The sequence below is a fragment of the Eptesicus fuscus genome, chromosome 7 (genome assembly GCF_027574615.1).
Source record: "Eptesicus fuscus isolate TK198812 chromosome 7, DD_ASM_mEF_20220401, whole genome shotgun sequence".
Classification (NCBI taxonomy): domain Eukaryota; kingdom Metazoa; phylum Chordata; class Mammalia; order Chiroptera; family Vespertilionidae; genus Eptesicus; species Eptesicus fuscus.
The window spans coordinates 94022804-94094892 of record NC_072479.1 but is presented as its reverse complement, the minus strand read 5'-3'; the positions used below and the strand labels follow the sequence as shown (position 1 = coordinate 94094892).

At 40.4% G+C, this 72089-nt stretch overlaps 1 long non-coding RNA gene across 1 annotated transcript; it reads left to right on the top strand.

Moving 5' to 3' along the window:
• Window positions 1-32996: 32996 nt before the first annotated feature.
• LOC114232700 (uncharacterized) lies at window positions 32997-65007 on the top strand. The gene is made up of 3 exons (XR_003618793.2): window positions 32997-33106; window positions 38248-38394; window positions 64779-65007. It is a non-coding gene; the product is annotated as an uncharacterized LOC114232700 (long non-coding RNA).
• The last annotated feature ends 7082 nt before the right edge of the window (window positions 65008-72089 follow it).

The window sequence follows — 72089 nt, the reverse complement described above, 5'->3', positions numbered from 1 at the left end:
AAACAGAAGTCATAAGCATGGGTTTTAGTGTGAAGTGCCTGAGCTTTAAAACATTGTGCAAGCCAAACCAAACTTATCTATGGGCTACTAGTATATTAGGCCTGCAGGCTGTCAATTTGTGGGTCCTACTTTAAAAATGATGTACAGGGGCAGATTTGCTGCAAGCAAGGTAAATAACCAACTAGCCCATTATTGTAAAACTAGTCACCTTTTGATTAACAAAATAGATTAGTGTTGCCTGGTTTTGAACTGCATGTAAAAGAAACCATATTGTACATACTATTTTGTACCTCTTTGTTGCAATAGTTGACTCATTTCATTGCTATATAATAATACATCATATGGCTATACTGCAATCTTTCCCTTCTACTAATGATGAAAATCTGATTTATTTCCACTTTGGGGCCATTATAAATGTTGCTATGGATTTCTTGTTCAGAATTTAGGTGTCCTTATATGTGCATTTCTGTTTGGTCTATATCTAGAATGAAAGTATTGGGTCCTAGGATAGGGTGGATTTCCACATGGATAGATACCATCAATTGCCCAAAGTGTTTGTACCAATGCATAAAAATTCCTGCCATTTTGCATTTTCTACAGCACTTGGTATTGTCAACCTTTTTTTAGCTTTAGCCATTCTGATGTGTGTTTGCATCCAGCAATTGGGAGCACAGCAATTCAGCAATTTTTTAGGTTTGTCATATTGTACAAACTTCTGGTTGCATGTAGATTTGGTGTCACTGAAGTATACTAGTAAAATCAATATTTTAAAAATTATAACATTTTAGATGACTCAAGTGGGACATATTTATACCATATTTCAAACAAAAATAGGCTCATGAGGTTAAGTAAGTTGCCTGAAGTCACCTGCATATTAAGTGGTGAAGCCAAGATTTGCTCCACTGACTCTAGACATTATACTATTTTTTTAAAAAAAATGTTTTTATTGATTTTTTGAAAGAGAGGAAGGGAGAGGGATAGATAGATAGATAGAAACATTGATGAGAGAGAAACATCATGGATTGGCTGCTTCCTGCAGGCCCCCTAAAGCCCAGGTATGTGCTTTGACTGGGAATCGAACTGGTGACTTCTTAGTTCAAGTGTTGACACTCAACCACTGAGCCAAACCGGCTAGGCCAGACCATATACTCTAATGTTGGTGATGCTGAAAAATTTTCTTCAAGTTACTTAAAATTCTTTAAAGGTGAGAGAACCCACTATGGCTGGAATGAGTTTAAGGGTTTCACAGAGCTGTACATATTGGTTAGAATTCGTCAGAGAAGTATTTGAAAAATGCATTCTCACCACTCAGATACATGATTATGTCTTATTTCACAAAATGTGTTTACAAATACTCATTCAAGGTTACAGGATGTGGAATATTAATTGTCCCTGCCTTGACCATTTTATATAGATTCTAATGTAATCTTGCAACTACCCTGAGAAGTTGGTAGTATCTCTACTTTTCAGATAAGGAAAAGAGACATTTAGTGGCTTGCTTAATATAATGGGAATGATAGGGGGCAATGCTGGAACTTGAACTCAGATCTTCAGAATCTAAGTCTAAGGCAACTTTATCATTTGCTCCTTTAGAAAGATATAGATGCTAGAGTAACCAGCTAATGGTTTGTTCAGAATGGAAGAATTTCCCAGGAAGCAAGACCTATAGGAAGATCCTGGGACTTGAAATTTTCAGTGGGGAAGTGACTATGGGAGAAAGAAAGAGCCTTTAAACCATATTACAAAAGATTCCTGACACCCACAAATAAATCCTGATTCCAATATTAGGGGGTACCCTAGATGGGAGTGTAAACTGGTGTACCCACTGTGGAAAAAGTATGGAGATTCCTCAAAAAAATTAAGAATAGAACTACTGTAAGATCTAGCCATTTCACTTCTGAGTATTTAGCTAAAGAATAATAAAAAAAACACCCACTAGTTTGAAAAACTATACACACCCATTATGTTCATTGCAATATTATTTTCAATGGACAAAATACAGACACAACATAAGTGCCCATCAGGGGACAATGATGAGAGATGCCAGGCAGGGAGGTAGCATTGCCTTTGTTCCTCTGCCTTTCCCAGAAGTTCTGGGCTTAAGGCATGAGTCCCTCATGTCTTTACGGACGAGGACTGAATGATCAAATGCACGCATCACTGGAAGCGGCATAAATGAACATCCAAAGGACTCATTCCAGCAAATGGGGAGCATCCATCGCTGGTTCCATGGCCAACTGAAGCTTGGCACTTCCTGACGAATGTATCCCAACTGGTTTTGTTCCACACGAGACACGTGTGTGTGCGCATGTGTGTGCACATGTGTGTTTATGAATTTCCATGTTAAAGACAACACCCTTGGTAAGCAGGTAAGCTCCATTTCATTTTCCTTTTGAGGAACAGCCATCCACCAGGCAGAAAGGAAGATCTATTCAATGTCAGAAAAGATTACAACTCCAGGAGGTCCAAGGAACTGAGGTAGGTCACTGGCTTTGCATTTGGGTATTTAGAAGATTATCAGAACACCTTGTTAGAAAATATTTTTTTCAAGCTTTTCCTGCCAACTTTCCTATAGGTAATAATCATGCTGTGGGGCCCAGCTCTGAACCTTGGGGGAATAAGGCAGCCATAGCCTCCCCTCAATGTGACATACCCTTCAAGTTAGTGGACCCTAAGTAAACAACCGATTCCACTCATCTTGGAGGCCTCCCTCCTCCCTCTGGTGTCTAATAAGTATGGGCTCCCACTCAGCATTTGCCTCTTCCCCGTGGCTGCCTCATGAAATGTGATGCTAGCTGTAGAGTTGGACGGACAAAGGAACTCAGTAAGTGTAATTTATTATCTAGGATTTCTTTCAACCTTTTTCCAATTATCCACATTTTATCTTGGCTTGGGCAGACCTGGGTTTATGAGGCTGTTCTTCTGGTCACTAATGGGCTGAAAAAATGGGCCCCAAGTATTTCTTAAGGGATGTGTTACTGGCCTTGAGTAATTTGTTGTGGCATTAGCTCTTTCGAATTAAGTAAGGAAAGCAATACCGACTCCTGCTTCTCCTCCCAACTGTCTGCCCTCCGTGTACAGCAAGGCTTACCATGAGCTCATTTCCTTTAGGGACCATGAGCTTTCAGACCAACAGATGGAAGCCCAGACTAGATTGGATGCACTCCTTGGTTTTTATTTATTCTCACCTGGGCTTGGGGAAGATAAAGTTTTGCACTGGAAAGTGGTGGGACACAGAAGAAGCCTGACAATTTTATGACAAAATGGGAATATTAGCATTGACATTCACATTCACATTCATATGAAATTTCTACAAAGAATTAAAATCCACATAAAAATATGTGGAAACCAAAAAGACCATGTCCAAATTGTGGAAAATAGTGCAATATAGAAGGTTCCTTCCTCTTATCAGATTTGGGTAATTTCCTTATGGATTTTAAGGTGCTTCAGCTTTGGCAGTTTTATAGTTAGTCAGGGCACAGTTTATGTTAGCTTTTTAAACAATAAAGCTTCCTTTGACCTTTCAAAGAAAAGCCCTCTTTTTGAGAGACTACATGTGCTAGTATACTCTGGGCCACAGTGTAATAATTAAGGAACTCAAAAGGCAGAGACAAGTGGAATTGGTCTAGAAGGCCTGGGACAGTTGCTCAAGTGCAGTCAGTAAAATTTCTGAGTCTCACCTGTCCATCCTAGAGCCAGTGCTAAGAGCAAATGCCTGTCCAGCATTGTTTGTCTTTGTTTCTTTTGCAGTAGGCTCTGCTATCTATGGCGCATACGGTGCTGTAATAGAGATAAATATTGAGATTAGGGAATGAATGAGGAATAGTGGAATTCTCATCTTTGGCATCTCTCTATGGGAGATGGAGAAGACATAAACTACTCCTAATATAGCTAAGAAAACTATGCAAGACCAGTTATATATATTTTTTATTCACAACAAAATGAATATTATAAGGCCTTCTTAAGTGGTGCCTTGCCACTAGGTCCAACCTGGAAGTCATAATTTTCCTGTAAGAAACACACACATATTTTTAATTTACTTTTTATTTTTCACACACATATATTTTTAAATACGATGGCTTAAAGGAAGAATTGATGGACCAAAACAGACCATCAGCTTGTGGTAGATATCTTGCTTCTTTAAGATGTGAAAACACTTTTAAACAGGAAAGTTCTAACTTAAGATGATCGTCTAAGCTCCCATGGGCATGAGAGCCATGAGGCATACTTTATATAGACTAGAAACATTGCATCCATGGAAGGAGATTGGTATTCACAGAATCTCTTATAGACATTCTCAAGTGATTAGCCTGATTGAATAATTTCTTTATATATATTAACAACAACAAAAAAGGACATTTGTACTAGAAATCTCTTGTTTCTTTGACTTTTACATGGTTACCATTGCCAGTCCTTTCCTATATTCTGGAAGATGTTCAAAGAGTGGCTGGATATTATACAAGTGATTCAAGCAATAGAAAAGTGTTTGGGTTTCATGAACTTGAAGGTAGATGTCCACCTTAACGTAATGTGATTCTATGACTTCCTCTATTTTCTTCATTTCATTTCAGCTGTGATAACAGCAATCATGCCTCCACATTCTAGAATGTCATTCCTTCAGTACAAGGGCAAGTGAGAAACATGTGAATGAGTGTGTGTGTGTGTGTGTGTGTGTGTAAAAACTATTCAGAAGAAAAATAACTAATTTTTACATTAATTAGAAAATAACTAATTTATCTTGGTATGAGACCATTCAACTCCCCAGGAAAATGTGTATAGACTTAACCCTATCAATACCACGCCAAAACCTATGTGTCTACTACAAGATGACCAGAATCATTTTGCAATTAGAAAAATGAAAACTTGAGAGGCGAGAATCAAAGGTGAAGTTTCCATGAGGACCTAGGTCTCTGCTATTTGTGTCCCAGAGTTTTCTCAGTAAACTCCCATTTCTTCATGATGTACTACACCCGATTTGTTGACAAAGATCATTTAGGGCTGAGCATCCAAATCACATAGGATAGTCATCATCATGGCATGTGGGAACCCTAGACAAGATGGGTGTTCATTGTAATTCAAAAGAAGTAGTAGTCTCCAGTCTATTTCAGTGTTATTTATATTCTGTCCACAAGATGGTAGCGTACACTTTTCACTTAATGTAAAGCTGGCCTGGGATCCTAATTTCCCAGAAAGTAGAGAATGGTCTGTGCTAAACTGAGGTCAGCCACTCTGGATACCATTCAGTATTTTTTTTATTGTGATGATTTATTGATTTGAAATATATTTAGCTCTGCTACAGCAAGGTGGGGATTCATTTGAAGTAAAGAAAACCCAGAAATGCATTGCATTCCAGCTTAAAGGGAATTTGAGAAGTGGGAATACTCTGGACATTTAAAAACCACACACCAAGGATCAGATACTGACATTTTTCAAAAACACTATTTTAGTACATCATGCAAAAGACATTCGGGATGTCAAGTTCAATTAATCTTGGGTGAAATTTTGCACAGTAACAAAGTTCCTTCCATGAAACCGGTTCAAGATGGCTATAGGTGGTTTCCCCTCAAATCCAAGGGGAAAGTTAGACCTTAGATGCTATGAAATTTCCATGAACTAAATAAGAGGGCAGGATCAGCAATTTGGCCCGCTCTTCTGCTATGTGCCTCCCTCCCTCATCAAGCCCCCATGCCAGAAGGGACAAGACACAGATGGGAAAAACATCTGGCCCCATCTGCCTTTGTTGATCAGAGGGCCTTCTTTGAGGTTCAGGTCCTGGGCTCACTTCATCTTATTTTTAAAAAATTCTTTTTAAAATGAGGAGCTCAAGTGGGATTTCCTTTCATCTTACTATATTAATATTAAATCAGGTCTAAGACTCTGTATCAGAACCACAAGAGCAAAGCTCCAGGGCATCAAAGTGACTTCTCATTCTGTTGTCTAGGACAGCTGAGCTCCCCACCTAAGAAGAAGAGAGGACGATGACCCAGGAGCAGAAGCTGGGATAACCGAAGAGGAGCAGGAAGGGAATTCCTATTGTCACAACTCTGTAGTTGCCTTTCCAATGGGCTCCAGGACCAAGACAAGAGTCCTCAGCCCTCCACACTCCAGCCCCATCCTAGCTATCCATTTTATATACTCCCTACTCTCCAGCAGGCATCCTCTGATCTAACCTGGAGAGGTTGCCTCACTGTCTCTGGATTCTCACTGCATTTGTTCTTAAACCTTCTCCTTCACATTCTTTTTGGCTCCAGTATCTATGAACTGAGTCAGAAACCCCATGGCTCCAGCTTGCATGTAGGAGGGTTCATGTGTTAAACTTGCTCTAAGAAGCAATACAAATGGTGGGGGACTATTATTTAGGAGATAAATGAGGGGAGAGAGAGAGAGAGAGAGAGAGAGAGAGAGAGAGAGAGAGAGAGAGAGAGAGAGAGAGAGGCGAGCTTTAAGATATTGAAAAAAACAACTTTCAAGAGTAACCATGTTTATATTTGAGTAACTTTTCTGTTCTCCATAAAAACTGACTATCTTCTCTTCTAGGGTAACACCTTTCATCATGAAATCTGCTTAATTATATGGCAAGTTCAAGTTAAACTAATGGGGGTTTCTGTTTTCCTTATTCTTAATAGGGTATTGTTTTTACTATAAATAATACCTTAACTTGTGATGTGATGGTCTAAATATCAGCAGTAGGAATTCACATCAGAAATGACCCACTGTGAAACCTCTGGAAGCCCCCAAGACTGCTCTTATGGAGAATTATAAGGATTTATTAATGCCAGGGTAGAGGTGGGATGCTGCAGAAATGTGTAAGGGGTTGGAAAACCATGGAGATGAAGAGGAAGCAAAGAAGCAGGGAAGCCAGAGGAGGAAGGGCTCTCAGTAACCATCAGTGACTCAATGAATGGACTGAAAGGAAACTACAGTGTTGCTCCATTCCCTGAATTTTCTGCATTTTTGTGGGCGAATGATAGTAAGATGTTTTCCTTCTAGAAATGCTCTCTGTCTACTGATCTTTCTAGATAGTATGAGGCAAAACATAAGGTTATAGAAACATAGCTCCTCAGGGTGAGTTAAGTGTTTTGAATAGCTCTTTTGTGCTTTGATGCACCCATCATCCTTCATGCTTGCTCATCTCTCTCTTTCTCTCTCTCTCTCTCATATCTATCTATCTATCTATCTATCTATCTATCTATCTATCTATCTATCTACCTATCATCTGCCTATCCTCTTTTAACTTAATATCATAAACCTTTTCCTAGGTGATTCAATAATTTTTTCTAAAATATGATATTTAATAGCTGCATTATAGTCTTTCACATGTAAGCACCAATTTTTTTTAGCTACCCCTTATAGTTGGGCATCTAGGATGTTTGGCAGCAAATTCATTTGACAGAAGCTTTCTGAAGATGAAGTGAATGATCTCAAATACATTATCATCTCCTTGCCCAGGGAAAAGGGAGAATGTAGGCTGGACCCCACAAGTTAAGGAGGAGCTGGGGATGGGTGATGAGGCCATACCTTCCACTTCTGAGAATCAGAGACTCCAGTCGCCCAAGCCAGAGTGCTGCAGGAGGAAAAAGCAGATAAGCAACATGACTGTGAGTTGGTGTTCAGGCCTCTAAAATTGTGGACTCTTTCCCATTGGGAAGGGGGTTTTGGTTTTATGCTTAAAAGGACATGTGCTGGGGCTCACAGTCACCTATGAAGGCAAGTATCAGTTGGCCTGAGTCCATACAGATTTATGTGGGAGAAAGTGTTACTGCATGAGGCCCACCCTAAGATTCACAAATGTTCTGAACATATCATTCCTCTGTGTGGTGGAAATGAAGAAAATGCTCTGTTCTTAATTGAGAGTCTAGGTGGAGTCACCCAGCAGGAGACACGCCCTAGAAAGCCCATGGATGTAGAGGGTGGGTCGGTGCCTAGACAGAAGAAGCATTTATGCAAGGTAATGCAAGCACACTTAATAGGGCTCCTCGTGCTACACAGGAGGTGCCACAGGTTCTAAATCTTATCACTATATTATTAGCTGCCTTCTTTTCCTCTTTCACCTCCAATTTTGTCTTTCTTAATAAAACATAATTTGTCTTCCATAGTTCTTGAAGTGAGGCATGCATCCAGGAAATCAATAGGTTTCTACCTGTCTATACTACCCTCCTCTCATGCACATGTTGGAATGGAAAGATAAGCAACATAGAAAAGTTCAGGTGGGCTTAAGAGGCTGTTTGCAGTCGCTCTGGGAAGCCTGGGTTAAAGTACCAAGAATAAATAAGAACATGCCTCTTGCTGCCACTCCCATCTTTTAAATCTGAGTTTCAATTCAAGTAAATATTTACTAAGCTTCAATTCGATGTCAGGGGCTGCTGTGGACTTTATGTTTGCAGTCCCCCCCAACCCAAATTAATATATTGAAAGCTTAAACCTCAATGTGATGGTATTTGGAAATGAGACCTTTGAGAGATAATTATGTGTAGATGAGGTCACACATGTGGGACCCCTATGATGAGATTTGTGTCATAAAAAGTGGAAGGACCAGAGTTGTCTCTCTCACTCCTTGCCATGTGAAGATACAGAAAGAAGGTGGCTGTGTACATACCAGGCAGCGGATCCTCACCAGACACCAGGTCTGCCAGCAGTTCATCTTAGCTTTCCCAGCTTCCAGATTTGTTATTTAAGGTACCCAGTCCATGTATTTTTGTTATAGCAGCCTGACAAGACTAAAACAAGATCTGTACTAAGAACTATCAAAAGAAAAATGCATTTATTTATTCATTCTATAAATACTGACTGACTGCCTACTGTATGTTAGGTATGATGTGGGCATTAGGAAGACAAGGTTGAACTATAAAACTATATGGGATCTATGCTTTTCATGAGCCTTTTAGTTTAGTAGGCAAAAGAGATATTATGGCCTCCTTAAGCCAAGTTGGTTAGGAGAACAAAAAGCTGGGGTGGGATAAAAGACCAGGAATATTACTATAGTGGAGATCTTCCACATAAAGCCAAAAAAGTGAGGGCTAGACATACTCCTTATAATTATGATGAGTCCTTTAGACGGGGAATCTTAGGGTATTTTGGGAGAGCAGAACATGGAAACCCAACTTACTCCAGGAGTGGGGTACATAAACAATGGGTTCTATTCTTAGATAACTTTCAGTTCACTTACAGGAAGACAGAATCACAATGAAACAGCGAGGATAAGTTCTATATCAGTAACATAAGCTAGGTACACAGAGAACAAGGAGGAGTGAACAATGATGTTGGGTCACCATTGTTTGCTGTTAAGTGCACACTGCTACCTATGCTCTCTACAGCATTAAGAGACAATGACATGCAGAGACTGTCTCTCTATTATTTCTATAAGAGAATAAATCAATTACAAAGTAAATATTTTAGTCCTCTTAGGAACACATTATAAGTCTGGGTATTTGGATTTTTCTGTTTATTTTGTGTTTTGTGATTAGATCTTTTGGTCATCTAAGAAACTACCAAATCAATTGAGCTTTATGACATTATGTCAACAAAATACTAAATCCCCCCAAAAGTGCAAACACATCTGAAAATACTTTTAAAAGCTGTTTTTCTATTTTAAATTAGTGTGTATTGGTTAAACATTTTAGAAGTTCTAGAAAAGTCCCACCATTCAAGCTCACCCATGGTTACCCCTTTGATGTAGTACTACTTCTTTTGCTTTTATCTATGTTTTTTTCTTTTCTTCTTCTGTATAGTATTTATTTTGTTTACTCGGTGGTTTGGTTTTGTATGTATAACTAATCCTCAATTATCTACCATGGATTAACTAATTTGTGGGCTATCATTAAATCTAAGACAAATAATCTGTGAAAAATATTTTAAAGCTACCACAAATCAATGAAAAATTTTATTCAGCAGATATCTATTGAATGTCTACTCTGTACCAAGCACATAACTCCAGAGAAGTACACACGCAGTTAACTACCACAAAGAAGGCCTCCTTCCCCACCTTCTGGGGAAGGCATCTCTGCCCTACACAACCCCATCAGGAGTCCTTGGCCCAATAGAGGGTCTGAATTTTATTAACTCAAGGCTAGAGATTAGATAAAAAAGGAAGAAGAGAGAGGGAACACTTAGCCCTAACTGGTTTGGCTCAGTGGATAGAATGTCAGCCTGCGGACTGAAGGGTCCCAGGTTCGATTTTGGTCAAGGGCATGTACCTTGGTTGCGGGCACATCCCCAATAGTGAGTGTGTGGGAGGCAGCTGATCGATGTCATCAATGTTTCTAACTCTCTATACCTCTCCCTTCCTCTCTGTAAAAAATCAATCAAATATATATATTTTTAAAAGAATATTAAAATTATTTCTAAACCCAAAGTAATATAGTCTCATTACAGGTAATTTGGGAAAATACACATATAGTGGTGTGTCCATTAAGGTGGAAGTTAATTTTACTAAATGCTATTTTTCCTCAAGTTAAAATGTTGATGTTTGAAGCCTAAAGGATAATGCAGAGGGTATAAAAAACTTGTATAAAGAGTCCAAGGGCCTTAGGGTAAAGCAAAGATCAAGGCCTCAATCCCTTCTCCCAGGGATTATGGCAATTTATCAAGGTGATCCAGGAGGCCTGGAGCTAGCCCCAGAGGCAGGGAAGTGGTCCAGGAAAATGGGGATTCCAGAGACTGTGGGTGCTGGCATCTTACCAACCAGCAAGATTTTTGTACCATGGATGACCATTAGGATCATTTTGCTAAATTATCCCCCCCGCTACTTCCCCTAAAAATATTATTTGAATTTGATTTATAGTAACTCTACATTGATTTGTAAAACGGCACTTTTAAAAAATATTTACTCATGGCCCTTCCTTCCTCTAACATTAGCTCTCAATTTGTTCAAACTTTCCTTCTTTCATCCCTCCCAGGATGTTTGGTTTTCTTTGTATAAGTACCTCTTAGGTCCTGACTTGGATTTTATATGACTAATATTATATATTATATATAAATATATAACTACATGTATTTTTATATTTATATATAACAAATGATATATTTTTCATTATACTTGCAGACTGTTCTGTTAAAAGGAATTTTGATTATTCATGTTGTATTTACCTTTTAAATCACCCGTTGTTTTCCATTTGATTTTTTGTGATTTTTAGGTAGTGTAGCAAATCATCTGTAAATGACAATATTCTTTTCTCCTTTCCCTTGTCTCTGCCTTTTCCTTTGTTCCATGCCTAATTGCCTTAAATGGAGCTCTCAGTACAGAATAATAGTGGTGACAGCAACATACTTCTTTTTATCTTAGTTTTAGTGAAATACTCTGGTATTTTAAGTGTTGTTTTTAGTTTAAGATAGTTATTTTTTACCATGTTAAGACAATTGCCTTCTGGTATTAGTTTGTTAGATTTTTTTAATAGGAAAACACATTACAATTATTAAATATATATTGAGCATTCATTTAATGATTAAAATTTTCTTTTTTGATTTCATGCCCTAATGAAATTCATAATTGTAAGTAATACATACATTTTAAAAAATAAACACTACTTGGTCAAAGTGGGATTGGACTATATAATTAAATGGACAAATACTGTATATTTATGTATTAATTATATATTAGCTTATCTATAGATATAAAAGGCTAATACACTAAGTGTCCAACCGTCCAACTAGTCACTATGACATGCACTGACCACCAGGGGGCAGACACTCAATGCAGGAGCTGCCGTGATGCACACTGGCCATTTATAGAGAAACAGCACCACGGACATGGCACCAACAAAGCAACACTCGGCTTCCCCCAAGTGGGACACAGGCCCTGCCACCACCCCAGAGCGATGCTGCTGAGACCCCATAGTGCAAAATGCAGCCCACAGCCCAGCCCAGCCCAGCCCAGAAATGGTGGCTGTGGGAGCTGGGTAATGACATCAGGTAGCAATACCCAGCTTCCTCTCCCTAGCAACTTGCCTTCTTAGAGTTTCTTCAGCCCAGGAATATGACTTGCTTTATAGCCAGGTGGAAACATTTTACACTTTAACCAAATGTCTGTGAAGTGTTTTCCCATGCCTCATCTCATTTGATCCTCACAGAAGTCCTGGAGTAGGTAGATAGGAGACTTGGTGGAATCCTATTTTCTTTTCATTAGCCAGAAAACATAGATTTAGAAAGCTTAGAAACTTGACCCAACTGAAAAGAAGTAAGAACCAAACCAGAGACAATCGAACCTGCATCACCACCATTTGTCCACCAACCAGATCTGAAATATCATGGCTGACATGTACACATAAGGAACTGTTTGACATTGAAATTGGGACTCAAAAGAACTGTTGGCCCTGAAAGGAACTCACTACAGACTGATTCATTTGCCTCTCAGCATAACCATTATGGCTTGTCTCATTTTCGGTTCTTATAAGGGTATTTCTTGTATCACATGATCTCACGCATCTAGGGGAAATAATGAACAACATAAACTGATGAACAAAAACAGACCCGGAGACAGAGAAGCAGCTATCAGACTGTCAAACCTCAGAGGAAGGTAGGGGAGGGTGGAGGTAAGGGGGAGAGATCAACCAAAGGACTTGTGTGCATCCATATAAGTCTAACCAGTGGTCATAGACAACAGGGGGGTGGGAGCATATGTGGGGAGGGGTTTGGGATGGGAATGGGGGCATGAGGACAATTATATGATACCATAATCAATAAAGAAATTAAAAAAAAAAGAAGTAAGAAATGGTGAACCTTGAAAATGACTTCAGGTTTTGTCACTGCACAGAATACAGTCAAACACTGCTGCAGTTAAATATTTTGCCTTTGTTCTCCCTGCATGACCTATAATAATAATCTGCTATGTGTTGATATTTACTGCTGTGTTGCTGACAATTACCTAAAAGAGAAGTTGGGGTACTTCATTGGGCTGGAAAAGTTTAGCTAAATCAGAAAGGAGGTCTAATTAAGCAAGTTTATTCTATATCCATAAAAGGCTAAGTTGACTCGCTTATGCACAATACATATAAAGCTCTTGCTGGTGCCAATCACACGTGTGTGTTTCGATGTGTCATTGTCTATCATGAATTTGGTTGACACTTATATTATAGAGAAAGGGCAAATAGCGATATTAAAATATTTCTTCTAATTAATTTCCTTTTAATGTGCACAAATTCATGCACTGGGCCACTAGTTATTTATAAATTATAATTTAATTTATAAATTATAATTTATAACTTACTAACTTATGAACATAATAACTGATATTTATAACTGAACAAATAACATAAATTATAATTTATGACAATGTAAGTTTTAACTTAATTATAAGTTATTATTAAATTTTAAATAAATCATATTAATTATTAGATATTGATACTTTATATATGTGTATATATATATCTTTGCTCCTTATAAATGGGAAGTTAATTTATAGTTTCCTTTACTGCATTATTTTTATTAATTTGGGGAATCAGTTTTATGAAAATTTACATTCTAATTGGAAACTTTTCACTTTTTATATGTGTAAAACTTGTTTTTTTTAATCTTTTTTTGTTTTGTTTTGGTTTTAAGTTTTAAAGAACTCACTAATATTTTTTTTTTTGCTTTTTTGCCTTTTGTGGCAATTCTTTGATAACTTTTCAAAACCCTCATATATATTAATCTTTTTTAATACTTTCTATATCATCTTGAATTAATTGTATTAATTGTTTTTTATAGAGTAATTACTTATAACTCACCAAAGTATCTAATTAGACATATATTTACTCTAACTGTCCCATGGACTGTTGTTATTTCATACTTAAAAGAAAAAGCCAAAATGTCAGTCTGACCTTTGTAGATTTATAGATGAGGCAGATACTGCCAGTTGCTGACCCAATATTCATTCTTTCTTAATACTGGACCCTGATTTTGTTGGGTGTAGAAATATTCAAAATATTTAGAAATAGCTAAAACTATGTTTCCCAACCTACCTTGCAGAAAGGGTGGCTGTGTAACATGGTTCTGGCCAATGAATTAATTTATCAAATGGGGCTTCTCTGAAGGTCTCTAATAGGGAAGAAACTGCCAACAAGTGTCCCTTTGTCCTTTTCCTGTCTTCCTGTCTCCACTCAACAACAGCTGGAGTCTCTCAGTTATCTTGAGAGGGTCACCTTCAGGGTTGCAGAGGAGAAAGCTAGAAGGAGCCTGGGTCCTTACATGACATAATGGGCTGCCTTTTCAGCTCTGAACTGTCTATCACCAGAGTCATTTTACATGTGAGAAAAATAAACCTTATCTTATTCAAGCCATCACTATTTGGATTTTTGTGTTAGTTAGCCAAACAAGTCCCTAGCTAACTAACTAGTGAGCAATTATTTCTGTTGTCACAATCCTTGTCAGATTTTTATTTATATTTGTACTTTTAAAAAAAGTTTACAATCTTGGAGTATGTTTTTATATTTGTTTACTTGGAATTTAGTGGACCTTTTTGAACAAAGTGTTGAAGACATTTTCTAGGCCAAGAAAAATGTCATTATCTTTAGTTTGGCCTCTGCTCTCTGCCTTCTATATCCATCATATTATTTTAAAGCATAACTGGAGTGCAGTTAATAGGCACAACTTCTATCCAGTGCCTAGCAGAAATTCATTTGGATGGTTCTCCTGGCCCATCATGGGATGTGTCCTACTTCTGCTGTGTGGCTCTCTGAAATTCTGAAATGCACAGTTTGTGCTATTTCATAAGCAGCTGGTTACCTGTTGGTGTCTTCCCTACAATGCTTTGCTTAAGAGAACTCTACCCTCAGAATGCAAAATACAGTGGTGACCAACTCACCACCACCACCATCACCACAACTTCCTACCCTGCTTTCTGAAGAGACACTCTGAAAAATGATATTGAAATATGAAGAGGCAGGATGATGTTTGAGCTCAGGCTACTAGAAGAAATACCATAGAATGGGTGGCTTAAATAACAGACATTTATTTCTCACAGTTCTGGAGGCTGGGGAGTCCAAGATCAAAGTGCCAGCAGTGTCTGGTGAGGGCCGGACTCCTGGCTCTTCTCAGTGTATCATCAGATGATAGATAGTAAAGAGAGGTAGCAAACTCTCTCATGTCTCTTCTCATAGGTGCACTAATCCCATCATGAAAACTCTATGTTCATGACCTAATTACCGCCCAAAGACCCACCTTCAAATCCCATCATATTATACCTTCAACATATGATTTTGGGAAAAACACATTCAGTCCATAGCAAATGAAGATAAGAACAGTATGGCTTTCTCAAAACATAGCACTTACCTAATTAAAGCATGGCTACCTGGTTTTCTGATGAGTAAAGGTCTTGAGTCACTGGTCACTGAGCCAGAGGTCAGACAGTGGGAAATAAATGAAATATCCCACCTTGTCTTACGATTCCTTAGTGTTATTGGATGATGCATTGATGGGCCATTGATTGATTTTTCTCATTCCAACTCCACTAACCAGAAAATATGTGGAAAATTAGCCAAGATTCTGGTACTAGATTGCTTGTCAGTAGTCATGTTCAATGCTGTGATTTTTTTTCCTTTGGGGACAACAATATAAATGTTTATACTTTATTCCTTGAAAAAAAAAACACCACATTAGTGTTGTGATTTTTAAATATGTTGTATATGTTGTCACTGTATTTCTAAAGATAAGTTGAAAGAAACTCCACCAGAGTCTATAGAATCCTGAACCCATATAACTAACCCCGTAATAATTCACAAAGTGTCAGCCTATTTATTAAATCATTTAGTTAAACACTCTGATTATTTATAATTTTTGCTATATCAAAATAATCCTAAAATTTTCTTAAGAAAGATTTTCAGGAGTGAGATTATTTGGTAAGAGTTAGGACATCTGACTGTCCTTAAAGTCCTCTTGATCTTTTGGCAACCTTAGGGAAAAAAATGAAGTATTTCTTGGCTTCATTTTCATTTCTCATTTACTTAATTTAATCATTTTAGTAAGTTCATATGATTTCTATGTATTATCGTTTTACTGATAAGGAAACTGTGGTTCAGAGGGGCCATTTGTCCAAGATCACGGAGTAAATAAGTAGCAAGTTAGAGGCAACTGAGTTAGAACTACCTTGGGAAGTCCAGTCTCCTAAGGTCAAATCCAGTGCTCTTCTATGCCTCCATCCTAACTTTCTAACATTCTTATTTTACAGTTGAAAGAAACAAATACTCTAGAAAGATAAAAGCTATTACCCAAGGGCCACATAGCTAGGTAATGAAATAGATCCAGTTCTGCAATTCTCTATAAAGAAAATGAGGCTGTATTCAGGGTCAATTTATAACAGCAAACAATTAGAAATAATCTGAAGAGATAATAAAATACAGTTCAAATACAATATGTTGAAACTTGGTGAATTATTATGGAATAGCTCTGCTTATGATTCTGTAGCTATAAGTATGTATGTGTATTTATTTATCTATCAATCACATATCTATCTATCTATCTATCTATCTATCATCTATCTATCACCTAATAGCTTTCAACTTCCCCCAGTGCATTTCTCACTTCACCTTTCTTCTCTCAACAGAACATCATAGAGTTTGAATTCACTTCTCACTTGAATCCAGAGTTCAAGGAAGAGGCAATCAAGAAGACAGATTTCAATGACAAAATAACACTGAAAAGGGAGCATCTTTCTTATGTACCATGTGAGAGGCCATTTGCACAGTGAAAAATCTGTTCTTGGAACATGCCTTCCTACACAATATTGGCTTCCTCATCTTTTATCCAAAATTCATTTATTTATCATTTTTATATGACTATGAGGCAGGGTGGGGGGTGTCTCAAAATATTTCTCTTCTTATCTTTGTACTTTCTCTCTTGTGTTGTCCACACCAAGCTTTAAAAAATGAGATTTCCGTTGTAATGAATGGCTGGCAATTCCAGAGGAGTTTTCATAGTTTTCGAATTATAAGACATAACTTTGCCATGAAAACATTTTTGCAAAGACATAAATTAGAAGGCTAATGTCACGATGACCGGATCCACCCCCCGCTGCTCCCCATGGTTAAAGATAACAGTATCAGCTATAAAAAAAAGTGAGTCATTTAGAAAGCTGTAGGAGTTCTGATGAAGACTACAAAATAGAAAAGGGATTCCCAGGACCTCCCTCTAGGACCCACCCACCACTAGTCTAACTTACTCTTCTGTCCCCACCACACACCAGATGCTACAGCCAAATTGAGGAACTTAATGAATGATTCCCATTCTTTCTGCTTTCTTTCCTGCCTCCTTGGATCGTACTGAGTCTTCATCTGAAATACCCCTTTCCTATACCCTGAGCAAAATCTTACATGCAGTGATGCTCAACTTAAATTTCATCCCCTCTTTGAAGCCTTGTAAAAGACATTCATGGAAAGAACTAATCATTTCCTTATTCATAATCTCATTTTCATGGTTCACACAATTAGTAGAGAAATTTCTCCAATATACTGGGTTGTTGTTTTCTTTTCCATCCTTCACCCTCGTCTGTAAACATTTTGAGAGCCTGAGTCTTTGCAGCCCAAGCATTTAACACATATTTTCTGTAAAGGGCCAGGTAGTAAATATTTTAGGTTCTGTGGGCCATACAACCTCTGCTGCAACTACTCAACTCTGTGTGAAAGCAGCAGGCACATAAACATGTGGGTGTGGTACATAATATTTTGTGGCAACCTGGAAAAAGAAGCCAACCTATATCCATCATCCTTTGGATTTGTGAATTGAAAACCAGACTGTCTTATCCAAAACAGAGCTGATAAAAAGTTAATTTGAAAATGGCATCCTGTCAGGGTTACAATTCTAAGGTAGGTATTTGAAAGTTTGTAAGGACAAAGCTTTGGTGCCAGGGAGACAAGCACCCACTCCCGCTTGAGCTGAAGTGTGGGGCAAGACCTCCAAATGCAGCAAGACGGAAGCCATGTTATTCACAGCACTGAATAACAATAATAAGAATGAATATAAATATAGCAAACACTATTGAGTGCTTACCATGTGCCAGGCACTGTTCTAAGCACTTTACATTCATTGATTCATTTAATCCTCACAAAAAAACTGTTGAAGTATTGCTTTTATCTCCATTTTACAGAAAAAACTGAGGCTCAAAGAGGTTAAATGATTCATTTGTGGTAACATAGTTAGCAGGTGGGGATGCAGGCGATCTAAAATGGAAGGATCAGTGCATGCAATACACCATGGTTCCTAACTGCAGGTCCATGGCCCAGATGCACACAAATCACCTGAGGAACTGATATGAATACTTAGACCCCACCCTTAGAAATGCTGTCAGTGTACCCGGTGTAAATTCAAAGAATCTCTATTTTGTCTTAAAGAGTTACCCTTATGATTCAGATGTGTAGCTGTAGTGAAATAAATGGTGGTTCCCCCCAAATATTTATGCCCATGTTTTAATCCCTGGAACCCGCGAATGTTACCTTGGGCAAAGAGTTTGTGGAGTTATATTAAGTTAAGAATTTTGAGATAGGAGGGCCCTATATTATCAAGTGGGCCCTAAATCCTATAACAAATATATTTATAAGATGCACACTGAGGATACAGAGAGAAAAGAGGAAGAGTCAGTGTAGTCATGAGGTAGAGGTTAGAGGGATGTGGCCACAAATCAAGAAATGCTGACGGGCAACAGAATCTGGGAGAGGCAAAGAATGAATTTTCCTTTAGAACTTCCAGAGGGAGTGTGGCCCTGCCAACACCTTGATTTTGGACTTACAAATTCCAGCACTACATCTGTGTTATGGCAGCTCTAGGAAACTAATACAGAGCCACTCTCACTCCTCCTTAATTCCAATTCAAATGTCACAACCCCTCAGCTAAAAAGAATCTTTCACTCCTTCCAGCTGCCATTAAAGTCCTTCCTCTCTAGGCTCTGAACTCTAAATCTCCTGAAGGTAGGAAGTACACCTTGTTTATATCTTTGTGTCCCATGCAGCAGGACCACCCTGGATGGCTGTGTAAGTGTTCCATGGAGACCATGCCCCGTAACACTTAGCACAGTGCCTTTTACATGGGAAGCCCTTGATCAGTAATTCTTAATGAATAAAATCAATGATTGTGAATTCACTGATACTGGCATTACACTCTATTACAATGTAATGAACTGAGATTTCAAGATGCTGAAAGTTTGAAGGCAAAACTTATGGAGAAATATAAAAAAGAAACAACACTGAATTCTTTGGAAGAGGAACTTTGGGGTCTGAACTTCCTTTTAAAAGAGAGTCTGGTGAAAACATATCTCCATCATCTCACACACACATGCAAATAACACATGACATATAATCCCACCCTAGCCTTGCACATGGATCTCTGCCAGGACCACTGTGTCTTGTCATGATGGTCATGCATTGTCTGTGCCTGACCCCAGAGTTATGTCATTTCCTACTCCACCCTACCCACTTCCAGGGACCCAGCAGTGAAAGCATATCTTATCACTCAGATCCTGTAGCCAGTACCAGGAAAACTGCTACTAGAAATGACACCCAGTCCCAACACCATGGTTTCTTTTCATGGGAACCTACCTGGCTTTGTGAATAAAGAGTTAGAACATATCGTAATAACAATAATCCTGGGAGCCTCCATTGCCAAGAGATCAAATTCTCAACAGATGAACTGTTTTTGAACTGGAAGCCTGCCTTGAAACATAGCTTGATTATTCAGAACTTTGCTCCTGAATAGGTAGCACAGAGAGGGAAACCTAGGTAGATAACAGGCCAGTGCTCTCCAAATGAAACCAGGCCCCTGACCACTTTCGTTACTAGTTACATAGCCAACTGAGTAAACAAACCAGGGATCCCTGATGGGGTATGGGTATCACTTCATATCCAAGTGCCCTGAGTGGTTAGTGCCCCATCTCACAGTTCTCTGACCTCAGTTCCACAATTTGGAACACATCCACCAGTGCAGACAAGTTACACAAAACCCAAGACAAGAAGTGATATTGCTTAGCTTAGCGTCTCAGGTTCCGATGTTGCAACGTACAGACTTGGGCTTCAGTTCTAATCCACTGCTTACAAGTTACCTTTCACTCATTCACACTCCACCATTTGAGGATGTGCTATCATGTGATGGGAGGGAGGGAGCCAAATTGTCCTTTGCTCCCACAGGAGAGAGTAGTGTTTACAAGGACTCATTCTGGAGCCAGACAGGTTCCAGCTCCAACCCATCTCTGCTATTTCCTACTTAACTTTTCTCGCTTCATATTTCTCATCTGAAAAATGGGATTGCTCACCATAGCACTGAGTTCAGAGTTTTTTTGTGAGTGTCAAATATGTTAATGTTGATAAAGAATTTGACACAAAGTTCTGCCAGCATGGCTCAGGGACCAATGAATCAGGAGGTCACGGTTTGATTTCCAGTCAGGGCACATGCTAGGGTTGTGGGCTCGGTCCCCAGTGTGGGGCGTGCAGGAGGCAGCTAATCAATGATTGTCTCTCATCATTGATGATTCTATTTTCCTCTCTCTTCCTCTCTGAAATCAATAAAGAATTTGACACACAGAAGTCCTCAATAGGTAACAGCTACTATTTAGGAAGGAGAAATGACATGCATTTTTATAAACTTCCTTTCCTAAACACTACCAAATTAGAACATACATTGATTTTCTTTTACCCTTTCAACTAGCTATTTCTATTTTAAAAAGTAAATAGACCTTGTCTTTAAAAAAAAATCCTTTTCATCTCACATGGTTTGAGTACTTACTATGGGCCTGGCAAGGTAACACATTTAACATGTGACATTTCATTTAGTCCTTGCTGTGGATATATGTCAATGAGGCAGCTATTATTATCCCTACTTCACATTTGGGAAACTGAGGCTCAGGAAGGCTAAGTGACTTTCCAAATGCATTAACTTGATATATTTGAATATGGGGATTCTGGCTGTGAAGTTTCCTCAGAGCCTAAGACTAACATATGCTCCAATAGCTAAATAGGAACCAAAATGTTGACTTTTCCAATGACCAAATAAAGTAGAAATCGAGGATGTCTGATAAGTCACATTGGGGGACACAAAATGAGACCCTACAGTCTTTCTAAATTCAGATCTTATGACCTCTGAAGCAAGAAGCAGTTCTTCAGTCCAGAAAGAAAGGGCTATGCGGTAGAAGAAAATTAACCCTTAGTCCTTGAAGACAAGGCTAAAATTAGACAATTTTATCCAACAATCTTCTCCAAATTGAAGTCACGTCTAGAAAGCATTGGTCCCTCTATTCCTCCCTAGACACCAAAGGGATGTTAAAATCCTGTTTTAATTCTAAAATTTGAAGTTAAATGATTTGGGATGGTTACAGAAAGAGAGAGAGAACAGGATTTAGGAAAATATGAAGGCGAGCAGGGGTCTTCCAGATTGAAGAAAATAAAGGGCACAGATGTGTGAAAGTGCAGATACTTCTCATCAAACCAAATGGATCACAAAAGTACCAAGTTACAGGATAAACAAATACTCCAAAACACCAATTTGATCTCTTGAACATGTGATTTTATTTTGCCTAAGACCCTATATTACAGAGATGTTCATTTCCCACAGGATGAAGCCCATTCTTCCTTGAGAAGAATCCTGAGCAAACACCCAAATAATTAAACTGAAATAGACCATTTTAACCCCACTGCAGTTCAAACACCCCCGCCATCAAAGCTGGCCAGCCAAAACCAGCTGCTTAAGATCATCCTTTGAGGTTCAATGAACTAGAGCTTTGTTAGACCAGGAATGAGAAAGGATTTCAAAGACAAGGGCCCTCCTTGGGAAATGATTTCCTGATGACCTCTTTGAATTACATGATTTTTCTCATAAAACAGTTAGCCCCCTAATGCTATTGCCTTCACAGTGAATCTCTCCTAAGTCCCTCAGCCAGGCTGGGAGAAAATGATGAGAGGAATGACCACATCTCCCCAACCCATGACAAAATGTTCCTAATTCACCTCTCACTCCATAATATAAAATGAAGAAGACACAAGTTTTCCTCTGTTTCTGACTTTGCAAGTTCTGGTTAACTTGAGTGTGTATCTTTATATAATGGTTTAATTTTTTTAAAAAAAAGAAACTAAATTGTAAAGCTTGAAATTATATTGTTTTCAGATCCTAGTATCATCACCAGTGTTGACTTTAGATGCTCCATCTACATCCATTTCTAAAGATTCTTAATGCTTTAGTAATGCTGTTCGGATGTTTTCATTAAAAACAAGCACATGTATTTGAGTTTTAATATCACGTGCTGCCTTTTTCTGTAAAGTTAAGATAATAATTTTTGAAAGTAACATGCCACCCAGCTGGCGTGGCTCAGTGGTTGAGAGTCGACCTATGGACTAGGAGGTCACCGTTCAGTTCCTGGCCAGGTCACATGCCTGGGTTGTGGGCTGGATCCCCAGTGTGGGGCATACAAGAGGCAGCTGACCAATGATTCTCTCTCATCATTGATGTTTCTATCTCTCTCTCCCTCCCCCTTCCTCTCTGAAACCATAAAAAAAAAATTTTTTTTAAAGAGAGTAACATACTGTATACTCAGCTGCCTGGCTTTGACCTAGAACAGTTTTCAACCTTTTTCATCTAATGGCACACATAAACTAATTACTAAAATTCTGTGGCACACTAAAAATATATATATTGCTGACCTGACAAAAACAGAGTTATAATTTTGATTCATTCATACCAGATGGCTATTGTTTTGGCTGTTGTCATTTTTTTAAATTTGACGATCTAAGGGAAAAAGAGTGTCAATGCCCTGATTAAATAGTCAGGTATTGCATATTTTAAAAATTCTTGCAGCACACCAGTTGAAAATTGCTGGCCTAAGACAATATTATTATTCAGAAATTTATCAGAGAGCTTTCTACCTAAGGAGTTAATGTTACGATAACAGAAGAAAAAGGAATAGGTAGAAATGAATGTGAGTCAGTTTCTAAAAGCAAACACATACCTTGGGATTTAAATATCAATTTTATGTTGAGAATGTTCGTAACAATTTGTTTAAAAAATTGCCTGGAAAACAGGATTAGGAGTGACAATTTTGTACTCTGACATTAGCTAGTTAGCAAATCTCAGGAAAGGAACTATGATTCTCTCTCCCAAGCATTGTTTGCAAAGTTTTTCATGAGTTAACTCATTTACTCTTCATGTTAGCTAATATCATTATTATCCCCTTTTATGAGATAAGGAGTCTGGTGCACAAGGAAGTTAAACAACCTACCCAAAGTCACAAGTATCAAAAATGTCTCATTCATATTCTCACCTCAATGTTATAAAAGGTAGTAGTGGTTTCTAGAGAGTTAAGAAGGCATTATGGCATAAAGAAAAGAGTATACATGGATTTTGGTGCCAGATAGACCTGGTTTGAATCCCAACTATTGAGTGAGTGAACTTGCCAAATCACTTAACTTCCATGAGCCTCAATTTTTTTATCTGTAAAATGGGCTCAATAGGACTTCCCTTGCAGGAGGGTTTTAAAGATTAGAGAAGTATAAAAAGCACATAGTGGATTACCTGACACAAATGATTGTCAATTAAGACTGGCCCTCATTAATAGCAGCATTAATGTCTTGGAGGATTAAATGCAGTCACTGGCAGCCTGCAGGGACTCATAACACTAATTAAAGCAAGTTCAGGCAATTCCAAAGGACAGGAATTATTGTGCTGAGAAGATGCTTAATACAAAAAAATAACTTCATCAACTAATATTTGCTTAGCAAATTTCCACATGTGAAGCACTTTCCTATTAATTCATCTGCTCATTTCAGCAGACTTATAAGAGAAATTTACATGATTGCCTCTATTTGAAGGAAAATGACTTCAGAGAAGTCCTTGTTTAAGGTCCCAGGGTGGCAAGGGGGAGGTTTGATGTCACTGAAAAATGTACACTGTGTCTTTGTCTCTTTCTTAAAATACTGAACCCAGAATTTGTTATGGAGGTTTAGGAAGTTGGAACCTTATGTCTCAGTTAAGAATGATAATGCAGGAGATTATACAATCATAAAATTTTGTGTGGGCTCCATCAACATTCATCTCTCTTAGTCTTCTCATTTTACCAAAGAGACAATTAAGACAAGAGCAATGAAATGCTTCTCATGAAGTCACTTTGAAAGTTCATGGCTGTGCTTCTCGTTAAAGATGGCAGATTTAACATATGTTTTACATTCCATCCCATCTCTGAAACCCTCTAAAAAGACAGTAAAGGGATTGGTTGTAAGGACAGAAGGAATGGGAAGAAAACAATAACATTCTGGGAGATAGAAAGCAGGTGGTAGAGGGGTGATGGGCTGTGCAGACCCATGAAGCTGAAATTTAAGTTAACGGGCAGCCCACTGCAAAACCTCACAGAGACTTGGATATTGGCAGCAAGAAGTACCTCTGAAGGCAGCAACGCAACGGAAGCTGATAGTGGACCTGCTAATATCTCTTTGACAGATGGTCCCTTCCACCCTCCTGGCAGAGACTGAAGACTGACTCTTTGGGGGAAGCTGATCAGAAAGATCCCAGACAGATGAGTGCTGGACACTACTGAGGGCAAGGATACTTTACTGGAAATAGGGAGATTTATTAAAAAGTACACATTCTGAATGATGAGAACCCCAACTTCCTGTGCCTCCTTGGCTCCCAGAATACTGACAGCCATGCTTAGAGACCCCGGGCTGCATATTAAACAATTCTGATCTGAGGACTCTGGCCAGCCCAACAGTAAAGACCTAAAGATACTGACGCTCTGCCAACCTCTAAAGAAATAGTCCAGACAAGTCACCTTAATGGCACTCCGTAGTCACGATCTATGCACACAGATCTTTCTTTGGTTGCTCTGTGTTCTCTCTCAAAGTCAGATTTAACAAATACAAATGTGATATTTGGGACATAGTTATACTAAAAAGATATTTGTTGTTTATATAAAACTCAAATTTAACAGAGCTTCCATATCTTATCTGGCAACTCTACCCTTTCTTAAGTAAGAATGGACATCCAAGAATCACCAAGCATTTGAGGACAGCCTCAACACAAAAGACGGTGAATAAAACATACTAATGAGGGAAAAGGAACATGGAGTAAAGACCAAAAAACAAACAAACAAACAAACCCACAAACAAACCCCAAAACAAACAAAAAATCCAAAATAACTAACTTTAAAAATAGTGTGTGGCAGCGCTATTTACAATAGTCAAGATTTAGGAGCAGCCCAAGTGCCCATCAGTAGATGAGTGGATAAAAAAGCTCTGGTACGTTTACACAGTGGAACACTGCTCTGCCATAAAAGAGAATGCAATCTTGCCCTTTGTGACAGCATGGATGACCTGGAGAGAATTATGCTAAGTGAAATAAACCAGTCAGAGAAAAACAAATACCATGTGATTTCACTTACATGTGGAATCTAATGAACAAAATAAACAAAATAGAAACAGACTCATAGATACAGAGAATAGACTGACAGCTGTCAGAGGGGAAAGGGGCTGGGTGAAATAGGTGAAGAGATTAAGCAAAAACAAAAAAACAACAACAACAAAACAAACTTTACAGACAAGGACAATAGTATGATGATTACCAGAGGAAAAGGGGAGAGATAGAAGAGGTTAAATGAAGGTTAAATTGTGAGAGGAGACTAGACTTTGGATGGTGAATATGCAATGCAATGTACAGATAATGTATTATAGAATTGTACACTTGAAATATATATGATTTTATTAACCAATGTTGCCCCAATAAATTCAATAAAATTCAAAAAAAAATGCCATTTGTTTTCTCAGAGAGTTAAGCAGAATGTTGTACCTCTGAAACAATATCAGTTTGTTTTAAAAAGAAATAATCAAAGAATATTAAAAAGCTATTGTTAAAGTTATGATAGCAAAAATAAAGAAAATCAATGAAAGAATATAAAGGGAAAACAGAGTTACAGAAAAATAAAACATAGGGAATGTATGAAAAGAAGTGATAAAAGAAATAATTCAAGATAATTTCCCCAAACTGAAGGATATGAGTTTCCAGATGGAAAAGACCCTCTGAGCATAAAGAATGACAAAATTAAATGTCCCCAGTAAAGAAGAAAAAAAGAAAGAAAAGGAAGGAAGGAAGGAAGGAAGGAAGGAAGGAAGGAAGGAAAGGAAAAAGTGGCTGAGCTGAGATATATATGTCTATTTTAGTTCTAGGAAGTCAGGATGAAAGATGCTCGATAACTATTAAACAATTTGTAGTCACTCTAATCTAGAATTAATACAGAAATTTAATAAACTGATTAAGCCTTAAGAAATGAGCTTTTATAATAATAACTAGGAGCCCAGCATGCAATTGGAAATCACGGCGCCGCCCACACTCAAGTCACTGGTCCGGCCCTGCCTCCCTCTCCAGCCCTTGAAGCAGCTGCGGCCACTGCTGATCAGGCCCTCCCCCAGTGAAGGCACATAGAGGCCCCTGCCACCCTGCCCCCGACACTGCATGTGCGACCTCCTCCTGTCCAGTCGACCCGTTACAGTGTCCCAGTTAATTAGCATATGTCTCTATTATATATATACTAGAGGCCCGGTGCACGAAATTCGTGCATGGAGGGGGGTTGTCCCTCAGTCCAGCCTGTACCCTCTCCAATCTGGGACTCCTCAAGGGATGTCCAACTACCCGTTTAGGACTGGGATCGGGCCTAAACGGGCAGTTGGACATCCCTCTCACAATCCAGGACTGCTGGCTCCCAACTGCTTGCCTGCCTGCCTTCCTGATTGCCCCTAACTGCTTCTGCCTGCCAGCCTGATCACCCCCTAACCACTCTGCTGCCAGCCTGTTTGCCCCAACTTCCCTCCTCTTCTGGCCTGGTTACCCCTAACTGCCCTCTCCTGCAGGGTTGATCACCTCCAACTGCCCTCCCTTGCAGGCCTGGTCCTTCTCAACTGCCCTCCCTTGCAGGCCGGGTGCCTCCCAACTGCCCTCTCCTGCTGGCCATCTTGTGGTGGCCATCTTGTGTCCACATGGGGGCAGGATCTTTGACCACATGGGGCAGCTATATTGTGTGTTGCAGTGATGATCAATCTGCAAAGTACTCTTTTATTAGATAGGATAGAGGCCTGGTACAGGGGTGGAGGCCAGTTGGTTTGCCCTGAAGGGTGTCCCAGATCAGGGTGGGGTTCCCTTGGGGCGTGGGGCGGCCTGAATGAGGGGCCTGTGGTGGTTTGCAGGCGGGCCATGCCCCCTGGCAACCCAAGCGGAGGCCCTAGTATCTGGAATTTATTTTCCTTCTACAATTGAAACTTTGTAGCCTGGAGCGGAGCCAAGCCTGGGGCTCCCTCCGAGGCCCACAGCCATTTGTGTTGGGGTTATAATTGAAACTTTGTTGCCTTAAGCGGGTGGGCCCAGCCAGGTTGTGTGGAAAGCTTTGCTTCCCCTGTTGCCGGCGGCAACCCTGGCCTGCTCTCTCAAGCTCCATTCTGCCGCCATTTGTTTGAATTTGTTTACCTTCTATAATTGAAACTTTGTAGCTTGAGTGGAGGCTTAGGCCTGCAACGGCTGGCAGAAAGCTTGGCTTCCTCTGTTACCTAGGAAACCTTGCTCTCTGTGGCTGTAGCCATCTTGGTTTGGGTTAATTTGCATACTCGCTCTGATTGGATGGTGGGCGCGGCTTGTGGGCGTGGCTTGTGGGTGTGTCGGAGGTATGGTCAATTTGCATATTTGTCTATTATTAGATAGGATAGATAATATATACAATAAGCACAATGTAGTGAAAGAACTTCAGATCAAGAGTCAGGGGCACCCATTCTAGTCCTGTTTCTGCCCCTATATGACCTTAGACACATCCCTTCACATCTCTGGACCCCAGCTTTATCATATGATCCTATCTAATAAAGGGGGAATATGCTAATTGACCATCATTCCATCACAAAGATGGCGGCCCCCACAGCTGAGGCCAAGTTCGAATAAGGAGCCTTAACGAGCAATCAGCAGGGACCTGAGGCTATACACTCCTCCGCCCCCGTGGGGCTTGACAGGGGACCTCAGGCTGCATCCCCCACCCAGCAGGGCTTGACAGGGGACTTCAGGCTGCGCCCCACACCCCAGCACCAGGCTAGGGGACCTCAGGCCACATCCCCCGCCCCAGCACTGGGCCAGGGAACCTGAGGCTGCAACCCTGCTGCCTGGCTGGGCTTGACAGGGGACCTCAGACCATCTCCCCCACCAAGCGGGGCTTGAGAGGGGACCTCAAGGTGCACCCCCAGTGCAGGGTTGGGGGAACTCAGGCCACGCCCCCGCCCAGCGGGGCTTGATGGGGGACCTGAGGTTGCATCCCTCTGCCACTGGGGCTTGATGGGGGACCTGAGGCTGCGCCCCCCCCCACCGGGCGGGGCTTGACAGGGGACCTCAGGCCATGTCCCCCAACTGGTGGGGCTTGACAGACGACCTAAAGGCATGCCCCCAGCCCCGGTCTGGGCTGGGGGACCTCAGGCCATGCCCCTTGTCCTGGCACAGGGCCAGGGGACCTGAGGCTATGCCCCCTGCCTGGCAGGGCTTGACAAGGGTGGGACTGGCCAGGTCTGGATCTAGCCCAATGCGGGGAGTCGGGGAGGGGGGGGGGGGGCTGGCCGGGTCTGGGTCTCACATGATTTTGAGGTGCATGTGGGTGGGCAGGGACTTGACTCTGGGTCCTGTGGTGAGCCCCAGACTCTGACAGGAGGAAGGTTTTCATATACATTTTACTAATTTTCTTTCATCTCTGACACTTATATTATAGAGAAAGGGCAAATAGCAATATTAAATTATTTCCTCTAATTAATCCCCTTTTAATGTGCACAAATTTTGTGCACCAGGTCACTAGTATTAAAATAATTGAGTACATAAATTAAAATAATTTTAAAAATCTATATCCCAATAATACTTAAGAAATAATTCAACACACCACTTTCTCTTTCTAGTTCCTTCTTTTTTCTTAGATAATCCATATTATTTTATTTTTATATAATAGATTCACATTTCTATAACACTCCACAGGTTTTATTCATTCTGACATTACAAAAATTTTAACTGATACTATTTTTTTAAAATATATATTTGTATTGATTTCAGAGGAAGGGAGAGGGAGAGAGAGCTAGAAACATCAATGATGAGAGAGAATCATTGACTGGTTGCCTCCTGCACACCCCCTACTGGGGATCGAGCTCACAACTCAGGCATGTGCCCTTGACCTTTCAGTGGCAGGCCAAAGCTCTATCCACCAGCTAGGGCTTAACTGATACTATTTTTCAGGTACAAGGTCTGTGGTATTGAATTATACAATCATAGTATCTGTCCTGTCTTCATGAAGTTTTCATTCTAATTGGGAAGATAGTTTGAAAAAATTTTAAAAACAAGCAAATACATTTCTATATAGGACAAATGCTATAAAAAAAAGTAAGATTCTATGAAAGAATATAATAAAGGGAACCAATTTTAGAGTTGGTGGTTAGTGAAGGATTTCTGAGAAAGTGGCTTTAAAATTAGAATAAGTAAGAGTTAGGAGGTGAAGAGTAGAAGAAAGAATTTACTAAGAAGAGTAAAAAGTATGAAGGCCTTGAGGGAGAAATTGAGCTTTCAAGGAAAGGAAAGTTAGCCAGAATGTAGGGATGAGATTATCCAGAGGAAGAATGGTGTGAGATGAGGTTGACAAGAACGCAGAGGCTAAATTATTTTGGGTCTTTGAATCCATGAAGAAAGGTTGGATTCTATTTACTTTTCCTCTCTCTCTCTCTCTTTTTTTTTAATCCTCACCCGAGGATATTTTTTCCATTGATTTTTAGGGAGAGTGGAAGAGAGTGGGAAAGACAGAGAGAAATATTGATGTGAAAGAAACACATCGATTGGTTGCTTCCTGCACGAGCCCTGAGGAGGCTTTGGGCCTGAGGGCTTTGGGCCCGAGGAGGAGCCTGCAACCAAGGTATGTGCCCTTGAGTAGAACTGAACCTGGGACCTTTTGATCTGAAGGCTGATGCTCTATCCACTGAGCCAAACTGTCTAGGGCTGGATTTTATTTTAAGGGCAATGGGAAGACATTAAATTATTTTAAGTATTAAAATGACCTCATCTAATTTATAATGTATAACCACTCTTGCTGTTATTTTATTTTGTTTGATCTTCAATACTATGCATTGAGATAAGCAGTGCAGATGTACGCTTCATTGTTGAGAAAACAAAGTACAGAGAGGTTAGGTGGCTGCCTGTGAACAGGTCCAGTGGTTGGTTAGTACATAGAGATCCAGAGCAAGGCCTCGGGTTTTCCAACACCAGTTACTTAGTAGTGCACGGCCTGACACATAATAGGAACTCAATACATATTTGTTAAATGAATATACATACACTAGGACACTGGCTTGAGATCCATGGGTCTTTCGGTAAAAGAAAATGTGTTAAATCAGCCACCAGGGGGAGTGTATATTTACCCCTTGTAATAGAAACATTGACCTTGGCAAAGACAACTGGCAGAAAAAAATCTTTAACTGAACAAAGTGCTTTCTCCAGTTTATACCAAAAAGATTTCATGAAAGAGAATTGGCAACATCACAACAGACCCTTTGTTGTGTGTTTGAGCCAGCCATCTGTCCATGAGACTCAGCTATGGACAGCCTTCTGACTTAGAGTTCTCCTGACTTCATAAAAAAAAAAAAAAAAAAAAAAAAGAAAAAGTGGTTCTTCCAAAGTAAAGGGCAATGAAATGGAAGTAGCAATGCTTCCTCACACAATTCAAACTGTACATGCTGAACAAAAGACTTATTCTTTCCACCCAACTCTGCTATTTTGAATTTCCTTGAACTTGCTTCAAAATATAGTTTGGGATGAAGAAAACTTTGCCTGTGGCATATAAATGGTCCCAAATGGCTAAAGGAGCCTACCTGGTGATGAGAGCTCAGTCACCCCAAGTGAGATAGGGCTTCTTGTTTACACTCTGCAGCCAGGACCAAAGTACGTACAAATGGGGAAAAAAGAAAAGAAAACAAAACATACACATGCACTGTAAAAAAAAAAAAAAAAAAGAGACAGAGTTGGATCTCACCTGCCAACCCCTTTTTTTCTCATTTACCAAGGCATGAATTTTGTTAACAAGTAATTGTTTGACAAAATTGTGTGGTTAGTTCTCAGTCAATAACAGGTTTGGTCTACACATGTTGTCAACTTTCACCTGAGTTGAGGAATCAAGGAAAGTTTCCAAGAGTGCCTTAAAAGTAAATCAACTATCTGTAATCAATTACTGAGGACTGATTGGTCATTCGCTAGGTGTTCAGAACTGGATTTAATCCTGTGGGAGGAACAATCAAGGTATTGTATTGACATATGGTCCCTGTACTTACTAAACAACTATTTTTTGTTAGTTATTGAGAGTATTTTCCAAATATTTCTTTTTTCTTTTCTTTTTCTTTATTTTTCTTTTTAATTTGGAGAGTCAATTCAAGTAGCTGATTGAGTTCAACATTTTCTTTTCTGGATTTATAGGGTCATAAAAAAAAAAACACCACATGCAAAGACCAGTAGGGTCCCCTCTTAAGATTCTGTGGTCAGGTGTATCACCTTATGTTATTTGTCATTCCTTAAATAATCTTACAGACAGAATGTAAGTGAAAAAAGTTGAGTTTGGAAGAGGATATAGGGACCTTGTGCTTAATACCTTGGATGTTTATTTATTACAAAGATTTAGACATATTTTTAAAGAAGTACCAGTTCCATAACTTCATAGTTCTGAAGCTTCTGGGTACATTACATCAGATATTTATTTTCTTTTTCCACTAAGTTATTTAAATAGGAATTAATTATCACTATAAAAATATTGGTGAAAGTTGTAGCCTTTGAGCAGACATGAGTTTGTTGTGAGAATGTTTATGTGAGATGACTAATTTCTAGTATTTTCCAGTCATTAATTAAATTAAAAAATAAATAGAAATTTTTTTCCAAAACATGATACAATAAATATATTTTAAAAGTCCCTAAAATTATAATTTTTTCCCCAAATTCAACATTCAACAAGTGTATATTGAGGCCTACTACATAGAAGATACTGGCCCAGGTGCTATGCAAAATTCCAAGGAGGCCTATGTGATATATTCTGTCCCCTCCCCACCAAAGTCAAACTGGAGAAGAGACAAGTAAAGAAGTCAAGCTCTCAAAATAGGCCAGTAAGCTGACAATGGTCAGGGTGAAGTTCAAACTAAGTTTTGTAGGGATTTAGAGAAGAAATAAGATTATTCTGTACTTGAGCAAAAGTGCTCTTGGGGGTACCAGGCAAAAGAAAGAATATAAACAAAGGGACAGAAATTGGAAATCTTTGGGCTGTAATACTAGGCAATTGTGTCATCTCATTTGACTAGAACATAGGCTAATTATAGAACAGTACTGAGAATTAAGCCTAGAAAGATCTTCGAGGGTGAACCTGTGAAAGCCTGGAATGGTGTTTGAGAGTGCAAGTTTAACTGACAGAGAAGTGAAACCATGGAAGACTTTTATGGGACATGGAAATCGGGGGGACTGATTTGGCTGAGGTGCTTCAAACAAGTAGAAAAGGAGCATGACCACCCACCAGGCTATTGCAGGGGTCCAGATAAGAAGAAATGTGTACCCGTGGGTGTTAACAATTGTAAGGGATAAGAGGGAGGGGAGCCAAGAGACAATTCAGAAAACCATCAAACATAAAAAGTGAGTTAGATAAATGGGATGAGACAAAGCAGAGTAAAATATTTTGACTAAGTTGATATTTGTACCTTTTACAAAATTAAAGAAGCCAGATGATTGAAAGAGAAGAGAACGGCTTTGGTATTGAAAATTCTGTGAGATCCTAGCAGGACATAGAGGAGGAGAAGTCCAGCAGATAGTTAGAATTATGGTCTGGAATGCAGGAGGCCAGAGAGTTCTGGAGGGAAGGATTCGGGAGTCAGTCTGCAGAGGCAGGGGCTGTCACCGAGACCATGGCCCTGGGTAAGACTGTTGACAGAGACAAGAGCAAGTGAGGGGAGAGAAAGGGAGAGAGGAAAAGAATCTTGGGAATGCTTTCCTTTCTTGGCCAAGGAGGAGCCACTTAGGAAACTTGAGAAAAACTATTTCTTGTTGCAGGAGTACATGACTAACATCGTGTACAGGGACCCTTTCAAGAAGAAAGGGGATGGGGATGTCAAGTTCAGCCAAGGGAATATAGTCACTAACACTGAATAGCTATGTATGCTATCAGGTGGGTAATAGACTTACCGGGGGGACCAGTTTGTAAATTATATAAATGTCTAACACTGTGCTGTACACCTGAAACTAATATAAAAATATATGGAATGTTAACTGTAATTGACAAATTTAAAAATATATAAGAAAGGGGATGTCAGCAGGATCATATGCCCTGGAGGGGAAAGATGAAGGTAAGAAAACAAAACAAAACACCTGACTCAGGTGATAGGAGAGTAAGAGGTGAAATAGTTGTTTCACCAATTATTATAAGACTGTTTTCAATAATGTCACTCCAGCAGAAGCAGAGTTCAAGGGTTTAAGGAATGAGAGGGATTGAGAAGGGGAGCCAGCCAGTGTAGACTATCAATTCAACAATTCTAATGAGGAAGGGAAGGAGGGGCTGCTAGAGGGTATTTGTGTCCATTTCACCAGCTGAGAAGGACTGAGGCTCCTTCTTACAAAAAGGAGGAAGAGCTGCAAGAAAGGACCAGGCTGCCCCCGAGAGGAGAAATTACTCGAGGGAGAAGATTCACTGGGTGATATTCGATCATCAGCCCATGTCAGCATTCCCTTTGGCATCCCTTCCTCAGAGCCCGAAGACAAGGAAAGGGAGTGAATAAAGGCCAAGGGAGAAAGGAACAAAGCTCTGGGGTGGAGAGGACTGGTGAGTGGGGAAGATGGACCTTCTCAATTAAGTGGGTAAGCCAGGCATCCTTTTGAGAGCCAGGTGGGGAGGGTGGGTCTGAGGGATTGAGAATCATAGAGAAACATCAATGTAACTAATCACTGGGGTGAAGTCAAGGGACACAGTGGGAGTAACCAATGAGGGATTATAGGACCGGTATACAGCAAAAATTTTTTCTCTCTGGGCTCACACCCCTGTGGGCCTTGACTTTCAGACCCATGACCGCTCACAACCAGCCATCGAGGCCACAGGGTTGGGACTCTTAGTTTGCTGATTCTTGGCATTGAGACCCTGCTACTTGAGACTGCTGTGAGTGGCTTTTCCAGGCCCCTCCTGCAAGAAAGACGATGCCAAGGAACAAGGCAAAGAAGTATCACTGAAAAACAAGATTGGACCCCAGCCACCTTTTACCACTCTTGGCGCTGCCATGTCAAAATCAGGGACATGCCTGACCTCGTTTCTTGGGAAGAGTGAGAAGTCTATCCAAATCCTAAAAAGCTCATTGTGAAGGGCAGAGTCCTAATAATTTGTATTTTGATCGCTTTGAAATAATTTTAAAGTGAGTGCCAGCGGGGGTGGGGGGAAATAGTCCCATTTTATGGGGGCATTTGATTACATTCCAAACATATCAATGTTGCAGGGTGTGCCTGGGAACTCTGATATCTTGCAGCAGATTTTGCCAAGAAAGTGCAAATGTGAGAGGAGCCCCAGTGAAACAAGGAAACTATTCTCCAAGTAGCAGGTTGCAGGGCTGGGCAAGGAGAGAAATGCTCAGACTTTTGTCTCCCCAGTGAAGAGGAGATTAGAACGAAATAAATCAGTGATGTGTGCAAGAGCCGTGACTACCTAACAATGGCACTTTGTGCTGCATTCAAGGAACTCTGAGCCCTTCGGCAGGATTCTTGCTTTCTCTTTGGACTCCAGGAAGGTCCTTGCTAAGTACATACAAGTCCAGAGAGGTGTTTCTCCCTGCACATTTACAATATTCTCCCTCTCTGCTCCTTCTCAACCAGCGTCTTGCCCTTCTTTCCTTTGTGCCCACCTCTGCCCACCCTACATCACTAAGAAACCTGCCATTGCCAAAGGGGAAACAAAACTGTATTGAGCATCCACTTAATGGTAGCGATTGAGACATTTGCTTACTGAGATCATTATGTGATTGTCACAAACATTGTATAGACAAGTGATATTTAAATGCTGGTCAAAAATATTTAGCAGTTGGGCCCAACCAGTGTGGCTCAGTGGATGGAGCATTGTTCTATGCACCAAGAAGTTGCCAATTCAGCCGAAACCGGTTTGGCTCAGTGGATAGAGCATCGGCCTGCAGACTGAAAGGTCCCAGGTTTGATTCCGGTCAAGGGTATGTACCTTGGCTGAGGGCACATCCCCAGTAGGGGGTGTGCAGGAGGCAGCTGATCGATGTTTCTCTCTCATCGATGTTTCTAACTCTCTATCCCTCTCCCTTCCTCTCTGTAAAAAAGCAATATATATATATATATATATATATATATATATATATATATACACACACATATATTAAAAAAGGAAGTTGCCAATTCAATCCCCTGTCAGGGCACATGCCTGGGTTGTGGGCTTGATTCTGGGTAGGGGGCATGCAGGAGGCATCTAATTGATGTTTCCATTGGTGTTTCCATCTCTCTTACCCCTGCCTCTCTCTCTAAAAACATCAATAAAAACATATTTCAAAAAATAAGTTTAAAAAATATTTAGCAGTTGGTTTGACATATCAATCAGAAAGGACTTGGAAGTTGCACTGGAGGTGGGTATTGGAGGCACCCACTGAACCAGGCATTATCTCCTAGTTGCTGGAGTGTGGAAAGGTCCAGAGGTCCCAGAACTAGATGTCGCAAGGAGTGGGGTCACTTGAAGAACAGAAACTTTACCAGCTGGGGCAGATGTCTTTAATGTTCAGACAAGCAACACTTGAAATTTAGCCCCAATGTATCTCCATATGACTGATGGAAATGGGGCCACAGAGGTTTAAACATCTCACCGAAGGCCATCCATTGAATACAAAGATAAGAGCCCAGTGACTCCACTGCAGGACCTTTCCCTCCCCCCTGCACTTGTCCCTTGCTGGCTGTGCCTATTTTCCTTCATCTGTCATCTGGAGTTTAGAGATTAGAATATGTAGTATTCCAGAGAGGGCATGCAAGCGTACCTGAAGACTCTCTCCCAGCAAACCTCCAAAGCTGCATCTATTAACTCTTTGCTGTCCCATTAGGAATCTTCTCAGTAGTGGCAAGGTCAGGATAGGGGGCGAGCGAGGAAAAACTAACTAAAATGAAAGATTTCTTCTTTTCCCTACAACGAGTCTTTGTTTATTTTGTTCCTTACCATATCCCCAGAGTCCAGCACATGGTTGATGTTCAATGCAATCTTGTTGAATGAATGAATAATAATTTATTCCATTTCTATTAACACTTATATTCTTGTCAAGTGCCTTTACATCTGATCCTTTACATTGGACCCTCAAGGGGTTCAGCAGGATTATAGGGCAAACATGGTCATTTCCATCCACAGAAGAAGAAGCTAAGATGCAAAGCGCTAAGGTGTTCTGCCCAGCATCACAAAACTAACCACAGTGGAACCAGGATGGGCCCTGCCAACTCCTGGTCCAGAGCTCTTTCTCTCACATTACAGCATATCTTAAATAAGAAAAAACGTTCACATAATTGGAAAATGAAAAAAAAAGTATAATTTCCAGCCCATCATATACTTGGTGACACAATGGCAAACAGGAGAACTGGCTCTCCTCTCTGCTGCTTAATACACTCCCACTCCAATTCACTGGATCACCAGACTCAAGGGAACCCCTCACTCTTTCTAGGGCTCAGCCATTTAAGAGAATCCCTGCCCTCTGCCCCCACCAGATAATTAGTTTTGTGGCCTATACCAGTTGGCACAGGCCCTACCCAGCCTAGAGCCCTAAGTTCAAATATGACATTTAATGGATAGAAAAGACTAACATCCATCTATCTAACTATGGAGAATGCCTACTCTCCAACTCCCTCTCTGATGCTTCCAGAGGCAAGGGAACTGGATGACTTTGGGCAGTTGTCATAGTGTGTGTGTTTTTCTCTTTATACCTATTATAAAAGTTCTCCAAGTGTGGTTTCTGGATCAGCAACATTGACATCAACTGGAGACTCATCAGAAATGGTTACTGGACTTAGTGTGGTGATCATATCATAACATGTATAAATGTCAAATCATTATATTGTACACCTAAAACGAATATAATTGTAAGCCAACTATATATTTTTTAAAAAAGGAGAAATGGACTATCAGGGAGAATACTTTGTAAAGTGGATGATGTCCAACCACTAGGCTGTGCCCCTGAGTACAAAATAATATTGAACTGAAAAAAAAAATTTACAAAGAAGTAAATTTAGAAAAAAAGGCATAGCAAATTCTTGAGTCTCAAACCTACTAGAGTTGCAGGATCTGGGGGTGAGGTCCAATGATTTGTTTTAAAAGCCCTCCACGTCATTCTGGTGCACACAAAACTTTGAGGACTGCTGTCCTATTATGTCCTATTTTTTTTTTTTCTTACATGAGCCAAGGAGTCACCTCCTATTCCCATGGAGATCTCTGGGAACTCCTCTGCTCACTGAGTCCTCTAATCCCACTTCTCTTCACATGAAAGCCTATGGTATAGTCTTGTACCATTAATCCACCTCCCTGGAGTAAGGGCCAGACTAGGTGATCTGAGACTTTTTCAAATCGAGCAGCTCTGATTCTTCAGGGGAGCCACGATTCAGCAGATGGCCTTACAGAAAGCAGGGGAAGAGTTCTGTGTGAATTTTCTTTCGCTGCAGGCCCCAAGGCTGGAGTGAAGTGAGGACATGGGCCAGTTGCCAACTCTTAGTTACAACCCCAGGAGATCTTTGATGTTCTCCCCTTGCAGTCTGGGGTCCCTGTTTTCAAGAATTTATCAGAATGACCCAAACTTAGCAAACTTGCTCTATGTTCCTTGGACAAAATAACCGCTGAGTCAATTCTGTGAGTAGTCTTGGATTGTCTGCCTGAAACCCTGCTGATAGTTGACTTCCTCTGGAAAACTGCTTCCAATGCAAAACATAACATTGCAGGTTTGTCATATGTGCTGGATCATTGCCAGCATTTGCATTAGATTGATAGTCAATGAAAGAGTGGGTAGTAAATACCAAAAAGAAGCAATCTAACCCAAGCCTCCTCATCTTTCTTATACTAACCCCTCCCTTCTTTCCTAAGCTCCCACACCTGAAAAGACCATTTGAGGACTCAAGAGGACAATTTCTCCATATTCTGGAAATTCTGACACAGTTAAGAAAGAAAGGATCTAATTCCTGTTCAGTTGCTGGGTTCTGATTTACTTTTCCCATTTAGGCTCCTTGATTTATCTTGCTAGCTACAACATTTGCTTAACTGCTGACTCTGTAACTTTTCTTCTCGCCCTCTTCTAGGTTCTTCAGTTATGAAAGTACAACAAGTGGATGGAGAAATGGTTGAGTAGGAGAAGACAAAAATGTGACAGTCCCCATTGAAGACAACAGGCAAAGGTCTTGGAATTTGAGTCATGAGACTGGGGTCCTGCCAGGGCCTTGCCACTGGTGAGCTGGCAGATTGTGGCTCATTGCTGCCCCTCTTTTGGTTACTGTAGAGCAAGAGTTTAAGCAAAACAGGTATCTGGGCTGTTTTCCAACTCTTTGATACTATGGGTAGGCAGATTTATTTTGGAATTCAATTGTCCCTGACTGAAAACTCAGGCTGGGGACAGCAAGTGGACTTCATCTTGTTTGCCAATTTGACCATTTGGAATTGACTGTCTGGGATGTGGGAAGGGTGTCATGATTGACTAAAGCAGGGGTGGGGAACCTTTTTTTCTGTCAAGGGCCATTTGGATATTTATAACATCATTTGAGGGCCATATCAATTATCAACTTAAAAATTAGCCTGCTATATTTGGTCAAACATTTAATTAACTCATCTTTAATGCCTTGGTAGGGCCAGACCAAATGATTTTGCAGGCCTTATATGGCCCGAGGGTCAGACATTTCCCACCCCTGGATTAAAGGGTCTGCCATGAGCATGATAGGGGAAAATGGCAGGGTTAAGTAGCTGCATTCTCAGGTAGCTTAATTCCTAGGTAGCTGCATTCCCAGGGCCTTTTTTCTTTCATAGCTCCCCTATAACTAGCAATGGTTTTCTATATATGTCTATTTAATTGTATCTTGGCTGCTTAAAATATAAATACCCATCACATCCTAGAGTGCAGTGCCTGGTACAAAGCCTGTTACTTGATAGGTGCTCACCGATATTTTTTGAATAAATAAATGAATCTAAATAGCTTAAGAGCATATTTAGAGCCAAAGAGCAACAGCAGGAGAGGATGAAACAAGCTCTGGACACATGTAGAGAGAACAGCACCATTCTAATTGTCCTCTAAGCATCCTTGCCAACTCTGATTCTTGTGTTATCTAAGACTGAACATCAGACATTCAGCTTGTTAGAGGAGAGGAGAGAGATAATGGGAGGAGGAATTTTACTAGGATTCAATAAAAACTCCTTTTGGATACTGCTTCCTTTCTGAATGTTTTCACTGAGAGTCTGAGAAGGTGGCAGTTAGCTGGAGGAAAGATTCAAAGGGGCATATAGCTGCTCCATATTGCTCTGATTTTCCAACCACCAGGTGAATTTTCTTTGAGTCTTGCTTGAAGAGCTCACTTAGTTCCCCTTTGCTCTTCATTTGTGTTGGAGGTTACATATTATTACAGTTGGGTATTAGGGTTTTTGGAAGGCGGGGAGAGAGAGAGGCCTTCTTGGTAAGCTTGGCTCTGTAGCTTGGCACTCACACAATAAAATGACTTTATTCCCAAACCAGATGTTTGAGTTGTTTTAACAATATCTTATGATCCCTCTATTAAATAAAACAAAAATGCACTCTATCAGAATACTCTCTGGGATTAGAAGTTTGATCTCTACTATCTGGTTTTACCCACCAGAGGTTAGCACCTAGATGAATTTGGAATAAATGTCTGGAAAAACTCAAACTTGGTTTGAGATGATTCATTCTAGATTCTGTGTAAAAGTACTTGGGAACATCAGGACAAGTCCCTAAAGTTTGTAGGTAGATCCTTCTAGGTAGGTATCTATTTATTACCAGTGTTGGGAGATGGAGGAAATTCTCATAAGCTGGGATTGATTTGCATTCTCTTTACACAATCAGATTGCCTGGAATATTAATGTGAGCTTTTTCGGGGTATTTAAAGTTGGATTCAGTGACCGTTGGGGTCTTTTCAACTCAATTATTCTAAGATTTTTTTGTAAGAATAACTTATTGGCTTGTCCAGACTTTCCAAATTTGCATTCAACTGCCCTGCTGTCATCAGTAATGAATATTGATTTAGGGGCATACCTCCTAGAGAGTCAAAGGATGACCTATTTGACCCTTTGGTAGGATCATGGGTTTCTCTGGGACCCAGGGACAATTCTGTTCAGTTTTTTATTTTTACATAGCATCCTGTGCCTTTCTCCCATAATAATAGTCCAATTTTAATTAGATTATTCTGATTAATATCTAGCCCCCCAACAGTAGACTATAAACCTCTTATGAGCAGGAACCATGTACGTTTTATCACTCCAGCCCCAGAAGAATTCTTAATGCATAAAAGTCTTCCCTAAATAAATATTTATTGAAAAATGAATAAATCAGTGTATGAAATGAATGAATAAATATAGCAATAAGCATATGGTAAGGGTCTTGGGAAGTTGGAAGTAAACTGAAAATACTTTTCCTAATTAATTAATTAGCTAAACAAATATTTCTTGAGCAACAGGTTCTAGGCACTAAGAAATGAAAGTTTCTGTCCTTAAGGAACTCACAAACTCATGGGAGAAACAGATAAGAAATTAGACAATTATAATTGAAGCCACCTGAGAAAGAAGAGTGAAGGGTTTTATAGAAATACAGAAACCAATATCTGTCTCAGTCTGGAAGAGCTCGAGGATGACTTCCCAGGAGTGATGCCCAGCCTTGAAGAGTAGGGAGAATAAAATCAGTTCAAGATATGTCGCTAGCAACAGATCTTTAGCACAAGAGATGAAGTGTGTTTATCCCTCCTATGCATAAATCTCCTATAGGGTCATAACCCAATGGGGAGACAATATAGTAAAGAAGATAAGTTCCTGGAGGCCAGCTGCCTGGGCAGAAATCCTGCTTCTACCCCACCCAAGAGCTGTATGACCTTGAGCAAATGACTTAAACTCTTTGTGTTCCAGCTCCCTTGTTTTAGAATGCTAATAATAGTATTAGCCTCATAGGATTGTCTGAGGAATAAATGAAATGAAACATGCAACACTCTTAGAATAGACCTTGACACATGAAAGGACTCGATAAATACTAATTGTTACTATCACTGTCATTGCTGTTGAGTACTTCCTAAATGTGGCACATATTAAAGGTATGGTATGGAGACAGTAGGAGAGAGAACAATGAGTTAGAGAAGGACCACACTGATTTTAAAAAAATAGTATCAACTGTGCCTAAATACTGACCTGTAATTTGGGCCCACATACCAGTCCTCCATAGGATAGTTCTGACATTGGCTGGCAAAAGAAATTGAAAATCCATGGGTCTCAACATATCACATTCAATTTTAATTGAATTCAACTTTCATTTGACCCATCTTCCCCAAATGCCTAGACCTTGATGGTCATTTTTTTTCCCCAAAAACCTTGCAACTTCCACAGTCGTAGTTCCTGGAACAGATTGGGAAATTCAAACAACATCACCATAGTTATAAATATGTGAAGGCCAATCCATCTTTCCAAATTAAATATTGATTGTTAAATCCATTTACTCAACCTTTATTGAGCACCTCCCATATGCAGGGGTCAAACATGACTATGACATGATCTTTGTCTGCAGAGCTCAGAGTCTTATGGGGTAGATAGAAGAGTACACAGAAAATCAGGATATAATAAATGTGGTGCTTGCCAGAGAAGTCTTCACAACAGGCTACTGAAGCATAGAGAATAGAGCAATATGTCCACCCAGGAGTCAGGAAAGTTAGCACAGAAGGTAAGGAAGAATATGCTGAACAAAGATAGGAAAGGGCAGGTCTCTTGGATTCACTTTGACGTACCCATTAGACTTAGAAAAGTACCTTGTCCACAAAGATGCTCAATAAATAGCTATAAAATTACTGAATAGATGAATACAAAGGCTAGTTTTTCCTACAGCCCCATTCTTCTCTTCTCCCTCCTCCCAACTACATCTTCCCACACACTCATTCTCTTCAGGCCCAGAGGGAACCTCCGATTCATTACTCATCCCTTTCACTGCCTGGTCTTTTGCAAACTTCTCAAAAGCCTCCTCTATTATTGCTCAACAAACACAGGTGTCCTGAGTGAAGTATACAGCATTTAAATCATGAGGGAAGCCTGACACAAATGAGCATTTCTCACTCATTTTCCACTGGAGAATATGAAGTGCTGAATCAGGGGAGGATAGTGTGTGCTGTGTGGTCATTGTAATAACCGTGTCATGTACCACCTGGCCTCTTCCCCAGAGCCCCCTTGCAGAGAAGAGTGTCAGATCTGCTGAGTTTCACAACTACATACACAGGCACAAAACACATGCTCTTCCCAGTGCCAGGAGGGCTGAACCCAGCATGCCCTGTGTCCCCTCACCATCTCATCAGAAAGAAAGGAGAGTCTAAAGGAATCTATGAAAATGGGACCTCCAAACCACCCCACAGCTGCAACCAATGTAATGCTTCATTCAGGGCCAGACCCTGCATCCTATCCAATCCATCCTTCCAACCTGCATCAGTCCCATCCCCTCTCCATCTTTTCTGCACCCAGATTTTATTCTCAGCACTAGACAGCCAACAGTCTAAAACGTCTTCCAAACAAAATCGCATTTCCTTCTCTTTTCAGCCCCAAAGCGTGGTGTATCCAAACCATGTGGCAACTTCACTCCTCATAAATCAATTGCTTAATTGACAGAAGAGAGGATTTGTTAGAGGCTCACAAAACTCAAAATTTTATATGATCCATCTTCCCCAAATGCCCAGAAGGCCTTGATGGTCTATTGTTTTCCCAGGAACTTTGCAACTTCCACAGCCTGGAGAAGGGTCAAGTGCAGACTCCAATTCTTTCTCCATTTCTGTGGTCTGAGAAGACAATCTCATCTGGGATTTGTGGTGAAGTATAATCTGTGTGGCCTGTTTGCATGAAGATGAGATGGAATATTTGGATGAAGAGGGTTTTTTTTTTTTTTTTCTTATCCATAGATTGCCCACAATGCTATGCAGAGAATTCTCCAAGTTTTGAAATAAAATAAAATAAAAAAAACACACACACAAGAAAAACTTTCAAATGTTTGAAGAAGTATTTTAGAAAGTGCTGGGAAATAGAAAGTGGTGAGATTAGAGAGCAAAAGAAATGGAGAGAGGAAGAGAATGGAAGCAGAAGGAAAATGAGAAGGACAGGAACAATAATGAGCAAACGCTTATATTCAGAAGCTTCTCCCTGGGCGAATCTGCCACTTAAATGCAATTCTAAGTTCAGAGAAAGGAAGTCAAAATATGTGTGCAGATTTCTGTAGGGTCTTTTAGAATATCATGGAGTAAATGGGCATCTAAGACCTGAGAGGCTACACGTTCTAGGGAGAGATCTGCTATTTTGTAATCAGAAAATGTGGATTGCTGGCTCAGTTCTGCTGATAAAGTGAGTGACCTTGGACACATCTTCACCTGTCTGATGTCAGTTGCACATTTTTCATCCCAGCCCAAGTACAACTGCATCCCCTGTGACCATTGTGGTCCTCGTCACCATATTTTCCTCATTGTTGGGGGGCGGCGGGTTTGCCATAGAAAGGACCTGAAAGATCATCTGGCCCAGGGTCCCCAATCCTGGAAACACTTTAGAATCACTTGGGCAGCTTTAAAAAAATACCAAGGCCTGGCCCCACTCCAGTCCAGTTAAATGACTAAATGGCCATCTCTGGAGGGTAGCCCTGGGTACTGTATTTTTTAAAAGCCCTTTAGGTGATTCTAATGAGCCTTTATGGGCTGAGAATCACTGTTCTAGCTGAATCTCTAGGAAATCACTTCCTCGTATATTCAAGATATTCCTGAGTGCTTACAGAGTATCAGGAACTGTGCTGAGTATTCAGCAATGAACATGACAAATTTCTACGCCCTTTTACATTGGAGGGGGGAGAAGACAATACAGAAATAAGTAAACCACGTAGTCCCAGATAATGCTATGTACTGTGCAGAATATAAGACAAGATGATTTACAGAAAGTAACTGGAGAGAAACCTGAGTGGTCAAAGAAGGCTGTTCAAGGACATGAATTTTGAACATTGAACTGAATGACAAAAGAATCCTGCCAAAGCATCTAGGAAAAGTGCATTCCCCGGCAGAGGAGCAGCAAGTGCAAAGGCTCTGAGGGGTGGCCAAGAGACTCAAAAGCCAGCACTGCTGAAGCAGAGTTCTTCAGGAAAACAGGGATGGTGACACCTGCCCCCAGATTATCACAGTTACGTTGCCAAGAGAAGTGAGGTGCCAGGTAAAGGCCAATGTAATATACAGATCATGTATCATAAAAATATACACTTGAAACCTGCATGATCTTATTAATTAATGTCATGCCAATAAATTTAATAAGAAATATGAGGAGCGTGCTGTTTGTTATCACACCTCTCTATGTGACTCTGTGGCCCAGATACTAGATGACAGCTGCATAACATCCTGCTGACTTAGCTGTGGAATCCAATCACTGCATCATGATGCAATTGCAGGATCCAGGCCTGGACTTTTCTGAGAAGTCCTGGATAGGTTTTGCAGGGATGCAGCTATGTTCCAGAAATCTTCTGTGATAAAATGCTGAGACAGTTTTCTATTTATTAGACTCCACTCTCCTGACACAAGAGATTGAGTTCAAAGTAAAAGTTGAAAGTCCTTAAAATGCACTGAAGGAAGATGAGTTACCACGCTGCTAAATTTTGGGTGTTGGGCTATCCAGAGGACCTCCTCCCAGGGCAGCCTGCCTGCTTGTCTTTTGCAACATTCTACACCTCTACCCAGAGAAGGGGATAAAGTCCATTTGCATGATCACTTCCTACTACCCCCAAGAAAGGTGCTTTGGTAAAAGGAGGTTCATTTTTTTTCCAGCTAAAACTTGTTTCATTAATGTTTTTAATCATCTTTAATTACACAAGCAATACATGTTTGCATTTTTCTTAATATAAAACTAAAATATTATAGAGAAGGCAAATGTCATAGAAAAGGTAGTGTTCCCTTTGACACTTCTCCAGATCTCCAGAAGTAACTATTATTAACAGACCATTTCTTTGCATTTATGTACCTGTACACATGCCCGTGCTTCCTGCAGACATTGGCCATCCTGCCATAATATAAACACCAAAAATATCTTAAGAGAATGATAAATAGATAAGGACTTGGAGAGGGTCAAGTTCAGACTACATGAGACTACTGTCCTCAGAAGGCAGTCCTTTCTAAGGCACAGACATTGCAGCAGAGACTTGAGTGAAGTGAGGGGTAGAGCCAGATAGACAAACTAAGAAGAAACTGGGAATGCTTAAAAACAGGGATACTCAAGTGGAATTGGAAGGAGATGGGTTACTTCAACCACCTTGCTTTTTGTTTATTTGTTCATCTGTCAAGTATTTGTCTAGGTTTCACTGTGGAAAGCCCTGTGCTAAGACCTGGAAATACAGTGATAAATAAGGCAGACAGGGTTCTGCCCTCATAGAGTTTATATTCTATGGAAGAGAAATAAATGACAGGCATAAGAAATATTGTCTGTAAAGGCCAAAGGTCTGAAAGAGCTTGAGCATTTGAGAAACAGAAAGGCCACTGGAATTAGGGTCTAGTGGGTGTCTCTGGAAGGGTGACATAGGAGGTCAGACAGTTTGATAGGAGTAGAGTCTTGCAGGGCCTTATAAATCAGGACAAGGAGTTTACATACATTCAACACATAGTGAGAAGACATTAAAGGCTTTAGGCAGAAGATGGGGAAAAGGGATGACATGGTCTAGTTTATATTTTAAGTGATATTCTTAAATACAAAGAGGGATTGGAGAGAGGCAATATGGCAGCAGGGTAATGAGTTGTTGGAGTAGCCTGGATGATAGCGATGGCAGTGGAGACAAAAGGAAGCTGGCATGTCAGAGATGGAGCCCCAAGCCTTGCTCATAGATTGGAGTAAGTAATGAAGGAAAGAAGAGACAGGTTGACTCTGACATGGGTGTCTGACAGAGGATTTGGGTAGATGTTTGTTCCATATCTGACATGGACAAGGCTGTGAGGACTCAATTGACTTGCAGACCATCACTTCTTCTGTTTCTCTGAATCACACCTACCCCCATTAATTAGTGCCTTTTGTGATAGCTGGCAAGCTACCCCGTAGCATCCCACAATTCCTCTAGATATTTTTAAAGGTAATATTATTCTTAACTAGAGGCCTGGTGCATGAATTCATGCATGGGTGGTGTCCGGCTGGCCCGTCTCGATTGGGGTTGATCAGGGGGGCCAACCAGCTGGGAGGAGGGACAGCAGGAGGTTGGCCAGCAGGAGGTTGGCTGTGGAAGTGAACTGATCACCAGGGGGCAGCTCCTGCACTGAGCATCTGTCCCCTGGTGGTCAGTGTGCGTCATAGGGACTGGTCAACTGGTCGCTCCGCTCCAGTCATTCTGGTTGTTTGGTCGTAATGATTGCTTAGCTTTTTATATATATACTAGAGGCCCAGTGCATGAAATTTGTGCATGGGGGTGAGAGGGTCGCCTCAGCCCAGCCTGCACCCTCTCCAATCCAGGACCCTTAAGGGGATGTCTGACTGCTGGTTTAGGCCCGATCCCTGGACATCCCTCTCACAATCCTGGACTGCTGGTTCCTAACTGCTCACCTGCTTGCCTGCCTGATCACCCCTAACCATCTCTGCCTGCTGGCCTGATTGCCCCTCACTGCCCCCCCCCCCCCCCGACGGCCTGGTCACCCCTAACTGTCTCTGCCTGCCGGCCTGATCACCCCCAACTGCCCCCCCCCCAAGCCTGGTTGCTACCCAACTGCCCCCTCTGCTGGCCTGGCCACCCCAAGCAGCCTGCTGCTCAGTCATTTGGTTGCCCCTCACTAACCCCCCTGCCGGCCTGGTTGCCCCACGCAGCCTGCTGCTTGGTTGTTTGGTTGCCCCTCACTAACCCCCTGCTGGCCTGGTCGCCCCATGCAGCCTGCTGTTCAGTCATTTGGTCGTCCCTCACTAACCCCCCTGCCGGCCTGGTTGCCCCACGCAGCCTGCTGTTTGGTCATTATTGTGAGGGCGTCCTGACCAATTTGCATATTACCCTTTTATTAGTATAGATAGATTAATAAGTAGTACATTCACATGGTTAAAAATAATAAAATGAAACAGGTCTTATAGAATAAGGTATACATTGAGAAGTCTAGTTATTACCCCTGTCCCCATTTACTCTGTTATCCACTCATTTTACCATTTTAGATATTCACTTGTATTAACTTTTGCTGTGCAACAAGTTTAGTGGCTTAAAACAACAACTTAGCTTGTGATTCCTCTGTGAACTAAATAGTTCTGGCTTGGGTGATCTTGGCAGAACACGCCATGCTTCTGGGGTCAGTCGGCCACTTGGCTGATGGAGTCCAGTTATCTAGGTTGGTGTGGTGGTTATATTGCATTCACTTAGCTTAACTGCAAGTACACTTTTGAGAATCTCCTTCCATATGTAATTCTGGATTAGTGTAGACAATATCCCAACATTGCATGATATCTGGTGGGTAGAAGTGAAGCAGGAGCCATTATGTCTGGAATGTTGGTGCAGCGCCCCAGGCACCAATGCAGCCCAATCACTTTGTTGTGGATCCACTGGCTCAGCCTTTGACAAGGGGGCAGCTGTAATACCCTCACCTCCTGCAGCTCCAATGGATCTCCTCCTTCTGCTTCTCTGAGTCCTCAGGTACACATTCAGATCCACAGCAAAGGAATGAGATGCAATGGAAGATAGATACAGGTTCCAATTTGTGCGCAATCTCTCTTGCTCTGTGTTTACCTCCTGCCTTGTTGACCTTCAGACACTTCAGGATCAGCATCAGATGCAAGAGCAGCAGCCTTCCATAGACTTCTTTACCAGCTCTTTTGTGATCTCTGGCTAATGACTTTTAGTTGTGCAAGATCTAATCCCTATAATGCATCCTTTATCCCATATCCCTCTGCAGTTGATAAGCTGCCAGCTGGGTTATGGGGGTGGGAACTGGGTAGGCATCTGGGTCATGTGCCTGTCATCATCCATCAGGCTAGCCTGGGCTTCTTCACATGGCAGGCAGAGGCTTCCAAGAGCAGCATGACAAGGATATTGCCAAATTCTGCTTGCTTCACATTGGCCAAAGCAGATTACATGGCCAAGCTCAGAGACAGTGTGACAAGATACTAACCAAAGAGTGGATGGAGAGAAGTGTGAGCACATGAGGCTATTACTGCAAACAATATGCCACACCATGTTGGTTTGTTTCCTCTGTCTCCCTCCAGCATTTCCTTATGGGAACATGAGCAAATAGGAACATATATATCACTTTCCCCCTTCCTCATGCAAAACACAGTACACGATATGTACTGCTCAGGACTTTGATTTTTTCACCTAACAACAAATCTTAGGAGTATATAGTTTTCTAGTCTTTTTACAACTGCTTAGTATTTCTTTGTGTAAATGTACTATAGTGTTTTTGTTTGTTTGTTTGTTGTTAATCCTCACCTGAAGATATTTTTTCCATTGATTTTTAGAGAGTAGAGAGGAAGAGACAGAGAGAGAGAGAAACATCGATGTGAAAAAAACACATCGATTGGTTGCCTCCCACACAGGGATGGAGCCTACAATCAAGGTATGTGCCCTTGACCAGAATTGAACCTGGGACCCTTCAGTCTGCGGGCTGATGCTCTATCTACTGAACAAAACCAGCTAGGGTTGTGCTATAGTTTTCTTAATCAGTACCTCATACGTGAACTCTTGCTGGTTCAACAATTGGGTATCCAAGTTATCTCTTAATCCTGGACATTGGGACAGACATGTCTGCACTATCATTAGTGCAGTCATTCTCAAACTTCAATGTACAAAACATTCTGTGTTATGAAGTGGGGGTTGTTATGGTGATGGGATTGGAATAGGAAGGTGACTGTAAAAGATTGTATAATTTGGAAAGAAACCCAGCCTATGTCCAAGTGGGCTCTGAGATACCAAAAGGTAGCTTGAATTCAACAAAGTATGCAAAGATTCAAGCAAGCCAGCCTAGGCTTTGCTATGTCTCCCCAGCTACCCCAGGAAGACAACACAATTGGATGAGAGGAGTAGATCCCATCTTGGTAGCAGTAGCAGAGCCTGAGAAAGGGAATTAATTAGAAAGCCCAATAAAAAGTACAGAGTGAGAAATGAGATTCAGGAATGAGAGTGGGTCTCTGTTATTCCATGTAAGGCTTTGGATGGAGTCAGAAGGGCTTCCTCTGACTGCAGCCACATGGCCAGGGCCTCTCTGCTGTATTTAATCAATATACGCTATATAATAGTTACTGCTGAGGTTCCTTTCTCATGCACTCTTACAAAACAACTTCCCTTTCCTCTGAAACACTTATCTCAGATCTTTTTGGCATGGTAAATCAATTGTTGTCTGAAAGCTTCATGAAGGAGGAGCATGTTTGAATCTGGCTCCTACTGGCTTCCGGGCCAACTAACTGGGGCTACAAAAATAAGGCAGAAATAGAGGTTCCATATAGATATAAACATGTCACATAGTGTCTGGTTGGAGAGAAGAAACCATGTTTGAAGTGTACAGAAACAGAAACTAGTCTGTTGAGAACTTTTCTAATCCTCTCACACATAAAACTGTAAGCAGAGAATTCAGTTCTCACAACAAACTTAAAAAATGCAGTCTATATAATTATAAATGCCACATGTATTTATAATTTTTTTCTTTTAAACAAGAAAACAAAGGGAATATGATTTATCATTACACCTGTATTTGTAGGGCATAATCCTATATTGATACTATAAATAAAGTTTGATCAGCACAAAGACAACATTTTTCTATTCTCTTTGCAGAAAATAATATGAAACCACTGTCATATGAGGAAACAATCAAAGAATATGCAATAAAAATCTTAATTAGAAAAAATATTATATCAGTATGCCAAGCAACTAACGAAGATTTTATCTTGTGATATATGTGTATTAGTCAGCTTTAAAAAATCTGTAATTTGTTGTGATTCTTTTCCTGTAATCACAACTTTATATTCTTTTTCTTAATGTTGGTTCCCCCAAACAAGAAACTATTTGCCTGGGACAAGCTCCATAACTTTTCTATACACACTTAGGCAATAAGCAGTTGTATGATTACTTTAAGGTGAGAATGTATACTCAGCACAGAAAGTTTAATGAGAGTCTAAGAACCCCCAAATGATTTAGGGTTACTTCTTTCCTTCTTAGTTTAGGTATATTTCAGAAATATATACTGGGTATATTTGGAAAACTGCAGTCATAAAGGGGAAGATTGTTTGATTTCTTATATTTGTCTAACTTGTGCTTTTCTTCCCCACCCCTCCCTCTCTATCTGGCCAGCCATTTCTGGCCCCTCCAAGGTCAGAAAGGAGTGATAAAGGTTTTAATGGAACCACATTAGCTGGTTTCCTGTTCTCTGGGCCTGGCAGAATCTGTCTCTATGGGGGAATTTTAAAAGGCTCATAAGAGGCTCTCCACTGGGTTCTTCTCTCCACAGATCCCTTGGTCAGGATCCACATCTGAGTGGATGCTGTTGACTCCTTCCTCACCAAGATATTTTACCTCCAGACTCCTGCTGCTGGATCACTCTGTACCTCAAGGATCAGAATCTCTCTGTCTCTCTCTGTCTCTCTCTGTCTCTCTGTCTCTGTCTCTGTCTCTCTCTCTCTGTCTCTCTCTGTCTCTCTCTCTCTCTCTCTCTCAGTTTACCCACATTTGATCCTTAGGAAATCCTCTTCCACCCTTTGCTCCAACATGCCTTGGGAGTACAGGCCAATCTCAACACAGTACTTCTTTCCTGACTCCAGCATCCAAACACTGGGCAGCCCTCTTTGTCTCATAGATGTCCCAGGCAGGCATCACACTTGGCTCCTAACTGCACAGTGGCTTTCTCAAAGTCTCCTCACTAGACTAGAGCTGAAAGAACAATAGATCAACCTCTGCCTCTTCCTTTTTATAGTCTTTGCCTGGCTGAGGGGTCAAAATTTCACCTACCAGTTCTTAAGGATTATTACCTTTGTCAATATGCAATTGGCAATTTGGTACTTCTTTTTGGAATTTCCCTTATTTTGGGCCTGGTCATAACTTCAGTTATAACACCCCGTTAAAGTCTTAATTGCCTTTGCTTCATTTTTTGGTGTGCAGCCCTTTTGTTCTTTGGACCGCTAAAGCGACTAGCTGCAAAGAAAGGCACTGTCTTTTAAAAATGTTAGTTAACATCTGTTCAAATTAACTCACACTTTCTCTTACAGTTGCACATTTTTTATTTATTTGAAAGGGAAAAAATTACACTGAAATACTTTTGCTTGATGGATGGTTCTATATAAATGCAAAATTAGTTAATCCCTTTAACATCAAGTATGTATTGAGTGTTTCTTTTGTACAAAGCACTATGCTAGGCACACAAAAAATCAGCACACAGCAGAGATTGTGTGAAGAGAGATTGTGTGAATTATTCTACATCTATTTCTCACCCTCTCAACCGTGTGTGTGTGTGTGTGTGTGTGTGTGTTTTGTTTTGTGCTGCTATGAACATAGGGGTACATGTATCCTTTTTGATTGGTGTTTGTTTGTTTTGTGTTTTTTTTTCCCCCTAAATTCTTTCCCAAACCAAAAGACAGTAAAGCCAAACTGGGAGAAAGGTATTGCTAATGACACATCAAAACTTCCCTTCAAAATAGTATTAAATCATAAGTAGGTTGGAACTGAGAATCTGTCGCTCTCGTGTTCCACAAAGAGAGTTACCCTCTTCCCAGGTTTTGTTCCTCATCTCACAGGTGCTGGGGTCCAATGTGGTAGCCCTGTGATTTTTCATCTCTCCCTGGTTCTTGACTCTTCTTAACTTCCCAGCTGGACTCACATTTTGAAACTGGTTATTCTTTTTTTTTTTTCTTTAAATTTTATTTTATTGTTTAAGGTATTACAAATAGTAGTACATATGTCTCCTTTTTTTTTTTTTTCCTATTGACCTCTACCCCGCCTCCCTTACCCCCAGGCACTTGCCCTCATTCCCCCCTCCCCCACCCCTCCCCCACCCCTCCCCCACCCCTCCCCAGTGTCTTGCATCTGTTGGTTGTGCTTATATGCATGCATACAAGTCCTTCAATTGATCTTACCCCCCCAACCCTCCCCTACCTTCCTGCTGTAGTTTGACAGTCTGTTCAATGCTTCTTTGCCTCTATTTTTGTTCAACAGTTTATAATGTTCTTTATTATCCATAAATGAGTGAGATCATGTATTTATCTTTCACTGACTGGCTTATTTCACTTAGCATAATGCTCTCCAGTTCCATCCATGCTGTTGCAAATGGTAAGTATCCCTTCTTTTTTACAGCAGCATAGTATTCCATTGTGTAGATGTACCACAGTTTTCTAATCCATTCATCTGCTGATTGGCATTTAGGCTGTTTCCAAATCTTAGCTATGGTGAATTGTGCTGCTATGAACATAGGGGTGCATGTATCCTTTCTGACTGGTGTTTCTGTTTTCTTGGGATATATTCCTAGAAGTGGGATTACTGGGTCAAATGGCAGTTCCATTTTTAATTTTTTTGAGGAAACACCATACTGTTTTCCACAGTGGCTGCACCAATCTGCATTCCCAACAACAGTGAAGGAGAGTTCCTTTTTCTCTGCATCCTCTCCAGCACTTGTCGTTTGTTGATTTGTTGATGATAGCCATTCTGACAGGTGTGAGATAGTACCTCATTGTCGTTTTAATTTGCATCTCTTGGATGATTAGTGACTTTGAGCATGTTTTCATTTGTCTCTTGGCTTTCTGTATGTCCTCTTTCAAAAAGTGTCTATTTAGGTCCTTTGATCATTTTTTATTGGATTATTTATCTTCCTTTTGTTAAGTTGTATGAGTTCCCTGTAAATGTTGGAGATTAAACCCTTATCGGAGATAACATTGGCAAATATATTCTCCCATGCAGTGGGCTTTCTTGTTGTTTTGTTGATGTTTTCTTTTGCTGTGCAGAAGCTTTTTATTTTGATGTAGTCCCATTTGTTTATTTTCTCTTTAGTTTCCATTGCCCTAGGAGTGGTACCAGTAAAGATATTGCTATGACAACTGTCTGCTAATTTGCTGCCTATGGCTTCTTCTAAGATTTTTATGGTTTCCCATCTTACGTTTAAGTATTTTATCCATTTTGAGTTTATTTTTGTGTATGGTGTAAAGTTGGTGGTCTAGTTTCATTTTTTGCAAGTATCTGTCCAGTTTTCCCAACACCATTTATTGGAGAGACTGTCTTGTCTCTATTGTATGCTCTTGCCTCCTTTGTCAAATATTAATTGAACATAATGGCTTGTGTCGATTTCTGGGTTCTCTGTTCTGAAACTGGTTATTCTTGATGGCATTAGACCCTTTGGTTTCATGATTTGGTGGCATTTTTTTTCACAGGTTAAATTGCTAGTGCAAGTTGGTGACTAATTCCCAAGTCTTAGAAAAAATATTTTTCTATCTGGGGGTTGGGTTTGGCAATGATATTTTCAAGAGCCCTGAAAGAAGATAGAATCCTTTTCTTGAAGTGTTCACTTCGTCCATCAAGACAGGATCTGTTGAGAATTGGCCCTCTCCTTAGTACTCTTTGCTTTTAGATGGGGTGGAGTGGGGAGAGAGTAGGCAAATTGCTTTTCTGGAACCTGGGAGGATAAGGAGTGACCTTAGATGTCTCTTCCCAGAGACTTCTGGGAAGATGTTACAGCTACCATTTTAGTTTCCTTACAGACAATATCCTGTGTCTTTTTCTTCTTCTTCTTCTTTTATGGCTTCAAGGAGTAAAATCAAATATATCTTCTTTATGACCATGCCAGGTTCTACATTTTGCTAAGCACTAAAGGTTTCCTTGGTCTTAAAAGAAGTGTCAGGGGTTTTAATTCTATAAAAAAGAAAGAACTGGATGTTCCAAAAGCAGACCACATGGTCGCCACTTAAAAGTACAAGTTTATAGCAAATGGCTGAAACTTTCTAGTAATGCTGAAATGATTTTGTATAAGTGTACTGTTTCCAAATATTTTTCAAGATTCATTTGGGAATGATTAAGCTAATGTTACATCTTTTCAGTGTTATGAAAAAGATGACTTTCAATTGGAGAGAGATTTCAGCAGATCACTAAGGAAATAAAACCGACCTGGTCTTCTTCTGCCCCTGGTATGTAGAGGGAATGGGCTTTTGTTATTAGGGCACCTCAGGACACTCTGGGTGTCTGCTTTGTATCCAAAAGAATAAAGAACATGCACCCTCTGGAACTCCCTGGGGAGTTTAGAACTGACTTTTAGTAAATCAGAGTATTGCTATCATCCCCATGACAACCTTGGAACTCTCAGAAGACATGCCACCAATTTGCTCTGAAATCCCAGTAAAGATATGCTTCATTGCATTATACAAATATACAAGTGAAAAGGACTGATCAGAACCATCAGGGAATATGTTAAGAGAGTAATCTGCAAGGCATAACCAGTCAACTGCTAAATGGGTGTTGTGAGGATAGTGTGCCTGTTGGGGAGACCCCTGCATGCATTTGGACAACCCCATGCTGTCAGGGAGGTCTCCTGAATGTTTTGTGTACTGGGTACATTCTTGTGAATGCTAGCTTGAAGTCATTGATCCATGATGGAGAGAGGCTCACCTCACCCAAAATAAGATCCAAGAGACATGAAAACAAAGCAGATACAGATAAAAGATAATTTATAAGCCTCGGGGTTGATGGCCTCATTGGTTCAAGGAGAGAAAGAGACAGGGCTGCAAAAGGAGGTCCAGGAATTCTGGAAGACATTTATAGTCTAATCCTATTGACTATCATAATCTAATTCCACTTTAATATGGTCATATAATTCTTAAGGACATGCAACATTATGGATTCAGATATTAAAGTGTGTGTGTGTGTGTGTGTGTGTGTGTGTGAGAGAGAGAGAGAGAGAGAGAGAGAGAGAGAGAGAGAGAGAGAGATTATAAGAAATTGATTCACACAATTATGGAGGAAAGTCCTAAGATCTGCAGGGTGAATTGGCAAGTCAGAGACTTAAGAATGCCGATGACTTGGTTTACTTCCTGTCTGAAGACCAGCAGGTCTGAAACCCAAGAATAGCCAATGTTTTAGTCTGAGTCCAAAGGCAGAAAAATAAGCCAATATTTTAGTTTGAAAGTATTCAGCCAGGAAAAATTCTACCTTACTCAGAGAAGGGTCAGACTTTTTGTCCTATTCAGGCCTTTAACTGAATGGATGAGGCTCGCCCACATAAGGTAGGGCAATCTGCTTCACTCAGTCTACCAACTTAAATGTTAATCTCATCCAAAACCACAATCACAGAAACACCCAGAAAAATGCTTGACCACATCTCTGGGCACTGTGTGGCCCAGTCAAGTTGACGCATAAAATTAGCCATCCAATTTCAACTCTTGTCAACTTGGCACCCACATGGATCTCCGTATACCATACTTAATCTCCAAATGAAGACAATAACAAGGTCATAATTCCACCTAATATGGTGCAACTACCCTGTATACAACCAAAAATGCACTCTTTCCACAGAAGAGGAGGGAAGTCCATAGATAATTTTTATTCTTCTCCTTGATATCCTATGACTTAAATACTATGATGTAAACTCAATACATCTTATGTTACTTAATAAGGAGATAAAAGAGGGAAGAAAACATGTGTGTGTGTGTGTGTGTGTGTGTGTGTGTGTATGTATGAACATATTTATAACAAAACAAGAGGGAAATACATATGATAATTGCAATTCTCATATCTATAACTGGTCATGTGGTTGTAACTGGTATTTATAACTACTATCATCTACTATCCATTCTGTATTTCCTTTGCCTTTAGCAAGTATCTCAACTTATTGTTTCTTTAACTAGTGGAGTGACTCAAATTTTTATTCTTGAATGATCTGGACCATTGGTGATCTTGCCTGGATTAGGTTGTTGTAGTTTTCCTTTAATCTTAGTCACAGAGTGCAGTAATACTAAAACGCCTTAAGGGATCTCCTGAATTCCAGATATACTTTTCCTTACCTTCATTGTGGAGTAGTAGTCAAATTTCTCCTTGGTAACTGGGATGAATCACCAACTAACTCCCTTATTTGCCCATTATTTCAGGGGCATGAAGAGCCTGAAGTGGCCAGGCTGCAGTCTTAACTTCCAGTTCAATGGAATCATTGTTGTATCTCCTGATGAAAGCATTCCACCCTCTGCAACTAAGACCTATAGGCCAGCAGGGCACAAAAATCACAGGAACAGGAAGCAAAATTTTTCTAGTGGGTCACTAGGGGTAATAGTGAGTGGTGCCACTCCCCTTTCTACACCTTAACTGCTGGACCTGTGAATCCTGTCTATAGGAGAAACAGCACCATATATTCTATGCTGACTCAGAGCATACACAGCCTTCTGGAGAACCTTGCCAAAGTCCCTCAAGGTATTGCCATCTAGCTTGCATTGTAATGAATCTTCAAAAGGCCATTCCACCATTCTACCAAGATGGTTGTTTCAGGATGGAGGGATCATGGTATGACTAGTGAATTCTATGAGGATGGGCCCATTGATGCACTTCTTTTTCTGTGAAGGGAGTTCCTTAATCAGAGCAGTGTAGTGTGGAATATCATGAAGGTGGGTGGGGCATTCAGTAAGTCCATGGGTGGTAGGTTTAGCAGAGGCATCTCTACAGGGAAGGCAAATTTGTATACAGAGTAAGTGTCTATTTCAGTAAGAACAAAACACCTGTTCAGAAGAATGGGGAAGTAAGACTTTAAAAAATAATCTTAATCAAGTAGCTTCCCCACCCACCCCCTGGCTCAGACACACAATGGAGCTAAAAAGAGCTTTCAGGTAGAGCCCTGCTCCACTGTAGGTTTATGTTCTGGAGACAAGGAAGAGATTTTCCTGCATTGTGCCTGCCCAACAGGATCCTCAGGAAAAACCCAGATCCCAACACAAAGCAATTGAGAACTTACCCTCTACCTGGAGTGTGACACTTACACTCTCCCTTGTCATTGGAATATGAGGTACATACTCATTTTACACATGAGGACACAGAAGCTCACAGAGATTAAGTGACTATTTCAGGATTATATTCCTAACAAGTGGTATAGGTTGGGTTTAAACCCAGGTCGGCCTGACCCTTAACACAATTCATGTGCTAAGTCTAGATAACTTAAAGGGTTGCACATTTCCAGACTTGAGAGAATGGGAATCCATCTTCTCTGAGCAGGAATTTGAGCCTTCTTCCTCCAAAGGGAACTTGTTAGGCCATTGTGAAATTCTGGAGCTCAATCCATGACTAGAGTCCCTAATTGATTTCATTCACCCTATGTGCATCTGAATGTCATATAAAGGATTTGAACATGCAAAGGCCTTTAAAAAGAATAACAACAAGAAAAAGTTCCCCATCCCATACTTACACTTGGCAGCCTGACTCCTGGCCTGGGGCAGGATGCGAGAAAAAAACATAATTAGCATTCACCCTGCCTTAGACTCTCAAACCACAATTTCTTACCCTGGTATTAATCAATGCACATTTAGTACTAGCCAGTGTACACAACCCTAGGCCTCAGAGCTTCTCCCTCTTCCCCACCCACCCCCCTGGCTCAGACACACAATGGAGCTAAAAAGAGCTTTCAGGTAGAGCCCTGGTCCCATTAGCTCACTCCATGGCAAAGGCATGGGAAAGTGTTTGGGGTGGCAGGTTTTCCATCCCTTGGGGAATCCAATCCAGACAGACACCCAGAAAGCGGCCAAGCATTCTTTGGTGGGGAGGGTTCCAGCAGGCAGTTTCCTAGCTTGGTATTTGTTCATGCACCACGCGAGGCAACTGGGACTGAGATGGGACTCCTGCTGCAGCTGCGCCGCGATCTTCTCAGTCTAAACAGATGGAGCTGACAGTCCCTCCCTTGGTGCACTCCAGGAACCCAGTACCCACAGACAGAGTGCAGGCACGGGCAGAAGTCCTTAACATTTCAGTCCCCACAGCCATAATGTTTTTAAAGGCTTAAAATAAAGTGTGTAAGATTACAAAGAAAGCCACTTATATTAAAATAATCACAAAAAATAGAAAAATCAAATTTGTCATGCAGCAATGTATGTGTTTAATATGTGTTTAATAGTGAATTAAATAACGAGATCTCCCCTTCTTAATAAACCAGAATTAAGCTTTAAGATCAAGAAAATGAATCTCATAAACATAACTACACCCATTATTTCTTGGGGTGGTCAAGTTTTAAGCATTTTACTTTCCTAATGATGTATAGTTTTGTCCTTCCACCCTATTCATTCATTTATTTGTTCATTTTCCTCAAAAAAAAAAACGTACTGAGCAAGGCATTCTAGTCATTTCTGAGCAGGGTCAGAAAATTACAGTAATTGGAGAAAGTTGGCTATTCATTTACATTTGGTCTGTAACTGCTTTCACACTGTTGTTATCAGCAGTGTTGAATAATCATGTTTGAGATTCCATAGCTTTCAAAGTAAAACTTTGGGCTTACTTATTTCTTATGTAGCCCTTAAGGGAAAAAGTGTGCTAACTCCTGAACCAGGTAGAGCCCTTACCCTCAACAAATTTTCACAGTCCACAGGAGAGGAATGGTAAAAAAAACAACAGATTTCAATACAATGTTATACATGCACCAACAAATATATATATGCCTAAGGTGTAGACATTTCTAAGAGAGGAACAAAGGAAGAGGAACGTGGAAGGTTTCCTAGAAGAGGTAATGTTTTATTTTGAAAGAATATAAGTTTGCCATAGGGACCAGCTTCTTGGGCAGAGGCACGTGCAAAAGACTGATGGCATTAAACAGCATTATGTTCCTGGAAATGATAAGCACTTCACAATCACTGCAATATAGAGCTCTAGAAGGGAGTGACAAGAGATGACTAAAGATCAAGGCACTAAAATACTTTGTGGGGCATGTTAAGGAACTCAAATACTCTTCCATGGGTGGGTATTGGCAGCGCTGTCCAGTTGAATTACCTGTGATGATAAAAACGCTCTATAGCTATCCTGCCGATATCATACCCACCTGCAACACATGACTGAGCACTTGAAATGTGACTACTACCACTGAGACACTGAATTCTCAATTTTCTTTCATTTTAACGAACTTAAATTTAAAAAGCCACATGTAGCTAGTGGCTACCATATTGAACATCTCTAGGTGATGGATACTGAATTAATTTTCACACTCTGACATAGTGTGAAATCATTCCTAGGCCCTAGGTAAATGAATAGGTGTGGCCAGCCCCTGAGCCAGCAAGCATCAGTATCTGCCTTGCTCTGTACATGTTTTTAAGCAGAATAAACAAATAAATGAATGAGTAGTATTGAAGAACAAAACTATACATCATTAGGAGGGTGAAGTACTTAAAACTTTACCACCATGAGAAGAAGTGCTGGGTATAATTATGTTTACTGAGATTATTTTCTATGAATTTGATACTTAATCCTGGCTTAAATAAAAAGGGGAAAGGGAGATCTTGTTATTAATCTACTATTGAAATAAACACATTTATGGAGACAAATGGGCTGTCCAATCTCCTCATTAGCAAAATTGCTCTAGTTGTAGATGAATTGAAAGACAGCAAGACACAAAGAGCATATAGAGACTAATCAGCAATTCTGAAGAGAGAAAATAAAGTTCTGGCCTACAGCAACAGTGGTTGGAATAGAGAAAAAGGTACTTTTAAGGTATATTAAAAAATAAAATTGACAGTTCTTGGAAATAATTAAATATGGGCTAGAGAACAAGAAAGAGTTGCTGAAAATGTCCCCTTGATTCCTGAGTGGTGACTGAACAGGGAGATGGATGCTAAGATAGGTATGAAGGATGATGAGAAAACTTGGTGGGGGGAAAGTGTGGACAGGGAAGACATATTATCTTGTCTTACTCTTTAACTTGTCTTTTCATTCTCTTAAGGTAATCTTTTTATGATAAACATTCCTAATATTGCCCTGGGGGGGTATGGCTCAGTTGGTTGGGAGTCGTCCAGTGCACCAAAAGATTCCTCGTTCAATTCCCAGACAGGGCACATGTCCTGGTTGGCGGGCTTGATTCCTGGTAGGGAGTGCAGGAGGCAGTCGACTGAAGTTATGCTTATACATGGATGCTTTTCTCTTCTCCCCTCCTCTCTTTCTAAAAATCAATAAAATATTCTTGTAAAAAATTTCTAATGTCAAAGTAGTCCAATCTCTCAATCATTTCCTTTGCAGTAAGCATTTTTTATGTCCTATTTAAGAAATGTGCACCTTCCCCAATGTCATAAAAATGTAGTACTTTTATGTTACTTTCTAGATGTTTTATTACTTTATCTTTAACAATTAGATATGCATTGCATCTAGAATTGATCTTTGTGTACAGTGTGAAGTGGAGTCAAGTTTTTCCGCCCCCATATGAATAGTCAATTGACCCAGTGACATTTATTTAAAAGATTTCTCGGCACTACATGCAGTGTTACATTTACTAGTGTTGTGGCAATATACCTGACCTGTGGCTCTATGACTGGAAGTTTCATTGTGTTTCACTTGTTTAATTATCTACTGTAAATAAAGTATATCCCTCTACTTAGTTAGGTCTCCTTTAACTTCCCTAAAAAAATATTTTGTAATTTACTCTATAGAGGTTTCAAACATCTTTTGTTAGGTTTAGTTCCAGATAGTTGATGTCATTTGATGCTATTGCAAATGGCATCTTTTAAAAATTTTCACTGTTTCTGGAATATAGAAACATAATTAATTTTTTTCAGTGACTTTGCTGAATTTAAGTACTAATTCTGAATCTAGTAATTTTTAAAGGCAGGGTTTTATCTTCTCTACAAGTTTTACAATTGCACTATCTTAGGAAAGAAAAAATGTCTCTGGATAACTAAAACATGACCAAATTCCTGATTTTAATTTTCTTCCTGCCACCATCAGCACAGTGGTTTGGCATTTGAATGAACCACAACTGGATCTGAAGGATTCACTCAGCTCTAGATGTTCTCAATGCCCCTTAAAGTCAACAATTGTAACACCTCGTGCAATAATAAAACAGCTCTAATCCAATTAGAGTGTGTCCTCAAATCATTAATAAATATGTCTATGCCTACAGGTATTCTTAATTTCAAGAAAAAACTACTTTGCATAATCACAAAATGTAATGATCAATAAAGCAAATAATGTGGTATTTATTTTGCTTTTTTTTTTAGATTCTTAAGGAATTTCCTCAGTAGAGAACATCATCAAGTAAATGGCAACAGCTGCTGGTGACATTTCCTTTAGCTGGCTTGCTCTGCTAGACACTATGTTCATAAAAGCAGAAAGTTGTTAAGATCAAAGAGGTCTTGGAGATAATCCATTCTAAAATACTACTTTTTTTACAAATTAAATAAACCCAAATAGGTAATGACTAACTTGGAGCTTTAGAATTGGTTAGCAGTTGGTTCAGAGTCAGAACTACAAGCCAGGTTCCTCAGTTCCTAGCCCAGTGCCTCTCCATTAAACCACACTGTCTCCCATGATCAGGAAGAAGCTGCAAGTGAGGACCCATGCAATGGTCATGTTTGGGAGGTAGGTAGAGATTTTCATGATATATAATGGTGCGAGACTAGAGCATTCATTAGAACTCTCCCCTTGACAGGCAATAGTCAAGGCATTTTCCATCCATTTAGTCCATTCAGTGTGCTCAGGAATGCATAAGGCAGCCACTATTCTCACTTTATAGATGAAGCAATGAGTCTCAGTAATGTGAAGTGGTTTGCACAAGATCACATGTCCAGAGAACCTAATGCTAACCTAGAATTGCTTAACTCCAACCCTTGAATTTTTTCTACTGTTCAGAAGAGGAGATGTGGGAGTTTAAGACATAGGAAGGTTTTATTTTTTATTTTTTATTTTTTAAAAATATATTTTTATTGACTTTTTACAGAGAGGAAGGGAGAGGGATAGAGAGTTAGAAACATTGATGAAAGAGAAACATCGATCAGCTACCTACTGCACGCCCCCCTACTGGGGATTGAGCCTGCAACCAAGGTACATGCCCTCAACCGGAATCGAACCCAGGACCCCTCAGTCCACAGCCCAATGCTCTATCCACTGAGCCAACCTGGTCAGGGCAAGGTTTTATTTTTTAAATACTGTCGAGAATGACCAGAATTACAACAGGCCATGAATTGGCCAGCATCCCTATTGCTAAAAATGACTCAGCCAGTTGGAGATTTTAAGGATTCTGGGTTTGAGTGTTAGCCACCTCTAACACTGGATGTCCATTCACCTTGAGAGTCCGAGGAAGTGTCTCTGAAACCTGTGGCAGGACTCCCAAATGACTGATGAAAAGAAGACATCAGCTAGTTAGATGAGTATGTTCTACTTGGATTCTTTACAACTTCCTAGTTACCCCATCAAAGGAATGCCTTCCTGCTTCTTGTCTCAGGGCCTTTGCATTTCCTGTTTTTCTACTTGGACTACTCCACTGCAGATCTCTATAAGGTTGTACCCTTTCTTTATTAGGATTTCAGGTACTGAGAGGTCTTCCCTAATAATCTTAATTAAAACACCACCCACTTGCCCTAAACACATATACATAAACCTCTCTACTTCACTACCCTACTTTCCCTTCCTCATTACTTTACTTAGTACCAAAATCATTATAGTTATTTGTTTTCTGCACCAACACATCTTCACAATTAGTATGTAAGCTCCTTCAGGTTCAGAAATATGACCAATTCTCTTTGTTTCTTCCTACCACCTAGAATAGTGTTTGGCAAACAATAAATGATCAACAATAAATGATCAAGTGGAGAAGGGGAGAGCCTACAATAAGAGTTCTTAAAGACATTGCTCTTATTATCTAATTATATAATAAAATTATTTTTTTGGTAGCAAAAGTTTTAGGGAGATTAGTGCTAAAAATATGCAGACCATTACGTAGTAACCTCTTGAACTTTTCTTGTTTGAGTTGACATCAGCTGACTGGAATGGTTCAGGAGACAGGAAACACATATTCTCCATGTGGATAAGTAAAATTTTAAAGTAAATCTTGGCTTTTTTATTGTGTTTTCATTGAAATGCCTGGATTTTAACAGCCAATTGCCCAGCCTTCCTGTAAATCATTTTAGGAGATGGGTATGATGTATTTGGAGAACTGTCAAAATGTAAATTGATGTTGTCATAGGTTTTCAGCAGTCAATCCCTATGAAGCAGTAAAAGCCATGTTCATAGCTTAGGTGTCAGAAACTCCAACCAACACTCTGCTGTGTGCCTTATAAACCTTAAAAAGCCTTTTACCAGCTTTAAATATGAAATTATGGTCTTATAACACTCCTATATAATCCCCAAAGAAATCATAACTCGGATGGCGAGCTGCCCCTCCATCTGTAAGATTATTGTAGATTTTCCCCTAGTACTGGTCCTTTTAAGGATCCCAGAGCTATTTATTATTCCCTTATGCCCCTATCCACAGGACAAGAAGGATCTGGTGTTCTCCCACAATCCGCCCACTAGATATCTCCAGACATATGGTTAAGGGGAACAACCTGAACATGAATTTTGGCTTGAAAAATACCTTCCCAAGGTGTATTTACAGTCTCACTCACAGCTTGGAGGTGGAAAGGAATTAATAGATAAAGCAGTTGATGAGTAGATTAAATGAACTAAGCTGTGTAATGTGATCAGTAAAATCCTGATCATAGTAAGTGCTCATAGTAAATGTTAACAATTAGCTATGCTTGTATCTATATCCTATCACTTAATTCATGGTGTTAGTCTGTTTATTGTCTGTCTTCTATAAGACAGGAGACTAGAGATTGGGGGATTGATTTCTGCAGCACCAGAAATTAGCAGTGTCTGAAATATGGTAGTCATTCAATTGATGCTTCCTGACCTTGACAGAACACTGGCTTCTGGGTCCCACTCTATCACTGATTAGCTGTGAAACCTTGGGTAACTTTGCTTAGCCTTAGCAGGTCTCACTGTCCTCACTTGTAAAAGGAAAATATTGGATTGTATGGTCTCTACTGCCCTTTCCAAATCTAACATTCCATGGTTCTACTCAAGCAGTGCCATTAAGTAAGTTAAGAAGGATTATTAGGAGCTGTTGTAGCCAAATTCTATTTCCCTTCGCCTATTCTTACTATGTCCTCTACAATGATGAATTATCCAAGTTAATTTCTAAGTATGTAAAGTGATTGTTTTGATATTATTAAGATTTCACCCTAAACTTTCAGTGTATTCCAACCCCCAAAATATGATGGAAGGTGGAGGTGGATATGAACCAAATGTTACCTTGGTTACTTTGCTTCACTCTACTTCCTAATAATCTACATATGGTTCAGGGAGGCCAGGGTCTTATTTAGCAAATAATTATTCAAAAGTTTAGTTAAGCAATGGATTGTTTTTTTTAATGTTTACCTGAGGTTATGTTTATTGAGCAAAAGTGCTAAGTGAAGGGAATTCAGAATGGATAGTAGAGGAGGGAGATGTTAACTGTAGTTGTAGTGTCAAAACAAGATAAGAAGAGGGGTTTATGATTTCATTCTATTAATCTTCCTTTTGTAAGTTTCCCAAAGACAAGAGACAAACCAGAATCTTGGCATGAGCTGTTTCTATATGGGGAGAGAGCTTATTAGAGATGAAAGAATCCAGTATCTCAAGAAGTGAACTGTATGTTGACCTACCCAAATCTCCCCCTCAGTACTGAGAACTTCTTTCTTACACTTCCAGGAGCATTATCTGCTGATGGTTCACAGATTCTTCTCACTCCAAGAATTATCCTCTGCTAAAGGAGTTGCCTCAAACTTATATATTCTTCCATAGGAGCAGCTCACCTCCAATGACTGGTCAATGTAAGACACAAAACCTATCTCCATTCCCTCAATTTCAGACAGTTCTGAAGCTCTAGAACCAATCACTTGTGAGGTCTATTGCCAAGAGCTCTTTCCAATAAACTTATTGCTTGTGGGTCTCCATCCAAGAGTCTGTTTTCCAGGAAAAACAATTTAAGACAGATAATGAGTTCAATTTAGGTTGAGAGGATTGTAGGACACCTAAATGGAGATATTTAAGAGGAGTTTAGATACTATATATTGAAATTCCAAGAAGATGAGGACTGAAGAATAAATTTGGAAGTTACCTGCATAGAAGTGATAGTCAAAACTATGAAATTAGGCAAGATTACTCAGTGGGAGTGCACAGAGTGGTAAGAGTAGTGGAATATGAGGAAAACCCTATAGAGGAGAGAAAGGAGATAAAAAGAACCAAAAGAGAGTGCCAGGAAGTAAAGGGCTGAGAGATGAGGCAATTTGGAGGTCACTGATGACCTTAGCAAGAGCCATTGCAGTAGAATTATGGGTCAATAAACAAGAATGGTGAGCCAAGGAATAAATAGAAGGTTAGGAGTGGTGATGGTGAGGTGAGTACAGACCAAGGGTCAGAGATTTAAACCTTCAAGTGGGATAAATGGATAAACTAAGATAGTTTCATTCAATAATATGCGTTCAGACCTCAATGTATCAGGTACTATAATAGATATAGGGTTTTCAGTAGTGATATGAGAAAATACAGACAAAGTAGTAAAAAGAATAATTTTGGAATTATTTGAAAATGAAGAAAATAAGACAGGGGAAATGGAGGAAAGTCACAAAGTAAATGGGGGAATCATGAAAGACTTCTCAGAGGAAATAATATTTAAACTTATTCTATCTAATAAAAGAGTAATATGCAAATTGACCATCACTCCAACACACAAGATGGCCACCCCCGTGTGGTCAAAGATGGCTGCCCCCATGTGGACACAAGATGGCCACTACAAGATGGCTGGCAGGGGAGGGCAGTTGTGAGGGACCAGGCCTGCAGGGGAGGGCAGTTGGGGTGACCGGGCTGGCAGAAGAGGGCAGTTAGGGGCAACCAGGTCTGCAGGGGAGGGCAGTTGGGGGGAACCAGACCAGTAGGGGAGAGGAGTTAGGGATGACCAGGCTGGCAGTGGAAGGCAGTTAGGGGCAACCAGGCCTGTTGGGGAGGGCAGTTGGGGGGTACCAGGCCTGCAGGGGAGGGCAGTTTGGGGGTGACCAGGCCTGCAGGGGAAGGCAGTTGGGGGTGACCAGGCCAGCAGGGGAGGGCAGTTAGGAGTGACCAGGCTGCATGGGAGGGCAGTTAGGGGCAATCGGGCTGGCAGAGGAGCAGTTGGGTGTCGATCAGGCTGGCAGGGGAGTGGTTAGGGGGTGAGCAGGCTGGCAGGCAGAAGCGGTGAGGGGCAATCAGGCAGGCAGGCTAACAGTTGGGAGCCAGCAGTCCTGGATTTTGAGAGGGATATCCGACTGCCTGTTTATCTTCGATCCCACCGGGCCCAGGATCGAACCTAAATGGGCAGTCGGACATCCCTTGAGGAGTCCCAGATTGGAGAGGGTGCAAGCTGGGCTGAGGGACACACAACTCCCCCCCACCCCCCATGCACGAATTTCATGCACTGGGCCTCTAGTCCATGAATAATAAGTTAATCATGAAAATATTTTGGGAAAGAATACTCCATGCCAAAGGAAAACAATAAATGCAAAAACCCTGAAGTGGAAATGAGGTTGGTGGATTTGAGTGACAAATAACAGTGTGGCTGGGAATTGTTAGCAAAAAGAAAAAAAATCATTAGCAAAAATGAGGTAGGAAAGCTAGACAGGAGCTATGGTAAAGATCATGATAATTTGTGCCTTGGAAGCCACGTGTTCAGAAAGCGAGAGGTCAAGCATGAGAATAAATTATGCTGGAGATGATGGAAAGTGGTAGGGACCGTGACAGACCAGGGAGCCTGCTGTAACTTAAAGTGGACAGTTGGTAACATTATCTACTCAGCTCCTCTTAAGAATGTGATCTCAGTTTCCCAATCTCCCAATTTAAAAAAAAAAAAAAAAAAAGTGGGAATCTGGAGTGTTAAATGAAATCTCCAATGTCTAAATGATGTCATTAAATTCCAATCTTGTTTTTTAAACACTATGCTGGTCAAATGACATATCTGAAGGCCAGACTTAGCCTTTAGGTCTCCAGTTTGCAACTCCCAATTCTCAACACTGTTCTGCTGGAGTTAGATGAGAAGAGGTGACAGAGAGTGGGAAGCAGCTAGCAGGAAAATATGGGACCATGGGAGGTGTTTATATTCTAAGGAGTAGCCAGAAGTGAGGAGGACAGGAAGGAACAAGATATAAGGGTATGGAAGGTTTATTGAAACCTCCAAAGAAGCAGGAAGGAGTAAGAACTCAGGATAGGTGGAAGGGTTGGACTTGCATAGGAAGGACTCCCCCATCCTCTAGAACAGGGGTTGACAAACTACCATACACAGACCAAATTGGCTCATAGAGCTAAGAATGGTCTTTACATTTTTAAATGGTAGAAAAATAATCAAAGAGAATAATAATTTCTAAAATGTAAAAATTACACAAAATTCAAATTTCAGTATCCTATCTAATAAAAGAGTAATATGCAAATTGACCATCACTCCAAGACACAAGATGGCTGCCCCCATGTGGACACAAGATGGCCGCCACAAGATAGCCTGCAGGGAGGGCAGTTGTGGGCAGTTAGGGGTGACCAGGCCAGGAAGGGAGGGCAGTTGGGGGGGACCAAGTCAGCAGGGGAGGGCAGTTGGGGGAGCAGGCTTGCAGGGGAGAGCAGTTGGAGGGGACCAAGTCTTCAGTGGAGGACAGTTGGGGGGGACCCAGGCTTGCAGTGGAGGACAGTTGGGGGGACCCAGGCGTATAGGGGAGGGCAGTTTTGGGGGACCAGGCCAGCAGAGCAGGGCAGTTGGGGGTGACCAGGCTGGCAGAGGAGGGCAGTTGGGGGAGACCAGGTCAGTAAGAGAGGGCAGTTGGGGGGACCCAGGCCTGCAGGGGAGGGCAGATGGGGGGACCAGGCCTACAGTGGAGGGCAGTTGGGGGTGATCAGGCAAGCAGGAAGGGCAGTTAGGGGTGACTGGGCTGGCAGAGGAGGGCAGTAGGGGGAGACCAGGTCAACAGGGGAGGGCAGCTGGGGGGCACCAGTACTGCAGAGGAGGGGAGTTGGAGGGGGGGAACCAGGCCTGCAGTGGAGGGCAGTTGAGGGGGGGCCAGGCCTGCAGTGGAGGACAGTTGGGGGGGACCCAGGCCTGCAGGGGAGAGCTGTTGTGGGAGGACCAGGCCTTCAGGGGAAAGCAGTTGGGGGAGGACCAGGCCTGCAAGGGAGGGCAATTAGGGGTGACCAGGCCAGCAGGGGAGGGCAGTTAGGGGTGACCAGACTGGCAGGGGAGGGCAGTTAGGGGTAACCAGGCCGACAGAGGAGGGCAGTTAGGGGCAATCGGGCCGGCCGGGGATCAGTTAGGCGTCAATTAGGCTGGCAGGGGAGTGGTTAGGGGGTGATCAGGCTGGCAGGCAGAAGAGGTTAGGGGCAATCAGGCAGAGGCAGGCGAGTGACCAGCAGTCCTGATCCCAGTGGGATCAGGCCTAAACAGGCAGTCGGACATCCCTCAAGGGGTCCCAGATTGGAGAGGTTGAAGGCTGGGCTGAGGGACACCCCCCCACACACACACACCCCATGCATGAATTTTATGCACCGGGCCTCTAGTCTATATATAAAGTTTTATCAGCACAGAGCCATGCCCACTCATATACTTATTATCCATGGCTGCTTTCCCACTGCAGCAGCAGAGATGAGTATATGGCCCACAAAGCCCAAGATAATTACTATCTGGTCTTTTACAGGAGATCTTTGCCCATTAGGAGGGGTGTGGTCACAGGTTATGTTAACAGTATGTAGAGCACATAAGCATCCAGTTAGGCTGCAGCAGCTGAGCCCACTGGTCATCTCACAAAGTGTGGTAAGGAAGGAAGCTTCTTGGAGGGCTGAGGGGCAGCAGTGAGTCCCTCATTAGATCATAGCAACAATTGCAGAGAAACCTCAAAGACAGGAGGGTGTTAGATGTGTGTCCATCAATGACGAGGACCCAAATGAAGTATATTTTCCTGGGTGCTTTTGCTCTGAAGGAAGCTTTGAAAAAGGAAGGAAAAGTCAATTTCATATTCACTCTCTTTAGTTTTTTTGTATATAATACTGGAAAAAGAATTTAAAAAATAAAAAATGATCTAATCTCTTGATGAACACCATGAAAAATTATGTTTCTTAGTGTTGCCCGAAGACTAAACCCATTAAAAGTCAAGGATACTTCCAGGTTTACTGAATTAAAACTTGCAGGTATTCATTTTGAACAAGTGTCTTGAGTGATTTTGACATACATTAAAATTTGAGATTTATTTGTAGATTAATAAACAAAACAAATTTTAAAAACAAGCAACCATAACAACATTTAATAGTTAAAAATATAAATTCCCATCAAATTTATTTGAATGTAATACAGGTTGAAAATTAATCTTACATCTAGCACTGTTTTTAAAGGTCTAGTCTATACTTGGAAAATCAGCATTCAGTTTGGTGGAGGGGGAATAAGTTCAAGCAGAGTGGGAAAAAGGAGGTTTTCTGATCTGATGCAACAGGTTAAAATAATCAAAAGGATCACAGTCAGACATGCAGAAACCAGTCCAAAAAAAAAAAAAAAAGTGAAATGATTGTATCCCTTCACTGTGTGCCTAGCTACTATTCTGAAAATCAACCATGCCATATATTTTAACTGCAAAAAAAGTTACCCCTCCCCCCCAAAAAAAGGATTTATTTTGTATTGCCTAGTCAATTTCCAGTCTTGACAGAAATAATTCTCCATTTGTTTAGTTATTACCATGATTCCGTGATGACAGCTACTATGATGGGGAGGAAAATAAACAAATGGTTATTTCTGCTTCTGAGTAAATTGTTATTGTGATATCTAAGAGACAAATTACATAATAATGCTCTTTCAAGTTGCTTAGAATTACAGGGTGACTTCATGGTCGAATGGAGTCCTGCAGCCAACTGTCTATCTTTGGTCAAAATGTATGAAGCTATTAGGGCTTTGAACACTGAGGGGAAGACATTGTAGAAGCTATACATTAATCTTCAGTGTCAGTGCAATTAACATTTTTCTACACAGTGAAGATTGTTTTGTTTAGTTGGGTGGACAGATGTTTTTAGAGGATGACACAGAATAGAAAGTGGTAGAAGCCAGGGAATTGCCAAAAATGAGGACAAGGAAGGAGAGTCTACAATGATTGACAGACAAAAAGCAATTAAAACTGGTTTTCTTAATTTGAAGAGCATGGGACTTCTTAATTGCACAACACTGATTGGAATTTGACCTTAGCTGAAGAGCAGTTCTCAGAAAATCCTGTGACAAAGTTAACAGTAAATAATCAAAAGTACAAAAAAGGCATGTGCTGTGGGCACAGATTACAATTAGAAGTTGGCTTGCTGGTTACCTTGAGTTAACCATGTTTACCTTGAGTTAACCATGTTTACCTATTTTTTAAAAAAAGAATAATAAGGGATAAAAGTTGCTTTTTGGGGGACATCCAGAAAATTAATAGATGATAATACCAGATAACCTCTATAACTGGCTTGTCACATGCCAGGCACTGTGCTAAGAGCTTGACATAGGCTATCTCATTTATTTCTGCCACAATTCTATGAGGTCAGTGCTATTGTTATATCCACTTTTTTTGGTAAGAGATTAGTCGTATAGAGAACTTATGAAACATTTACAAGTTCATACTGGCTAATAATAGCAGAACTAGATTTTAAACTGAGGTCTATTTGATTAAATCACTAGACCAGGTTATTATTGGGGTATCTTAGAAATACTCTAAAATCCCTGATTGATTTAACATGAATCTTTGGACCCTTAAACACTCTCCTCCAATTTTCCATTATAAATATATATATATAATCTCATGTCTAATATTCTATTACCCATTCTGCAGATGAAGGAGTTCTATAATTAGATCATAGAAAACTTCTCAGTACTAAATTTGTCAGCAGACAATGAAATAATGTCTTCAAAGTGATGAGGAAAATGATCTGAGAGAAGAACTGCATATTTAGCTAAACTGTCATTCAAGAGTGTGGATAAAACAAAGAATTCTTACAAGTAACAATATGTACTAGTTACATACCTTAGCAGAAAGATTTACTGAAGGCTTTAAGGCAGTGATTGAACCTAGAAAGGAGTGGGAAACAAGAAATAATAGTAAGGAAAGAAATAAGTATTGAACACAAAATAGTGATACATTGCTTAGTTTGGGGAGAGGAGAGGTTGGTGAGGAATACTAAAAATCTAGTGGAAAAATGTTTTTCAAATGAACACCTAATTTTTCTAACATTGTTTATTAACTAAGTTATGTTCCTTAAAGAATTGAAATACTATCTTCATCATATATTAAATTCCCAAATACACAATTTATTTTGAACTGTCTATGATCTGCCCAGTAAGATATTTGCTGTTTGGCAAACCAGTACCATACTATTTTGATTACAGTAGCTCTGTAATACATTTTAAAATCTGTTTGAGGAATTTCATACCTTTTTAATTTTTTCAAAAATTTACTTGACCACTTTTATTATTCATGCTCTGAACCAGAGTCAGCATATTTTCTCTATAAAAAGCTAGATAGTAAATATTTTAGGCATTAAATACTTATTCTTGTCATTGTGGCATGAAAAAAGTCATACACAATATGGAAATAAGTGGGTGTGGCTGCAAGAAACTTTATTTACAGAGAAGGAAGTAGCCTGGATTTGGCTGGTGGGCAATAGTTTGCCAATCCCTGTTCTAAAGCATTTCTTTCTTCCAGTTTATTTTCAGTACTAACCTGTCTTTGCCATATTCCTTGTGGCTTCTACTTTCAGGATTTGTTACTTTAGTTGTATAAGGGTCAGTTTTCCATGTGGTCTCGGAGGTCTCACCCCTGTAATTGCATCATATTACTTTGGAAGTCTGTGGTAGGACTTACCTGGTTGGACAATTCCTCCCTGAGTTTAAGACTTCAAGATTTAAAAGAGGGTTTAATACAGAGTAGATGTTCAATGAACACTGTCAGTAAGAAGGTAGAGAGAAGGAATCTGGAATCTCTTCTAACCGTCTTATTTGATACT